Source organism: Dromiciops gliroides, chromosome 4 (assembly GCF_019393635.1).
Source record: "Dromiciops gliroides isolate mDroGli1 chromosome 4, mDroGli1.pri, whole genome shotgun sequence".
Classification (NCBI taxonomy): Eukaryota; Metazoa; Chordata; class Mammalia; order Microbiotheria; family Microbiotheriidae; genus Dromiciops; species Dromiciops gliroides.
The window spans coordinates 172,273,288-172,345,376 of record NC_057864.1 but is presented as its reverse complement, the minus strand read 5'-3'; the positions used below and the strand labels follow the sequence as shown (position 1 = coordinate 172,345,376).

At 38.9% G+C, this 72,089-nt stretch overlaps 1 protein-coding gene across 2 annotated transcripts; it reads right to left on the bottom strand.

The window, feature by feature from the left end:
- Positions 1-29,925: 29,925 nt before the first annotated feature.
- Positions 29,926-57,678, bottom strand: MMD (monocyte to macrophage differentiation associated). 2 transcript variants are annotated; one of them, XM_044003874.1, is made up of 7 exons: positions 57,466-57,678; positions 48,870-48,951; positions 45,107-45,267; positions 38,725-38,799; positions 37,488-37,589; positions 34,979-35,048; positions 29,926-31,901 (listed from the first exon to the last, which is right to left on the bottom strand). In XM_044003874.1, exons 1-7 carry the CDS (start codon positions 57,489-57,491, stop codon positions 31,701-31,703), a joined length of 717 nt encoding a protein of 238 aa, XP_043859809.1. In that variant the 5' UTR covers positions 57,492-57,678; the 3' UTR covers positions 29,926-31,700. The 2 variants fall into 2 exon arrangements, with proteins under 2 accessions (XP_043859809.1, XP_043859811.1); XM_044003876.1 differs by lacking the exon at positions 57,466-57,678 and adding an exon at positions 56,575-56,814.
- Between the last annotated feature and the right edge of the window lie 14,411 nt (positions 57,679-72,089).

Here is a 72,089-nt window from a genome sequence, read left to right as displayed (position 1 = left end):
ATAGCAAATGGTTGAGCAACATTTCTGTTACTGTCATTTTTTGGGAAAAGACCTCTCTCCGGTGCCCTGGCAATGTGTGCCCCTATGCTGATGCCCAACATCTGGCCCTTCTCACTCTGAGCTTCCTGTTCTGACCCAACTTCTGTAGGCCTCTTATTCTTCAATTCTTCTCATTGTTGTCATGTGTGTCTTTTGAACAAGTAAACCTTGATTTTTGATTGTCTCTTTGGTCTTTGCCATCCTCCCCCAGAGTGCATATGATGATCCTGGATACTGGTTGAACTAGGGGAGGGGGGATCCCTGACACTGACACACTGACACACAACAGGGAAATTGTGGTACAAATCTGGGGCAATAGAGGTTAACTTTGCCCCTAGGTGGACCAGTTGAGACCCAGGTGTGAGCTCTTTGGACAAATAGAATATAAAATCAGTTTTTAGGCCTTTGCTGGGGAGCTTCTAAGAACTCTGTGAACTTCCTCATTGACCTTTTTTTTTTAGAAAAAAAAATCTTTCTAGAAGTTTTTATATTTCTGTATTGCTTTGAATCTTTTTGAGTATTAGAATGTGGAAAAAAAAAAGGAGTGTTTGAGCCCTCAGGCTCTGACCTAGACCCTGGGCATATAAGACTTAACTGGGACTATGAATGAGGTGGGTAATGTAGTGGATAAAACAGGGCTTGCAGTCAGAATATGAGAGTTCAAATCCTTCCTTAGACACTTACTAGCTATATGTATGACCCTGGGCAAGTCAACCTCTCAGTCTCAAGTTATTCATTTGTAAAATGGGGATGATATTACCACCTGCTTCTTAGGGGTCATTGAAAGCATCAACCAGGATGATAAAATGCTTTGCAAACCTTAAAGTTCTATGTAAATGTTAGTTATTATTGTCGTTGTTTGCTTATTTGCAGATATCTGTCTTTAAGTCAACATAACCTCTCTTTTATAAAACAATTGTTATTTTGTCTTTTCCTGGCCCTCTTTGCTCAGCTCCTTAATGTTTGTGATGCCATTTTTGTTGTTGTTCAGTCATTTCAGTTGAGTCCAACTCTTCATGATCCATTTGGGGTTTTCTTGTCAGAGATACTGGAGGGTTTGTCATTTCCTTCTCCAGCGCATTTTACAGATGATGAAACTGAGGTAAATAAGGGTTAAGTGACTTGCTCAGGGTCACACAGCTAGTAAATGTCTGAGGTCAGATTTGAACTCAGGAAAAAGAGTTTTCCTGACTCCAGGCCTGGCACTATGGCTCCACCTAGCTTCCCTTGGTAATGCCATACCCATTCATAAACTGATTCTCTTTCACCCATCTTAATTCATATTCAGAAATACTCTTATTATTCTATACAGTTTCTTCCTGTACTCTTCTCTGCCAACACCCCCACTCACACCGACCTCTTCATGGTTGGTGCTATCCTGTGCTAAGAGACTGACCACTTCCTAAGAAATGGACTTGGCCCAATGTCTAAGTCATGGAATCAGGGCAACTAGGGTGGTGCAGTGGATAAAGCACCAGTCCTGGATTCAGGAGGACCTGAGTTAAAATCTGACCTCAGACACCTGACACTTACTAGCTGTGTGACCCTCATCAAATCACTTAACCCTCATTGCCCTGCCCCAAAAAAAGAAAAGATGAGAGTCATGGAATCAGAAGATTTAGAGCTGAAAGGGACCTTAGAGATTTAGTCTAATTTTTAACGCCCATTGAACAAATTAATAAAAACGTATTAAATGCTTACAGTGTGTCAAGTGCTATATCAATCTCTGGGGAATGAATGCAAGAATTAAAAATGAGACAGTCCCTGATTAAGAAGCCCAAACTCTGTTTGGGAAATAACACATAAGAGAAAGTTTAGTTGTAGGGCAGACAGGCCAGAGAGTCTTAAAATGCTGCAAAGCCCAGGAATGCTTGGGTTGCTTCAGCAGGAAGGGATTTGCCCAAAGTCATACTGTTAATAGCAGGTGTAGGACTTGGTTTTGGGTCTTCTGAGTTCAAATTCAGGGCTCACCCTTGTAACTACAAAACAAGCCTGCTAGTGTCCTAGAAGAGATAGAAACTTGGGAACCACTGGACTCTGAAGAAAAACCTAACAATCCATAAGAATGAACAACTGTCAAACCTTGGGAAAATAACTTTATCTCCTTGGGTTTCTGTTTCCTTATCTGTAAAAGGCAACTAGATTCAGGTTCTTAACCTTGGACTTCTGAACTTAAAAAAAATAACACTTATAATTCCATGTATTTTATGCAAATTAAAAAAACCCTATTCTGAGAAGTGGTCCATCCATCCATAGGCTTTCTCAGACTGCCAAAGGGGATCATGACACTGAAAAAGACAAAAGACCCCTAGGCTAGGTGATCTTTGAGGTTCCTTTTACTCTAGACCCCTTGATCCTACAATGTTTATCTGAATATTCAGAACAACTTTGGTTTCATTTTCTTGAAGCTCTGATTTAAAAACAACAAAGTTTTGGGCAAAAGGAAGGGGAAAAAATCATACAACTGCTCTAGAAGCATAAGAAAAGAATGAGGCACAAGCTGTTCTCTCAGGGAGTTGGGTTCCTTTGCCAGGTCCCTTAATTATGGTTCTATTCATTTCTTCAAGTTTAATTTTTCCTAGACTTTGACTAAAAAGCAGATGATGCCTCATAGAGAACTTGGCAGGATTGATTTTTTTTTTTAAAGAGTCGATCTTCATGGTCCCAGTCCTGGTTCTGTCAACAACTTGCTATTCGATTTGGAGAGAGTCATTTATGGTTTCTGTGTGACTGTTTCTCAAACTGGAAAATAAGGAATGATGACAATGCCTGCCCTGGACTGACCTCTCAGGAATGCAGAGAAGGCAGGTGATGTATTGAAGTTGCCCGCAGCTTTTCAGGAGAGATGTCCATGGTTACAAAATGGCTTGAGGATCTTGGGGCTGGCTGTGATCCAACACTCTCCGTAACACAAGAATGAATCTCTCTGATCTACTTTTAACTTAGTCACTGTTTTCTCTTGGGATTCTCTGGAATGATTCTCTCTGAGACTGAGATGTCAACAACTCTCCATTATCTGTGCTGTGAAGACAAAGAATGATATAGCGAGTTCCAAGGAGAGGTAATTGTTTCCCAGTTGGCTGGTTACTTTTTTTTTTTTGATCCTGACTTATTTTACTAATTATGTTTTATTCATACTGAGATGAAAAAGAACTGAGTATAACAAGAAGGTAGGAATAGTGGCTTCAAAGTGGGATGGGTTACAGAAAGTCAGCTGTTAATTAAAAGATCTCATATTTTCTACTTCTTCTTTGGTTTCTGTTCCAGAAACAGTGTCAGAGCTGGAAGAGACCTTAGATAGACTCACAGATCTGGAGCTAGAAGGGACCTCACAGGCCATTTTGTCCAGCCACTTCATCTTACACATGAAGAATTGAGGCCCAGGTTGGCTTTTTTTTTTTTTTTTTTTGGCGGGGCAATGGGGGTTAAGTGACTTGCCCAGGGTCACACAGCTAGTAAGTGTCAAGTGTCTGAGGCCAGATTTGAAGTCAGGTACTCCTGAATCCAGGGCCGGTGCTTTATCCACTGTGCCACCTAGCCGCCCCCCCCAGGTTGGCTTTTAAGTGTTGTTGTTCAGTCATATCTGATTCTTCCTGAGTCCATGGACCATAGCACACCAATGTTGTTCATGGGGTTTTCTTGGCAAAGATGCTGTGGAGTGGTTTGCCATTTCCTTCTCCAGTGGATTAAGGAAAACAGGTTAAAGCGATTTGTCTAGCGTCACACAGCTAGTAAGTGTTTGGATTTGAACTCAGGTCTTCTTGATTCTAGGTCTGGAGCTCTATCCACTGAGTAACCTAGCTGCCTCTAAGGCTTTTAGACTAGATTAATACATCTGAAGCTGGAAAGGACTTCAGAGGCCATCTGATTCAACCACTTCATTTTACAGATTTGGAAACTGAGGACTGGTAGGGGTAGTTATATGTCTTGTCCAGTCAAACCTCTAGGAAGTGGCTTTAACAGTCATGTTGAGAAAGGCTGACTTCATAGCAACTTGTTGTTATCAGCTCCACTAGCCAGACTCTCCATTTCTTATCAGCCACTCCCTAATACTGCCACACCCTGGACTTTATCATCTTCACTTTGAAATCTCAAATTTGTTGCTTCCAGACTCTGTCCACATCACACACCCCCTCCACGCCCATCCTCACTAAGTCTAGGACTCCTAATTCTTAACCTTTTAATTTACATTGAGATGTTCCAATCTCCAGACCAAGAAAGAAAACTCCTTTTTCTCTTTCTTCTCCCATTATTGCTGAAAAACAAATGAATGCTACTTAATGTCAGCTGAGCCTTGATTGCTGTGCAACGTTTTTAATTTTTTCTTTTAAACTCTCTTGGTCATTCCCTAAAATACCCTTCACCTTCCCCACTTTCCTCAAATTTCTGTGTCTTCTTCCACCCAAGCTCTCCTCAGAAGAGCTTGCTTCATTCTTGGTGAGTCTCTTCAACTTGCTTTTTCCATGCCTCAACTCATCTTCTTCACCTTCCTTATTGTCTGAGTTAAAAAATTACTCTTTTGGGGGCAGCTAGATGGCGCAGTGGATAGAGCACCGGCCCTGGATTCAGGAGTACCTGAGTTCAAATCCGGCCTGAGACACTTAACACTTACTAGCTGTGTGACCCTGGGCAAGTCACTTAACCCCAATTGCCTCACTAAAAAAAAAAAAAAAGACTCTTTTCTAAGGGAGGCTTAGGTTCTTCATCATACCCCTTTCTGACCCTTGAACAAGAGATCCATATCAACTTTCACCTTTGCCATTCTGTAGAAATCTCCCTCTTGAATGTGTGTGTGTGTTTTGTTTTGTTTTGTTTTTAGCCACCAATGTTTTTCTCAGTCCTCAGTCCTTGCCTTTATGTCCCTGTGGCATTAGATGTGATTTACCCAGATTCAAACCTATGCTCAGGTGTCTTCTTGAGACTCCCTCTCGTGGCTTCATTAACAATTTGAGGTAGGGGGTTGGTTTGACTGATCAAATTGATCGTGAGGCATCCCAAAAGAATTACAAGACTCAGTGACTCAGTTTCCCAAGTTTTATTGCAATACTGTGAGTGACCACAGGGAGACCACCAGGGAGGTGTCCTGAATAGTTGGATGAAAATGGTTATATTTATAGAAAGAAAAAGTAGGTTATCTCCTCATTATCTTAATCTTCTCCTTAAGAAAGGTTTATGGGAGGTCTTATCCTAATTTGGAGTTCTTGGGGTCCTAAGCCAACCCATGAAGTGGGTACCTTTTTCCCTGGAGGTGTGTTTTTGGGGGTTACATGTCATAAGGTAAACCTAAGGACACATTTGGTCCTTTCTGCGCATGCTCCTAAAGACATGCTTAAATTTGTCAAAGTCATAGGGGGGGTCTCCGTGTTTTTGATCTCTTTATTTAAGGTCTGGTTTCTAGGTGTCCTGCCATCTAGGAATATTAATGGCTATTAATGGTTAATAGTCCCTAGTTACTGTCTCTGTTGATGATGTTGGTTGATAAGGACAAACCCTCTTGGTTACTGTAAGAACACAAACCTTAGTTTCTCTTTTAACCCCTTTTTGCCTCCTCCATCAAACTGACAAACATTTATTAGAGATATGTGATATGTCAAGGATATGGGTATACAAAGATGAAAGAAACTGCCCCTGCCTTCGAGTGGTTTACACTCTAAAAAGGGAAATGACATGTAAGTGCAGCCACTTCTGCTATTATGACTGTTTCGAAAGCACAAATAAGTTCCAACACAATAGTTAGGGAACAATTTGAACATAACATGAATTTTGTGTTTGCCAATGCTTGATTTTGTCCCCAAGAAACAGTGAGAAAACACAGAAAATGATACCACTTTATAATGATTAACCAGCTGCAATCTTTCCAATGACCATTTCCATCAGCAAACTTTAGGTCTTTTTCAAGGTAAAGTGTCATATTTATTGTACATATTCTAATGCTGTAGGAGTGGCTATGGTTTGTCTCTTCCTCCTCTTCTACCTTCTACCAAGGGAGAGTTTTGGCACACAAGGCTGCCCTCTTGCCCTAAGTCAACTTTGCCAGCCCTAGGCAGACTTTGGACACTGCCATTATCTATTATAAGTATTTATATATTTCTTTTCTTTCTTTCTTTTTTTTTGGGGGTAGGGTGGGGCAATGAGGGTTAAGTGACTTGCCCAAGGTCACAATGTCACATAGCTAGTAAGCATCAAGTGTCTGAGGCCAGATTTGAACTCAGGTCCTCCTGAATCCAGGACTGGTGCTTTATCCACTTCACCATCTAGCTGTCCCCGTATTTATATATTTCCGAATGATTTAACATGTATAAAACGGTGCTGCCATTTTTATTAGATTTCTATCTTTTTTGTTTGACTAAAGTTTTTGAGTGTTGAACCCCTTAAACTCATTTTATCCATGAGCCCTGTGGTTTTTATTGCTTGATTTTGCTTGTCAAGATGATTTTGGGGAATTCATGTGTCCTGTTATAAGTCCTAATTATATACAAAATAAATGCAAGATAATTGGAGGGAAGGGTGGCTAGCAGCTGAGGGGTATCAGTAAAGATTATGTTGGTTCTCTTCTACCACTCTGACTGCATCTAACTGGGGTTCTCTCACTGGATCCTCACCCTCATCTCACTGAACATTAGATGTTTCTCACTATGCATTTCTTGGTCCAATGTTTTTTTGTTTTTGTTTTTTGGGGGCCAGGAAATGAGGGTTAAGTGACTTGCCCAGGGTTAGACAGCTAGTGTCAAGTGTCTGAGGCTGGATTTGAACTTAGGTCCTCCTGAATCCAGGGTCGGTGCTTTATCCACTTCACCACCTAGCTGCCCCACCAATGCTTTTCTTAATGCCATTTCCCCAAAGTATATCCTACCCCTTTACTTACTAATTCTGCCATATATGAAAGAGTCATAGGGTCATAGATCTAGAGTTGAAAGAGACCTGAGAGGTAATCTTATCCAACCACCCCATTTTACAGATGAAGGAACTGAGGATCAGAAAATTATAAAGTGATCAACTCAAGGTCACATTGGAAGTTTGAGAAGACATTTGAATCCAGGTCTTCAGAACCAGTGCTCCTTCCACTATACCATGCTGCCTCCTTAGGATCTAGGATTTCATTTGAGTGGGGGCCAGCTCATCCTGGAGTAATTTTAGAGTGATGGATTGGGAGTCAAAAAGACCTGGCTTTGAACTTGCTCCAGACACATACTGTGTGACTCTGGGCAAATCATTTACCCTCTCTGTGACTCTGTGCCTTCATCTGTAAAATGGTGGGGAATAATACCTGGACCCTTCATAGGGCTGCTATGAGGACCAAATGAGACAAAGTGCTTGGTAAGTCTTAAGGCAATATGTAAATAAAATTTATTACGTAAATGACTCCAATTCTCATCCTCAGGTCTATACCTAATTATCTTTTGTTAAAATTTGTACATCACTTTCCTTTCCAAATATATCCCTTTCCTTTCCCCTACCCAGAGTATAATCTCCTATAACTAAAAATTTAAAAATTAAGAAATGAGAAATAGGGGAAAATACAGCATAGCAAAACACCTAAATTCTTCATCCCTACACAAATATTCTGTTCCAATCAAGCTCTAATCAAACTGAACTATTCTCTGCCCTTATAAATGGTCTGTAATGATTGGAATGATGCCACCTGCTGGAGAACTACTGTAGGAAAGCTCTGCCATGAGAAGGCATCTGAGGGCAAGCCATGTGGTCAAGGTCCTTGGCGTCAGGAAGTGACATTTGCTCATGGGTACTGTCTATCAAGGCAACCAGCCAATCAACTTGAGGAGCCTCTCATTTCTGGGAGGAGGACATGAAGTAGGAAGTGGATGCTGGACATAGTCCAGTTTCTTCCTCTCTCCCTCCTAAAATAGCCTGGTGTCATGGAAGCTCTAACACATGCACCTAGTTTAACTTAACTTGTTTTCTTTTTCTTTCACTTAGTCTGATGGCATGGTCAGAATCCATCCATCTGTGGCCTAGCACAATTGCTGGAAGTCTCAGAACCATGAGATGTGGTATGGTAACCTTTCCATAACATTTTCAGGTGTCATGGACATATTACTAAATTTGGCTTTGATCCAGACACATTGTGGTAAGAAGTGTTATAGATTGCATAACTACCTCAACCCTGTATTATATAAAGGAGGGGAATGTAATATGATAATATGAGTTTGAGTATGAGTTATATTTTGAAGAACTCTCACTGTTTAATTTGATTATTGACAATGCTATGCTAAGGAATGGTAAAAATCCAGCAGTTCAACAGCTCGAGAAGTGAGTCCAGAGACAACCAGAGTCCAAACCAGAGTCCAGTCTTTCCTGATGACCATTTGAAGAAGACAAGATCTCAAAGACTAAATGAACAGTTTTGTTTTGTTGTTTTTCTTTTTTCCTTCTGTTATTATATACACCATTTGTAGCATGTATTCTCTGCAGAGGCCCTCCCTCTGCAGACCAGTGTTAAAGCGCTGGTTCATGAGGGACCACCCCTCTGGACAAACTTTCCTTTCTGCCTTTTCTATATTGTTATTAACATATTGTTTGTTAGCATAGGGTATTATATTCTGTTATTTTTGACTGTTTCATCAAGGAAACACCCCATGTTTTTTTGAAGAAACAAAGGAGGGACTGTAGTGATTGGAATGACGCCACCTGCTGGAGAGCTACTGTAGGAAAGCTCTGTCATGAGGAGAAGGCATCTGAGGGCAAGCCATGTGGTCAAGGTCCTTGGTATCAGGAAGTGACGTTTGCTTGTGGGTACTGTCTATCAAGGCTACCAGCCAATAAACTTGAGGAGCCTCCTATTTCTGGGAGGAGGACACTAAGTAGGAAGTCGATGCTGGCAGAGGGCTTTTTTCCTCTTTTGGTTCCTGACCTTGCCATGGCAGGTCGGATGATGGGGTCTCTTAGAAATAGTTAGATTTTGGGGCAGCTAGATGGTGCAGTGGTTAAAGCACCAGCCCTGGATTCAGGAGGACCTGAGTTCAAATCCAGACTCAGACACTTGACACTTACTGGCTGTGTGACCCTGGGCAAGTCACTTAACCCACATTGCCTGCCCCCCCAAAACCCAACAAAAACTAAAAACAAACAAACAAACAAAAAGAAATAGTTAGATTTTTACCTTTCTCTCTAATCCTACTGCTTTTTTTTAAGTGAGGCAATTGGGGTTAAGTGACTTGGCCAGGGTCACACAGCTAGTAAGTGTTATGTGTCTGAGGCCAGATTTAAACTCAGGTACTCCTGACTCCAGGGCCGGTGCTCTATCCACTGCGCCACCTAGCTGCCCGATCCTAATGCTTTTTAATAAATACTTAAACACTTAAATACTCTTGCTAAAGCTTATAATTTATTGGTGACCACTCATTAGATCTTAAATAGTATAGCTAGAATTTTAGCCCCTTACAGATCTTATATTCTCACTTCTCCACACCTTTGATTATATCATTTCTTCTACCTAGATTGTTGTTGTTCAGTCATGTCTGACTTTTCATTACCTCATTTGGGGTTCTCTTGGCAAAGATACTGGAGTGGTTTGCCATTTCCTTCTCCAGCTTATTTTATGGATGAGGAAACCAGGGCAAACAGGATTAAGTGATTTGTCTAGGTTTACATGGTTAGTTAAGTATCTGAGGCTGAATTTGAACTTGGGTCCTCTTGATTCCAGGACCTATGTTCTATTCACTGTGCCACCTCACTGCCCCACTCTACCTTGATTGTCCTCCAAACCACTCCCTTAATTCAAAGTCCCACTCAAATGGTGTCCCCTTGAGCACAGACTTTCCCCATGTGGTCTTGGGATGGGCTATCTGCTTTTCTTGTTTTTATTTTCTTTATTGCCATTTCCTCTTCTTCATTTATTATTTCAGGGTCATCATTGTAGAAAGTAGTGATAGGACATCTTGACAGATCTTTTTCATTTTTCATATGTTTGTTGTCCCTTCAGTTTCATCCTTAAATATTCTGAAGATTATCTGGGTCCATTGTGTTTCACACAAAGATTTCTATAAGTATATTTTATGCTTCCTGCCTCATTCTTTTGTAAATCTGGCAATGGAGGGATGCATCATGGATATAATTAAATAACATTTCATATTGTACTTACCTTTTGTCTTCTGACCTTTTGTGTGCTTTTCTTATCTTTCCCATTAAGGAGTAGGTAACTTCAGATCAAGGACCATGGTTTTTTCACCTTTGTATCCTCTATAGCACCTAATACAACATCTGCATGAGTTATATCTCACATTATGTTGTTGTTGTTAGTCCTTTGTTTTCAAAGAGGACCAATGACATCATGTAATAGATGATGATATCTTTACCTGTGCAAGAACTGGATTTAAGTGAGGCAGACTTGCACGAGGTCATCAGCCTCGATCTCTTTTCCAGAGTCATTGAAGTCCAGTGGCAAGGCAAAGGCCAAGATCCCCAACCATTGCCTGGGATATAGTGTAACCTTGGCCTCTTTGCTGTCTGACCAACCCCTAAGCATTCCACATTGCCCGCTTCACCTGCCTTCATGGCTGTTGGAACAAATTATTCACATCTGTCCATTCCACCTGGGGGAATTCTTCACATGCTTGGGATGGACATCCCCCTAAATCACTGATGGGTTTGAGACTGCTCGGTCAATAAGGAGAAGCTTTTGGAGAGGTTGTGATTTTCCCAAGCATTAATAAGTATCAGGGTCAAGACTCAGACCCAAGTTTTCTGATCCTAAGTCCTGAATTTTTCTATTATACCTTGCTGATTCTTAGCAGGCACTTGGTAAATATTTGGTGAATGTATGAATGCATGTATGAATGAATGAATGAATGAAAGAAAGGAAATGAGTGAATGAAAATCCTTGAAGGAAGGTAGACTATTTCTTCAATTCTTTAGATTCCTCATATATATACTAGGTGCCACATACTTTGTAGGTACATAGTAAATATTATTTGATTGACTAATTGCTTGCTATAGATAATCCACAGATTGTATATCTACATACTCTTCAGTCAAGCATTACTATCCTCCTTTGCTGTTCCTTGAACAAGACATTCCATCTCATGAGAATTTTCCTTCCCCTGCTTGGAATATGATCCCTCCTCATCTTTACCTCCTGGTTTCCCTGACTTCCTTCAAGTCCCATTTAAAAGTCCACATGGTACAGGAAACCTGTCCTGATTCCCCATTATTCTAGTGTCATCCGTTTGTTGATTATTTCCAATTCATCTTGCATACAGTTTGCTTAAACACAGTTGTTTGCACAGGTGTCACCTCTCCCATAGAATCAGAGTTCCTTGAGAGCCAGGACTTTCTTTTACCTTTCTTTTTATCCCTAAAGCTTAGCATGATGCCTAGAATATAAAGTAGGTTCTTGATAAATGTCTTTTGACTAACTATACTGGAGGACAACCAAAAAGGTTCCAGTGGGACATTTATGAGCAGGGTGGATTAAAGTTTAGGTTCAGACACAAGTCAAACTCACCTTTGGAACCAGTCCCCAGAAGAGCTCAGTTTCCTCATCTATAAAATGAGGTCCTTTCTGGCTCTACATTCATGAACCTAGGATCCACTGAGATGTTTGGAGTATCACAGCACAGCTGTCTCAGAATGTCGACTTTTCCCAAGATATCCAGAAGGGGTCACTAGGTCACCAAGTTTGAAACTTGCTCAAATGTCTGAGTAAATCCTTATTAAGAAGGACAAAGTGTGGACTTAAAAAAAGTATGCCCCCCCCATTATATGTAAAACCAATTTTCAACATCCATTTTAAAAAAATTTTGAGTTCCAAATTTTCTCTCATCCTCCTTAGACGGCAAGCAATCTGACATAGGTTATCTTTTTAAAAGCATATTCTGGAATTAAAGTCTCATAAACTTGCTAATCAATAATCATTTAAGTGTTTACTATGTTCCAGACATAGATGTTGGGTATATAAAACAATAGTGAAACAAACCTTTCCTTCAAGGAACTTACATTCTATTGGAGGTAGACAATAGGAGGTGTTTCTCTCTGTGTGCAAGCATGTGAGTGTGTGTCTGTGTTTGTATGTATACACAGAACAAATGTGATATAAATACATGTAGGCAAGAGAGAGGGCATTAAAAGCAGTTGGAATATGTATTGCCATATTAAAAAATGCTCTAAATCACTATTGATTAGAGAAATGCAAATTAAAACAACTCTGAGGTTCCACCTCACACCTATCAGATTGGCCAATGTGACAAAAATGGAAAATAATAAATGTTGGAGAAGCTGTGGAAAAATTGGAACACTAATGCATTGTTGGTGGAGTTGTAAACTGATCCAATCATTCTGGAGAGCAATTTGGAACTATGCCCAAAGGGCTATGGGACTGTGCATACCCTTTGGCCCAGAAATACCACTATTAGGTCTTTATCCCAAAGAGATCATATAAAAGGGAAGAGGACCCACATGTACAAAAATATTTATAGCTGCTCTTTTTGTGGTGGCAAAGAATTGGAAACAGGGGATGCCCATCAATTGGGGAATGGCTAAACAAGTTGTAGTATATGAATGTAATGTAATACTATTGTTCTGTAAGAAACGATAAACAGACAGATTTCAAAGAAACCTGGAAGGACTTACATGAACTGATGCTAAGTGAGATGAGCAGAACCAGGAGAACATTGTACACAGACAGTATCAACAACATTGTGTGATGATCATCTGTGATAGACTTAGCTCTTCTCAGCAATACAATGATTCAAAGGATTCATAATGGACAATGTTCTCCACATCCAGAAAAAAGAACTGTGGATTCTGAATGCAGATTGAAGCACAGTTTCTACATGTTTTTTTTTTTCTTTTTTGAGGTTTAACCTTGTGTTCTGATTCTTTTCACAACATGATTAATGCAGAAATATGTTTAATGTGATTGTACATATATTACCCATATCAGATTGCTTGCTGTCTTGGGGAGGGGGGAAGGAAGGGAGAGAGGGAGAAAAATTTGAAACTAGAAATCTTATAAAAACAAATGTTGAAAACTAGCTCTACATGTAACTAAAAAATAATAAAATACTTTTTATGAAAAAAAAAACAGCTGGGGGTATCAGGAAAGGCTTCTGTAAAAGGTAGTATTTGAGTTGTGTTTGGAGGAAGTTAAGGTATTCTGTGAGGCAGAGAGAAGAACTGAGTGCATTCTCGGCACCCGAGACCACCAGTGAAAAGGCACAGAATTGGGGATGAATGACAGTGTTTATAGAAGTGAGAGAAAGCTAGTTTGGCTGTACCACTAAGTGTAGAAAGGAAAACAATGTCTAATGAGGCTGGAAAAAATAGCTTTCAGGTGTGTGGTGGCGGCGGCACTAAATTGTGAAGGACATTAAAAGCCAAAGAGAGGATTTTATAAAGGGAACAGGGAGCCAAAGGAGTTTATTGAGAAGGGGAGTGACGTGGCTAGATCGCTATATAAGAAAAATCATTTTGGCTGTTGTGTTGGAAAAGGGAGACCAATTTAGATGCTATTGCAGTAGTTCAGGAAGGAGGGGATGGGGGCTTGAATGACTGCCTGCATAGAGACAAGGGATCAGCATTGAGAAAGATTGTGGAGGTAGAAATGAGATTTGGCATCTGATCGAATCAATGGGGTGAGAGAGAGTGAGGAGCTGAGGAAAATGCCGAGGTTACAAACCTGGAGGATTGGAAGAATGTTAGTGTTCTGAGCAGATATAGTGAAGTTAGGTAGAAGTATGGGTTTAGGGGAAAAGATAATGAGTTCTATTTTGGACATACTAAGTTTGAGCTGTCTTCTTAGACATCCAGTTTGACATGTCCATTAGGCACTTAGTGATGCGGGACTGGAGCTCAGGGGAGATTCTCAGGCTATTTATAGTCAGAAGCATTTCCCAAGGAATAATCGAAAGGTGTTTCCTTGCATTTTTTGTCTCAGATAAGACTCCTTCCCATTTAAAAAAAATGAAAACTCCCATTCACTGTCTTTTCCTGCACATGCATTTATGTTCATGTGTTATTTTATGGTCTCATATTGCTCTGCTATTTCCTCTGTCAATTATGATCCTCATAATTATTTTAGGATTTAGGTAGGACAGGAAAGATCACTATTTTACAGCTACAAGTTAGGAGCCCCGAGCCTAAGGATCTCTAAGGTCCCTTCCAGCTCTGATCTGATTCTACTGCTCATTTTCCAGAAGAGGAAAATAAGACCCAGAGAGAAGGGATTTGCCCAAGTTTACACATGCAAATTAGTGATAGAGTTGGGACTAGAACTGCTAGTCCTTGACCTCTAAGCCAGTACCATATGTTTAAAAAGAATAGCTGATGATGATCGATCCCTAAATAGGCAAACCGGCAGTTTTGTACTCTCTGAGCTGTCAATCTAGTATCTCCCAGATGTCCTGAAAACCTGAAAATGAGAAAGCTAAATGAAAGTGTGGTCAAGGTGAAGATGGGTTGTTATTCTGCTAATGAGTGTTCTATGCAGATAGGAATACAGGGAAATGACTCCAAGGGAGAAAGAGTTAGGGTGGGAAGGAAAGTGGGAGGGAGAAATAGAGAGAAAAAAAATGATCTGGAAATCTTTGAAAGTTGTGAAAGTTGTTCTATTGGTGGTAAGGGAGAAGTTAATAGATAATTGTGAACTCAGCTCTCCAATTGTTTTATCTTCTGAGTGGATGTTTCCATTACAAATGCCACATAGAAACAAATTCAGAGTTGGCACTAGACTGCACTAGCCCACTTCAACCCCCTGAGACAGATGGCAATTAAGAAGAAAATTTACAACATTTACCCTTTTGGCAGTGACACCAGTATATTCATTCACAAAATTCCTAATATGGATTAATTGAAGGAAATCATAGAATTACAGCTTGAGAGCTGGAAGGGACTTCAGAGACCATTGGGTCCAACCCCTTCATTTTTTATACTAATATTTTATCTTTCCCCAATTGCATGTAAAAACAATTTTCAACATTCATTAAAAAAAATTGAATTCCAAACTCTCTCTCCCCCCATTCCTGAGACAGTAAGCAATTTGATATAGCTTATGTGTGCAATCATGCAAAATATATTTCCATATTAGTCATGTTGTGAAAGAAACTATAGACAAAAAACCCCAACCCCCCCTCAATAAAATAAAAATAGTATGCTTCAATCTGCATTCAGACTTCATCAGTTCTTTCTCAATTATTTGAAGGCTTAGAACCAGGAAGAGGAGCTAGATTTGTTTTCTTTTACCCCTAAGGTCAGAACTAGGATCAGTTGATGGAAGTGGCTGTTAAAGCCTTGATATAAAGACAAACTTCCTAGCAATTAGAACTATCTAAATGCATTGGGTTTGGGTTTTTTTGGGGGGGAGGGTTGTATTTTTTAATAGCATTTTATTTTTTCCAATTACATGTAAAGATGGTTTTCAACATTCGTTTTTTATAAGATTTTGAGTTCCAAATTTTTCTCCCTCCTCCTTTCCCTCCCCCTCCCCAAAGACAGTAAGCAATCTGATATAGGTTATACATTACAATCATATTAAACATATTTGCACATTAGTCATATTGTGAAAGAAGAAACAGAACAAAAGGGAAAAACCATGAAGGAAAAAAAAACAAACAAAAAAGTCAAAATATTTTGCTTCACTATGCATTCAGACTCTGGGGATGTATAGCATTTTTCATCATGAGTCCTTTGGCATTGTCTTAGATTATTATATTCCTGAGAATAATTAAATCATTCATGGTTGATCATTGTATGATATTGCTGTTGCTGTGTACAATGTTCTTGGCTCTGCTCATTTCACTTTGCATCAGTTCATGTAAATCTTTCCAGGTTTTTCTGAAGCCATTCTGCTCATCATTTCTTTCTTTCTTCTGCTTCTTCTTCTTCTTTTTTTTTTTTGGTGAGGCAATTGGGGTTAAGTGACTTGCCCAGGGTCACACAGCTAGTAATTGTTAAGCATCTGAGGCTGGATTTGAACTCAGATCCTCCTGACTCCAGGACCGGTGCTCTATCCACATCATTTCTTATAGTACAATGCTATTGAATTACAAATATATATGCCACAACTTGTTTAGCCATTCCTCAATTGATAGGCATCTCCTAGATTTCTAATTCTTACCCACTACAAAAGGAGCTGCTGTAACTATTTTTGTACAAATAGGTCCTTTCCCCACTTCTTTGATCTCTTTGGGATACAGACCTAGTAGTTGTATTGCTGGGTCATAAGGTCTGCAGTTTTATAGACCTCTGGGCATAGTTTCAAATTGCTCTCCAGAATCCAAGCCCTTCATTTTGCTGATGAAGGACCCAAGGCAGAGGGAGGTTAAGCATCTTTTCTTTATTTACATTAGAGGTAGGATTTGAACATCTGTCTTCTGGCTCTAATGTTCTTTACACTCTTCCACACTGCCTCTGTAATGGGGAAGTTTAGCCTGGAGAAGATTTCAGGGGGATATAATAGCTGTAATCCAGGCCATTTGAAAGGCCATTTCATGAAAATGCAGGTATTTTCCTGCTTGGCCCAGAATTTCAGGAACAATGGGTGAATGTTACAGAAGCAGGTTTAAGTTTAAACTTTTTTTTAAAAATAGGATTCAGAAGTGGCGTGGGCTTCCCCTTGTGGAAGTGAGTTCTACATCACTGGAGGGCATCCAATGGATATTGGATGCCAGGAATGCGGTAGAGGGGATTTCATAATTTTTAAAAAAGAAATAGCGGGGCAGCTGGGTGGCACACTGGATAGAGCACCGGCCCTGTATTCAGGAGGAATTGATTTCAAATCTGACCTCAGACACTTAACACTTACTAGCTGTGTGATCCTGGGAAAGTCACTTAACCCCAATTGCCTTACCAAAAAAAAAAAAAAAAAAAGCTCACATTTCTGTAGTGCTTTAAGGTTCACAAAACACTTTACAAATTTCTCGTTTGGTCCTCCCAACAATCCTGGGAGCTAGGTGATATTATTATTCTCATTGCCATTTTACAGATCAGGAGATTGAAGCAAAGAGATGTAAAGTGATTCATCCAGAGTCACATAGTGTCTTGGTCTTGGGTCTTCCTGACTCAAGGTACAGTGCTCTCTATCCACTGTGCCAGCTAACTGCCTATAACTACATGGGTTGAGCCACATAGACTCCAAGGTCCCTTCCAACCCTATGGTTCTGAGATTCCACACCCTGTAGTCAAGTCTCCATTTTTCACACTAAAAAGTAGATGTTCCAAATATAAACAGATCATCCCCAAACTTTTCTTATTCCATGATTAAAAAAAAATCATGGTGTCTTTTTCATAATGTTTTGCTCAAGTTAATGATAACATGTTCAGCACTTTATATCTAGAGGATAATGGCTGGCTGGGTGGTAGGGAAAGGCATGTTCAGAAGTGTGCTAGCTAACCAGGAGAAACCAGCCTAGGATTCAAATCACTGCAGATAACCACCAGGATGGCTTTTCCATTCAGGATTATTGAAGAACTGTAGAAAGGTATTTGTGTCAATGAATCTATGCATGGGGCACCATGCTAATTGTTAGGGACTCAAATACAATCCACAATTCCTGTTTACAAGGTCATGGTACAAATTAATGAGAGAACTGAGATAGAACCCAGGTCAATGCATAGATACCATGAAGACAAACGTTTGAAAGTTATCTCTGAGGATTTAGAGTCATAGACTCTCAGGAATGGGAACAACCTCAGAGGTCATCCAATCGACCCATTACTGAATAAGAATTCCATCTTTATAACAGCCCCCAAAGATGGTCCTCCAGTTTTCACTTGATACCTCCAGTGCTGGGGAACTCATTACCTTATAAAGTGGCCCAATCTGGCAAAGAAATGAAATCAAGGGAATGCCCATAAATTGGAAAATGGCTGAACAAGTTGTGGTATATTAATGTAATGGAATGCTATTGGGCTATAAGATATGATGAGCAGGCAGATTTTAGAAAAACCTGGAAAGACTTAAGTGGACTGATGCTTAATGAAGTGAGTGGAACCAGGAGAACACTGTACACAGTAACAGTGACATTGTGCAATGATCAACTGTGATAGACTTAACTCTTCTCAGCAATACAACGATCCAAGACAGTTCCAAAGGACTCAGGATAGAAAATGCTTTCCACATCCAGAGAAAGAACTATGGAGTCTGAATGCCTATTATTTTCACTTTTTTTTCCTTCATGGTTTTCCCCTTTCGTTCTGTTTCTTCTTTCACAATGTGACTAATGTGGAAATATGTTTACCATGATTGTAATGTATAACCTATATCAGATTGCTTGCTGGCTTTAGAAGGGGGAGAAAAATTTGGAACTCAAAATCTTATAAAAATGAAAGTCGAAAACTATCTTTACATGTAATTGGAAAAAATAAAATGCAATTAAAAATACAACCACCATCCCCCACCCCCAAACCAAACCCAATGTGTTTAGATAGCTCTAATTGTTAGGAAGTTCGTCTTTACATCAAGGCTTTAACAGCCATTTCCACCAACAGATCCTAGTTCTGCCCTCAGGGGTAAAAGAAAACAAATCTAACTCCTCTTCCTGGTACTAAGCCTTCAAATAATTAAAGATGGGGGTGTGCTGGTAAATGTTTAACAATCATCTTGGAGTGGAGGAGGAAATATACAAAGAATATTCTTTGAAGTTTAACCCGTATTATTAACATTTTCTCCACCACTTTCTTTAGACTAAACAACAAAATAAGAAAGCGAGACTTTTGGATTTCAGAGGTGTAAATGCTCACAATGAAAATTTAACAATTGCCTCCCCCTTTCCCCTCCCCACCCACCCACCCACCCAAGACAACAATGTCTTCCTACAAGTCTTCCTTTCTCTAGTGTAAACACTCTAGATGGTTCTGGATAAGATAGTTGAGAGACAGCCCTAGGGTTGAACATGGTGAAAAAATTGGTAACATGTTGGCCAAAGTGTTGGGGACTGGGCAGAAATTTGGACTAGATCTCTAAAATTCTTTCTGATTTTATATTATGTACATTTTGGTAAATAAGAGCAAGAAATCCTTCCCTCCTTTCTCCTTCTTCCCTTCTTGCCACCTCTTCCCTTCTTCCCCAACTACTGGTCGGTCACACAGATATTTTCTCATTTTATTTTTCCCACGCACTAAAGGCACAGTTCTGGTCTCTGATCTGCTTTTTTTGTTTTTTTTTGTTTTTGTTGTTTTTGAATAAAAGTATTTTGTTATTTTCCAGTTACATGTAGAGATAGTTTTCAACATTTGTTTTTATAAGATTTCCAATTTCCAATTTTTCTAGACAGCAGGTAATCTGATATAGTATATGTATATATATATATATAATAACATTAAATATATCTCTGCATTAGTCATGTTAGAAGAATCAGAGCAAAAAGGAAAAACCTCAAAAAAGAAAAACAACAGCACTAAAAACAAAAGAAATGGTATGGTTCAATCAGCATCCATATTCCTTCACAGTTTTTTGTGTTTTTTTTTTTTTTTTCTGGATTTGGAGAGCCTTTTCCATCATGAATCCTTTGGAACTTTCTTGTACCGTTGTATTGGTGAGAAGAATCTAGTCTATCACAGTTGATCAACACATAATGTTGATGATACTGTGTACAATGTTCTTCTGCTTCTGCTAATCTCACCCATCTGATCTGCTTTAAGGGAGACCTGCTACATTAGAAAATAAATTTACTTAATGCACTGGATTTGCAGTTAGAGAACCTGGATCCAGATCTTGACTTTGCTATTTTACTGTTGATATGATCCTTGGCAAGCCACTCAATTTTTCTAGGCATTAGTTTGCTCACCTGTAAAATGAGGGCCGTTATATTTAGTGACAGCTAAGGATCTATGATCCTAGAAAGACTAAAAATTAAAAAATGAGTAGGTTATTGACATAGCAAAGGGATGCTTCCTCTCAAAAAAGGATTTGTCAAGGGTCGATTTTAAATAGTGAGGTCTTCTGCATTCCAAGTAGAGTTCTATTGACAGATGTTAAATCCAGACCCACCTTTTCAGGGATAAGGCAGTTGTGAACAGCCAGACCCATCTATGTAAATTTAGAAAATGAAATCAGAGGTTTGAGGTATGGGGGGGGGTGTTTTCCTAAGATCATGGGAATTGCATATTCCAGGCCAGGGCAAATGCAAACTGCTCAATAATAAAAGATAAGCAAAGAAATAACCAGCACGCTCAAGGTCATCATTGCTTCTCTGCCTCACATAACAAGGAAACAAAGGTTCATTTCAGAAGGCAGAGGAGCTTCATGCTTTGTGGCAATTTTTGAATGAGGGATTTCAGGACAGTGAGGATAACTCTCCGAACCTTTTTCTCTAAAAAAAAAAAATGATAGCTTTTGTTTTCACATTGTCAATTTCTCTCACCATCCCTACCTTAAACCCTCCAAGTAAACCAATACATATGACAAAGGATTTTCTTTTTAAAGAAAAAAGAGGAAAGGGGCGGGGTGAACAAAAACGAGCAATGCATCAAAAATATACAAAGAAAATCCCATATGTAATGCTCCATATCCATGGAATTTTTGCCACTGCAAGGGAATTAGGGAGATGAATCCTCAAATCTCTTTGGGGCCCTGTTTGTTCTCTGTAATTCTGCAATGTTCACTTTCGGTTGATTGGTCATTGTTGCTCTTTCCACTTACATTGCTGTAGTCACTGTGTAAATTGTTTTCTTGGCTCTGCTTCATTCTTCAGGAAAGTTTTTCCATGCTTCTCTGTATTCATCACATTCATTGTATCTTCCAGAACAGTAATATTCCATTATATTCATGCACCACAATTTGTTGAGCCATTCCCCAATTGATGGGCAACTACTTTCTTTCCAGTTCTTTGTTACATATTTTCAAAAATGCCATTATGAATACTTTGGTGTATATTTCTTATCAGTGACTTTTTCTTTTTATTAAATAATTAATCAACCAGTTAATTAATTAATTTGTGCCAAGTTGTACAATCTCTGGATCAAAGGGTATGGACATTCTATCACTTTATTTGTAAAATTCCAAATTGCTTTCCAAAATGTTTATACTGATTCTGAGCTCCACCAACAATGGGATAGTGTGCCTAACTTCTTGCAACCCCTCCAAAACTGACTATTCCCACTTTTTGTTATCTTTGCCAATTTGTGGGCTGTAAAGTGAAATCTCAGAATTGTTTTGGTTTCCATTTCTCTTGTCAGTGATTTTGTGCATTCTTTCATATAATTATAAAAATATATAATTCTTTTGAGATTCTTGGTCCCTCTCTGACCATTTATCTGACAGCTTTTGATCATATGTTATATATGATATGCACGTGTCATATATGTGTGACATATAATGTATAATTATATATTAGGAGTATTTAGATATTCCTTCATAGTAATTGCCTATTGTTTATATATTGGACACTAAACTATTATCTTAGAAATTTGATGGAAAGAATTTTTTCCCATTTGATCACTTTTCTTCTTTACCAAGGTGCATTAAATTTTGTTGATGCAGGAACTTTTCCATTCATTTAATGTAATTAAAGTTATTTATCTTATCTCTTGTAATTGCCTCTATCTCTTGATTGGTTTGGTAGATAAAAGTAATGGGCCTAGAATCAAGAAGACCTGAGTTCAAATGTGGCCTCAGACACTTACTAACTGTGTGATCCTGGACAAGTCACTTAACTTCTGTTTGCTTTAGTTGCTTGATCTGTACAATGGGGAGAATAATAGTATCTACCTCCCAGGGTTGTTTGAGAATCAAATGAGATATTTATAAAGCACTTGGCACATAGAAGGCACTATACAAATGCTCGCTGTTATTACTATTACTATTAACATAACAGTGAAAGGTATATGATTTGCTTCTCCTATTTTAAAAAAATATTACGATCTTTAATACTAAGGTCACATATCTATTTTGATTTTATTGTGAAATAAGTCATGAAATATTTTTCTTGTTATTGTTCAGTCATTTCAGTCACGTCTGACTCCTCTTCACCCCATTTGGGTTTTTCTTGGCAAAGATCCTGGAGTAGCTTGCCGTTTCCTTCTCCAGCTCATTTTATAGATGAGGAAACTAAGACAAATAGGGTTAAATGACTTGCCCAGGGCCACACAGCCAGAAAGTGTCAAAAGCCAGATTTGACTCCAAGCCCTGCACTTTATCTACTGTGCCACCTAGCCACTCCACTGTGAAATACTGGTTTGAGCTTAATTTCTGCCAGATTGCTTTCCAGTTTTCCAAGCAGTTTTGATCAAATAAGGAGTTTTATCTTAAGTAATTTGTATTTTCTGGTTTATTAAACACTCAGTCATTGAGTTCCATTGTTTCTCCTTTATCTTATTCTTCTGTACTTTGGACCACTGCTCTTTGCCCTTTTTTTTTTAACCAATAGCAGATTGTTTTGTTGACTACTGCTTTGTAATATAGCTTAATGTCTTAGAGGTTCCATCCCCCTTAATTTTTAACAGTTTACATTATTTCCCTTTATATTCTCTATCGTTTGCTCCTCCAAATGAACATTATTATTATTTTATTCAATTCTGTAAAGTAGTAGTGTCAAATTAAAATAGAAACCAGGGCCATTAAATCATACATAAGGATCCCTGTGGGCCACATATTGTCTTAGATTTAAAATGTGATATTATCTGTGTTTTATTGTTTTTATTTAATTTGTTAAATATTTCCCAATTACATCTTAATATATTTCAGATTGTACTCGGGAGTGTCACGGGTCGCATGTGGCTACAGGCTGCATGTTTAATGCCTTTTCTGTAAAGTATGGCTGTGATAGTTTTTGGCAGAGGATTCAAATAGTGAATTAACTTTGGTGGCACTCCCATCTTTATTCTATTGGTACAAGCCAGCTATTACTGCTAAATATTCCTCCAGCAATTTAAATTGTTCTTTATCTCCTCAAAGAATGCTTTGTAATTGAATCTATACAAGTACTTTGTGTACTTTGGTAGACTAATCCCCAAATATTTTGTGGATTTTGTAGTTTATATTATTGTCTCTTGAATTTTGTTATTATATAGGAATGCTATTAACTTTTATGGGTTTATCTTGTAGCCTACAAATTTGCTGAAGCCATAATTTCAATTAAAATCTTAGCTGGTTGCCTAGGATTTTGTAGGTAAATCATGTAAATAACAAAAATAACTAACATTTATATAATGTGCCAGATACTGGCTGAGTTTTTTACAATTACTGCATTTGAACCTATCAACCTTTGGAGGCAGATGCTATTATTTATTATTCCCACTTTATAGATGAGAAAGCTGTGGCTAAGAGAAGTTAAATGACTTGCCCAGGTCACACAGTTCCTGTCTGAGTCTGCATTTGAACTCAGATATTCTTTACTCCAGGTCCAGCATCCTATCAACTGTGCTGTTCAGTGGCTATTAGGAATAGCTTTATCTCCTATTTGGCTCTTTAACTTTCATTTCTTTTTATTATTTTGTTGCTATCATTTTTAGAACCTTACTAAATTACAGCAGGAAGAGTGGGTATCCTTGCTCTACTCCTGAATTTATTGAGAAAGTTTGGGAAATATCCCATTATATGTGATGCTTTTGTTTTTAGGTGATTTTTATGATATTTAAAAAGTCCCTCTATGCCACAGTTTGTAGGGTTTTTTTTTTTCCTGTATGAGTACTGTACTTTGTTAAAAACTTTTTTGCATCTATTAAGATAATCATTTGGTTCTGGATATGTATTTTTTTGTGTGTATACATACACACACACATATATACACACACACACAAACATACACATACACACACAATAATACATAATCATTGTTGTTATTTCAGTTGTGCCTGACTTTTTGTGATCCTATTTGGGATTTTCTTGGCAAAGATACTAGAGTGGTTTGCCATTTCCTTCTCTATCAGCCTCCTTTCATCATTTTTCAGATGAAGCAAAAAGGATTAAGTGACTTGCCCAGGATCGCACAGCAGGTAAGTTTCTAAGTCTAGATTTGAAGTCTGGTCTTCCTGACTCAAGGTCCAGTGCTCTATCCACAGAGCTACCTAGCTGCCCAATATACATAATTACTTGTGTTGATTTTCCCCCTCATGTCAAACCATTCTTACCTCCCTGATATAAATCCAACTTGGTCATAATGAATGATTTCTTGGATTAATTGCTATATTCAGGATCTTATTTTAAATTTTGGAATTAATATTCATTTATGATATTGATCTATAGTTTTCTTTGCTCTATCCTCCCTAATTTAGGCATTAGGATTATTTGTCTTAAAAAAGAACAGTTTTCAGTTTTTGAGAATCATTTGTATAGCATTGGTGTTAACTCTTTTTTTTTTTTTAGTGAGGCAATTGGGGTTAAGTGACTTGCCCAGGGTCACACAGCTAGTAAGTGTTAAGTGTCTGAGGCCAGATTTGAACTCAGGTACTCCTGACTCCAGGGCCAGTGCTCTATCCACTTCGCCACCTAGCTGTCCCGGTGTTAACTCTTCTTTAAAAGTTCAAGGGCAGGTATAGTGACATACATCAGCAGCCCCTACTACTGGGGAGGCTGAGGTTGGAGGATTACTTGATTTGGGGAGTCCTGATCTGAAGTGGACTTGAGCTAAGGTCAGATAGGTTGGGATAAAGTCAAGTGGGCATAATAATAGCACCTACTTCCCAAGGCAGTTGTCTGCAGTTTAGCTGTGGGAATTGGGGATGGGTTGGGGTTGCTAGGGCCCATGAGTGACCTCTGTACTTCCAGCCTGGGCAAATTTCAAAAAAGACCCAGTCTCCCTCTTCATTTTCCATCAGTTCTACTTGGTTTCAACTTTACAAATATCATGTCCCCAAGGCCAGGTACCTCCTGGTTTCACCTATTTCCACCTTCAGCTTCCTTTTGTGTATTATCTTCCTCCATTAGATTGTAAACTCCTTGAGGGCAAGGACTTTCTTTTTCTTATTTGTATTCCCAGCATTTAGCACAGTGCCTGGAATACTGGTGCTTAATAAATGCTTCATAGTAGTTTTATATTAAAAACAAACAAAAAAAATTTAAAAAACATTACATGCAATTCTATATTTCCGCCCTTTTATTGTTCCTTTATAGCTACTTTTATTTCCTTTTTTGAGATTGGATTATTTAAGGTCTCGATTTGGTTTTCTGTTAATTTGGGCATATTCAAAGCTTTTCAAGCTGTTGACATTTTTTTTCCATGACCCTCCTGCATCACTCTCATTTCTCTTTCCATTTTTTCCTGTACCTCTCTTACTTTTCCCTCTACCTCTCTTACTTTATCTTCAAAGTCCCTTTTGAGAGCTTCCATGGCCTGAGACCAATTCATACTTTTCTTGGAAGCTTTGGATGTAGGAGCTTTGACTTTGTTATTATCTTCTTATGAGGGTGTATTTTGATCTACCTTGCCATCAAAGAAGCTTTCGATGGTCTACTGCTTTCTCTGCCTGTTTGTCTTGGCCGTCTATTTCTTGGTTTTTAAACTCCTTCTTAATGTGGAGCATTGCTTCCAGGATGCACTGTCCCAAGCTACAGGGGGTCCCAGGTGGTATGATTAGGCTCGTTCTCAGCCTGCCTGACCTGTAAGTAACCATGGGCCTGCTTGATCTTTAACCTGGAAGCAGAAATATGATTGAAATCTAATTCTCTATGGTCGGAAACTTGGTGTGCCTGTACCCCACCCCCACTGGGCCTCTGCCACTCAAGTTCACTTCCTGGGCAACATGCTCAGCCTCTGCTCCTGCAGAGACCCCCACTATTTCCCCCTGGGCAAACCACTGGACTCTCTCACAGGTCCGTGAGCAGAGTTTCAGAAGAAGCCACTGAGGCTGAAGAGGCGCGGACTGCCTGGGGATGGATCTGCGCCACTCACTGAACTCCTCTCTCACCTCAAACAGTAGATGATTCCTGTTGCCTATTTAATCTGGTTTTGGCTGGAAAATAGTTTCACTCTGTTCTTTTGTGGGTTTTGCTGTTCCAGGAGTTGTCTTTTGACCTTTTTTTTTTTTTTGGAGGTATGTGGACAGATTTGTTGGGAGCACGGAGAATCATAGCCTTTCCTCAATCTTGGCCCTTCCCCCTTGGGCATATTTTAATAAGCATTCCTTTATGTACTCAGTTTTGTTAGCACATAACTACATAAAAGGTTCTGATCATTTGTTGGGGTGATTTCACCTTGTTCATTTACTATTTTGTTGATTTGATTTTCCTCTTTTTAAATAGACTAGAAGTGGGTTTATCAATTTTATCATCTTTTCAAAGAATCAACTTTTAGTTTCATCCTTTCTATAGGTTTTGGATTTCAATTTCTTTCTCTTCTAATTTTCAGTGTTTCATCTTTTGTGCTTCTCTAGGTTAATTTGTTGTCTTCCTATTTCTTTAAAAAATGTACATTAATTATTTCCCTTTTAGTTAATATATATTTAGGGATATAATTCCCACAAACCCACAACCCCCTCCCCCCAAAGACTACTTTAGATGCATCCCCCAAATTTTGGTATGTTATTTCATCCTCATTTTTTCACATATTTATTATTTGTATCATTTGTTCTTTGGGCCTACCTTTTTGTAGTATTTCATTGTTAAATATCCATTTAGGTCTGTGTCTTTTGTTTGTAATCTCTGGATTGATTACTATTTTTATTGTGGTTTAATTGTAAAGGGTTTATTATTTCTGCTTTTTTATATTCATTTGGAATTATCTCTGTGCTTCAATACAGTTAGTTTCTGTAGTTACATGAGGTGCTGAGAAATGTGTATATTCCTTAGTAGGCCTATTTAGAAGATACCTTGCCTGGGGGCAGCTAGGTGGTATAGTGGATAAAGCACCTGTCTTGGATTCAGGAGGACCTGAGTTCAAAATAGGGCCTCAGACACTTGTCACTTACTAGCTGTGTGACCCTGGGCAAGTCACTTAACTCTCAACCCCGCCCCAAAAACCTTGTGTTTGTTAATTTTATGTTTTTGTTTCATTTATCTTTCTGTTAGATTTTTCCAAAACAGAGAGAGGTATTAAAATATTTGAATATTATTGTGTTACTATGTCCTCTTATAATTCAGCTATTTTTTTTATGAATGTAGATGCTAAGGCATTTGGAACATGTGAGTTTAATGTTGATAATGATTTATTGTCTAGGGTTCCTTTTCAACATAATGTAATTCCCTTATTTATCTCTTTACATTACGAATTTTTGCTTTTGCTTTGTCTGATAGCATGTATTGCAGCTACAGATTTTTTTTTTTGATTTACCTGATGTATAGTCTATTTTATTCTAGCCCCTATTTTCATTCTGTGCATATCTTTTTTTTTTTTTTAAGTGAGGCAACTGGGGTTAAGCTACTTGCCCAGGGTCATACAGCTAGTAAGTGTTAAGTGTCGGAGGCTGGATTTGAACTCAGGTACTCCTGACTTCAGGGCCGATGCTCTATCCACTGTGCCACCTAGCTGCCCCCAGGGGTGTATCTTAAACAACACATTGTGGTGTTTCGTTTTCTTATACAATCTCTGATAAATCCATTTTAATTTAATTCTATTTTCATAGGCTCTACCCCTCTCCCTTAAACACTCTTCCCTCCCTTCCCTATTTGTCACCTCTTTCTTTAGGTTTGGAGTTGTACTTACTTTATTAATCTCTTCTTCTTTATTTTACCTATTTATTTAATTCTCCTCTTTTCCCTTCAATTAGGTAATTAAAGTTCTATTTCTAATCCCCCCCCCCTGCCACTTTCAATTTTCTTATGTCTTTTTTATTTTCTGGTTTTCCCTAAAAGCCCTGATTCCCCTTATCTATAGGTAGGATGCTGTCCATGGAGATGATAAGATGATCTCTGAGGTAGTGGTGTCTCAGTAAATCCCTACAGACTATGACCATTGTAATGTTCCTATCTGCTATTAAAGACTGTATCTCTCCTACCCATGGGATTTTTCTTTAGTAGGACCCTCTTTTTACTTCTGAAGTAAGATTTCTTCCTCTTTTCTTCCAATTCCAGTTCCATGCCACTTCATCCATTGTCCTATTGTCCCTCTTCTCTCTGAGAGGCTATAAAAGTTATTTTCCCATTCATTGATTACCATTGGTTTGATATGGGTACATTATACACTCCCCTGTATCTTCTCCCTCCCCTCTCTTCTTTTATGCACCTTCCCATATTTCAGTTTAGTCACCCCCCAAAACAAAACAAAACAAAAACATTGATTCACTTGTTGGCCGGGCAAATATTGTGAGGCTTGGGTGTTTCAGGACTTCCTCCACCATCATTTCTAAGTTCTACTTTCATATTTGTCTCCTTGTGTGCTTTTAGAAAGAAATGATTAACGGTTCTTCTAGTTTGTTATTGCTATTGCTATTGCTTTTTAACCCCTTAGATATTTTTCTCTTTCTAGCCTCCTCCCACCTTTTTTCTCGGAGGTAATTTTGTTGTTCAGTATTTACCTCGTGCTTTTGCTATCTGGGTATTTACAAAGGGAATAATAAATTTCTCATCTCTTTTTTATGGTGGCTATGACACCCATCTTTTAAAATTGATGATTAGGCTTAGGTTTGTAGAATATCTTGCCTTACATTGAATATTGAGCTCCTTTGCTCTTTGGAACACAATTATTCCATGACTTTGGTGGTTTCTGATGAACACAGAATAAAATCTTCTACTATTTAAGTTTCCTTTCTTTTCTTTTTATAGGTCTTTCCCCATGGTTGAGTGAAGAGTTTGTTAATGGCATTACTTAAGTTAACCACTATTTATCTTGGAGTTTGCAGCATAGGGAGAACTTCACTGCCTTCTCCCACAGGGGTAATCTATGTATTTTTTTTTTCATTTTGGCACTGTGTTTTCTGTATTTAGAAGGTCTGAATAGTTTTCTTCTATTATTTCTTGTATCGTGGTTTCCAGGCCACACAACTGTAACAGATTAACACCAATCACACCAGACTAACTCCATTTATGTTGAAATTCCTATCTTACTAAATTACACACAGTCCTAGCATACTTTTGGAAACATTTCTTATTCCATGAAGAGGTAGATAAGAAAATCATTAGGTGGCAAATGAATACCTCTTAGAATGATATAATAAATGTGATCAGAGCCAAAGAGGCTCTGCAGATAATAAGATGTGAAAAATTTCAAAATTGTGTAATAAGTCAGAGGCTTTGCTTTATGAATTTGGTCCTAAAATCAAGGTGCTAAGTGGAAAGTGCATGTTACCATTCATTATGTAACTTAAGTTCCACTGTGGAATGCAGGAAGGAAGGACTTAGGAGTCTGGAAGGCTTATAATAAAATTTGGTAGTTCTTTTTATGGTTCTTTTATGAAACAAACTAAATTTATATTGCAGATTCAAATCTAGTACACCTTTCTCTCCCTGATGTTATTGTGAACTTCCCCGGTAATCTGAATCCAGGCAAAGCATTAATCTCAAGTAATCTGGAAAGATGAAAAGGTCCTGGCAGGTCAGCAGAAGCCCCCTTAGACACCTGCATCAGTGTTGTATTCTTATGGTCCCAAAATCATTTAAAAAAATGCTTCTCAGACAAATTTAGTATCTGGAGTAAAAGTTGAACAGTTAGTCTGAGTTGCAGGACAGTTGTTGAGCATGTACACATCTGATAGCATTTCAGTTAAAGTCTCTTTCTCTGCTTAGTAAGCAAGCCTATTATAACATGGGTCTCCTGGTATATCAAATATCATCCATGAAAATCTTCCTTTGACTAAGGGGCAGCTAATCATTATCCTTAATTTCCCTTAAGTAATTTCAGGATGAAAATGCCTGTTGATGAGTATGTGTTGGAGATGTCATTTTGATTATTCGAAAGGATACCAGAAAGTTCCAAACTGTAGAGTGTTTATTGTTCCTCCCATGCTGACTATTGAAACAGAACAGGCTAGAATGTGAATTATAAATTCTGCATGAGTTCAAACTTAAAAAAAAAAAGCAAAGCCTTCATTTTGGCAGTGAACTAATTTAGAGACAAAGGAACAAGTCCAAATTACAGTTTTATTCAAGACTACAGCAGGATTTTACATAAGTTTTAGTGGTTTTGACAATGCTACTTTTGTACAGAGTAAAGGAACCCACGCAAAAAAACCCCCAGTGATATATTAAAACAAATGTACACAGGAAGATGTCAGGCATCCAGATGTGTGAGAATCATGCATACAGAAGTGGTCTGTGGTTGCTATAACTGGGGCCTGCTTTAGAACACGTAATTTTGTATTTACCACTTAATACTGTAGAGGTCTTCTGCTCATTCATTCTCACATAATTTACACAAATGTGCAGAGTTCTTAAACATATTAAAACAACAACAAAATTTATCCCCTCTGAAGCCCACACTAAGAACAAAAAATTAAAATGACCATATTAGTGAGTCTAAAGTAGGTTATCAATGTTAGATAATTCTCACTGATCAGGCCCATTAGTGGAAAACAGGCAATACCTGGAATCAAAGCTGAAGGCAAGAGGTTGTTTCATTATTAAAAATACCAACATGAAAGACCAAGTCAATGAAACGACAAGAGTGTCAATCTTAATATAAGACATTGATAGAAGGTTAAGACAAGATACAATAACATGCTAAACACACTACCACCATGGCATTGAGCTGAGACTGGAACCAAGTGTTCTAGACTCATGACTTTCGGTCCCATAATGTTCAGAAATTTTTATAGGAAGGAAAGAAAAAGTGTGTTGAAAGACAGGAGTATAAATGAGTTGATGCGTCTAACCACACAATTTAAAGTAAATTTCACATATGAAGATCGTCAATACTGATGCTAAACTACATCAACTTAACCACTAGACACCAAATAGGCAATGAGTATTCAATTTAATTCATCATAATCTTCAAGAATTATCAACCAATCATTAACCCAACCCCATGAATACTGACCTGATACAGAAGTATTCCCTTATCCATCATCATCCAAAGGATCCCTGAAGTAATGGTGGCAAAGGCAGAGGGAGAATCAAATCTCCATAAAAGCTAATGAGGTCAAAAGAATTTTTCCATTACTAATAGACTACATTAGGTCAAGTGTCTTAAGCAGCATTGAATTTATAGATACAGATCGGCAGGCAAGTTTTGAATCTGTAGTTTTACAAAATTGGCAATTACTCGACGTAAAACTGTTGGAAGAGGTATAATGTTTGTCAGTATGTGGAATGTTGACTGCTGGTTGCAGAGATTTGCAACCCAGATGAATGAATAACTGCATAGATGTCTTCTCAATGAAATTCTTTAAAAATTTTACAAAAACCTAAAGTTTCCATTTAAAAATAAGCACATTATGCCATAATGAAACATGGCAAAAAAAGTAGTCTGAGTTCTGTTCATGATTCTTCACAAAGCTAATGGATAAAGTGGTAGAAATTATTTTTAAAAAGAAAAAAAGAATTTGTTATTGCACTTAAGCACTGACTTCTTACATTTTGACTTACTAATTTAGAAAATCCATGCAGTAAAATTGGTTAAGATTAAAATACAAAATTCTCTTTTGTAAATATCCATTGGCCATTCTGTACAGAGTATTTCATGAGGATGGAATGGAATAGACAGTTAATACAGTATCTTATTTGCTGAGGGGAGGAAACCACCCAACACAGATCATAATTTCACAGTAATAGTATTTTTTTAAAAAAATCTAGCAAAGTCAGTGCAGTTTTTTTTTTTTTCTGTGCAATTGTCTACTCTCTCCTACCCTCAGTTCCACAACTGGAGTAATACTGGTTTGGAGACTAAGCACAGATTGGATCATAAATGTCGGATAAAGTCTGTAGGACTTCGGTAAAGGTATTTCCAAATGGCATAGTAATGTACTGCTGCCGCTGTGGCCACAAAAAGGTGCCAGATGGCATGGGCAAATGGAATGATGCCATCACTTTTGAAGAACACGACTCCCAAGCAATAAATTAAGCCTCCACAGGCAAGTTCTTGCAGCCCATCAGTGTTATTCTGTCAGAGGAAGAAGAAAAAATTCTGACATTAATGACTGTGATAGTAGGAGCTACCTACAATTATTTCAAAATTGCTGAATTTCTGTATGGTCAAAAACCTTTGAATTAAGAATTCTGATTTCATAACTCGGTCTCCCAGGTCTACTCTGATTTCACTTTGTAATCTTGGTTCCAGTCTGATGAAACCCAGCTCTGCTTTTGTTCAGTAAATACAAAGTAATGCTCTCACAGTCTACTTCATGTGTTCCATGCTCCAGCCAAACTGAACTCATTGTCACTCTTACGTGCCTTATGCCTTCCTAACCCCATGACATTGCTTCCGCTGCTATCTCTGTCAGGGTTATCTTCCCCACCTATACCTGCTGAATTCCTACCAAGCCTTTAAAGTCTAGTTCAAATACAACCTCTCCCCAGAAATCTTTCCTCTTCCACTGATTGGTGATGATCATCACCTTGTTGGTCTCAAAAAACAAAACCCCCAACATCCCAAACCCTTCTCAAAGAATACAAAAAGAAGTGTGCTTCTGTCATTAACTTACAACTAGACTCCGAGCCTAATAAGAGCATAGGGTGTATGTACAAAAATATTTATAGCTGCTCTTTTAGTGGTGGCAAAGAATTGGAAATTGAGGTTTGCCCATAATTGGGGAATGGCTGAACAAGTAAGTTGTGGTATATGACGGTGGTGGAATACTGTTGTGCTGTAGGATATGAAGAGCAGGATGCTCTTGAAAGGAACTGGAGGGACTGAAGCAGGGTGCATGGTAACAGTGGTATGCAGTGATCAACTGTGAATGATTTGGATTTTCTCAGTGGTACAGTAATCCAGGACCATTGTGAAGGACTTGTGATGAGGGATGCTATCCATCTCCAGGGTGAGGAACTGGGGGAATCTGAGTGTAGACCAAGGCATTTTTTCCCCTTTTCTTCTTTTTTTTGGGGGGGGGTCTGTGTTTTCTATCACAGCATGACTGGTATGGAAATATGTTTTACATGGCTGCACATATGTAGTCTATCAAAATTTCTTGCCTTCTCAATGAGGGGACAGAATTTGTAATTCAAAATTTTCAAAACTAATGTTAAACTTGTTTCTGCATGTAATTGGGAGAAAACAAAATATTAAATAAATAGTTTTTTTAAAAGAAAAAAATAAAAGCATAGGATAGTGTCTTATCTAAACTTGGTCTTTTCACATAGGAGACATTTAATAGATATTCTTGAATTGTATTTTGTTCTTCTGAAAAATTTATACCACATGGAAAAACTAGTCTCATCAGACACTGGTATCCATTTTAAATAAAGCACCATCCTCTACATTTACCAACACTCTTAAAAATAAAGCTTCCCGTCCACCCCCTGCAGTAAGGCAGCATCAACAGACCTCCTAGGAGTAAATTATCCCTTGGACTTGATTCTGATCAAACATCCTCCCCATATTGCTTACTTGACTTCACATAGCCTTCCTTTTGCTAAATGCCAAACTAGCATACAATAGGATGTCTCCCTACTTTTTTCTGCCAATGTTCTATTATAGTTCAATGTACTATTTCTAGTCCATGTTTTACAAATCTATCACCATTAGATCAGGGAGTAGAGTGGTCTACTTAGCCTTAATTTTGATTTAACAGACATAATTGAATCTACCACCTATAGATCTCTACTTCTCAGTGGATTTGAATATAATTTTAAAATGACAATCTAGACTAAAACCATATCAAATATTTCAGTTAGGGTTTTTTTTTATTAATTCAAAGGCATTGTAGGAAACTGCATTGTGCCTTAGGATCAGCTATATGAATACCAACTATTGTATGGAAATGCAGTGGAGATTTCACTATTTATTAGAGAAATGCAAATTAAAACAACTCTGAGGTACTACCCCACACCTGTCAGAAATGACAAATGCTGGACGGGTTGATAATGAATTGCTAGTAGAGTAGTGAACTGGTTCATCCATTCTGGAGAATAATTTGGAACAAAGTCCAAAGGGATATAAAACTGCATATCCTTTAATTCAGAAATAGCGCTACTAGGCCTGTATCCCAAAGAGATTAAAAAAGGAAAAAAAACCCTAAATGTACAAAAAATATTTGTAGCAGCTCTTTTAGTGGTGGCAAAGAATTGGAAATCTAGGGGAGGCTCATCAATTGGGAAATGGCTGAATAAGCTGTGGCATATGATGGTATACTAATGTGCTCTAAGAAATGATGAGGGGGTGGATTCACAAAGACATGGCAAAAACTGTATGAACTGATGCAAAGTGAAGTAAGAAGAACCAAGAGATCACTGTGAACAATAACTGCAATGTTGTAATGATCATCAACTGTGAAAGACTTGGCTACTCTGATCAAGACAGTGATCCAAGACAATTCCAAAGGACTCATGATGAAAAAATGCTATGCACTTACAGAGAGAGAACTGATTAACAGAAGAATAATTTTCTCACTTTCTTTTCTTTTTTTTGAAATATGGCTAATATGGAGATATTTTTCATGATTTATTTTCTTAATTGATTTTTCTTGCCTTTTTGACATATGGTTAATATTGAAATATGTTTACATGATTTCACATGTATAATGATATCATTGCTTGCCTTCTCAATGGGTGTGGAAGGGAGGGAGAGAATTTGGAACAAAATTTTAAAAGAATGCTAAAAATAAACAATAATTGAAAAGTTAAAAAAAATTTAAGTACACACATTCACACTCCACTCTATTTTGAGGATCCAGAAAGTCTTCAAAAGTAGGTAAACAGAAAACACCACCACCAGGAAGCCATTTCATTCTATGAAGCAATTTATATCACTAGTTCAGAAAATCAGTGTTACTTCAATTTGACACCTGCTCAATAGAGAGTGTTTCCTCTGTGCTTTTGGATAGCACCTGGGTAAACTTCGGGCATATCATAATATCTTTTTTTTTCCTTTAAAAAGGTTCTGATTAAGTGGAAATGCTATGCTATACAACAAACCTTGTGGTCAGAATAAGGATTTTGGCAAAAGGCCACAGGAATCCCTTGATAATTTTTTGAAAGTTAAGATCATGAGGTCACCAAAATAATGATTACATTTCTTACCATTGATGTTACTACCAAGGCAGGAGAAAATCCCATTGTTAGATAGAAAAAGAGCTCAACCACTTTGTACCTAGAAGAATAAAACAGAGTTATACTAAGTATGTATATTTCCATTACACCAAACAAGATAATTCCACTCTTTTTTCCTCTTCTCCTTTGAAAAGGTATGCAAAATTTTAGCTATTCAAATGAAATGCATTATCCTGGAAGGAGTCCATGAGACCCCAAACTAAAACAATTTCTTCTGAGTAACAATGGCCTTTTTTTCTCTAAGAATTTAAAAAGGTGTCATAATCAAAGTCTTACCTGGCAAGCATTTGCTTTTTTTTTTTTTAAGCAAATGGTAACCATTGTTAACTGAAATCCATTCTCCTACTTCCATTCTCTGACCTTATATTTCATGTTTATCTTTCTGTTTCAACATGGAGACTTTTGTTTAAGGATCAAGGATGTATGCTTGGAAGGACCAAGGAAAGGAATTCTAGCTATTGGTTGCAAGAGCAACTCTATGGAGGTGGGGAGAAAAGAATAGGAGCTTCTTGGTATGCAAAAGGTGCCAATGAAACAGAGGCTCATCATGAGGCTACAGAAAGTCTAGTGTCTATAAAAAAAAACTACTCATGCTTTTGTACCACCTTATGGTTTACCAGATTTCATTCTACATCTATGTGTAGGTAAGACAAGTCTTTCAATCACCATTTTACAGATGGGAAAACCTAGAAGTTAAGTGACTTTGCTCAGTCACAAAGATAGTAATTGGTGGAACTAGGACTCACACTTAGTCCTGTTGCAAAAGTCTAATGACAGAATGGCTAAGAGTTGCTCACTCATGGTATTCTTGCTATTCTATGATGTCACCTCATCCTTGTAGTAATCAGATTATAGGATGGGTTCTTAACTTGGGTTCTCTGAATTTGGTTTAAATATATATACACACACACGTATATACATATATATGCTTACATGTATATATGTATGTATGTACATATATACATATAGCAATAACTATTTCAATATGATTTATTTCTTTTGTAATACTAAGTATTTTATGTATTTAAAACATTTTGCTGAGAAGATAATAGGCTTCCCCAGATTTCCAAGGGGTTCTATGACACACAAAAGATTAATAACTTCAGGGTTATGTATTTGTCATCCTTTGATAAGGAAGGGTATATAAATGGAAATTAATGTTACAATTTCTTTTTTTGTGTTGGTTGTTGTTGGTTTTTTTTTGGGGGGGGCAATGAGGGTTAAGTGACTTGCCCAGGATCACACAGCTAATAAGTGTCAAGTGTCTGAAGCTGGATTTGAACTCAGGTACTCCTGAATCCAGGGCCAGTGCTCTATCCACTGCGCCATCTAGCTGCCCCTCTGCCTTACTTTTGAAAAGGGATGCACACTTGATAAATGTGAATTGTTTGGTTCTGGGAGATGTGATACTGACTCTAAAAGATGGTATTTTAATAGGTTCTAACTAATGAAGGTCGTAAGTATGATAATAGTATTTCAAATGAATAGGGTAGGCAACATGGTTTTACAGACAAGGGAGCAGAGTAGGAGACCGGAGTCTCAGGCCACACAAGTTTCATGACCTTAGGTTAAGTCCTTTCAACTTCGGGAGGCTGTTTGTCAGAAGCTGTAAAATGATCAGGAGGTTGGACAAGATGGTCTCTAAGGGTTTTTTTTTTTTTTTTTGGTGGGGTTGCATTTTGCTTGTGGAGCAATTTAAATTTCATTAGGAGACGAACATCCTCAAAATCTTTATCATGTCCTGTAGACTCATGTATCAGAGTCAAAGTCGCGTCTTACAAATCAACTCTCTCTCTCTAGCATGAGACAACCTTCACTCTAGTCAGACTCAACTTTTAACTGTACCAGCTCCCCCTGCTTGTCCCCTGTGATCATGTTCATATGTGGTGATGCTGTTTTCACGTCTGAAATGTTCCTCCTTCTCTATGCCATCCATCCAAATCCCATTCATTCTTTGTTTAATGAGTAATCCTTTTTTAAAGACAGATTTCATGCCTTCTGTTTTATGGCAGCCATTTCTTGATATTCTTTACTTCTTCCACTAAGCCCTTCATCTCATAACAAAAAAATTAGTTATAACTGACATACAACCATGTCTCACAGTGTGTTCAACATTTTTAAAGTCCTTTTGAGCTCCAAGCACTTAGCTTTCAATTATATTTTCTTCCATTTCTTCGTAAATTCAATACATTTCTCTATCCTACTCTACAAATATTTCCATCCCAAGGCATCATGCATCTGAATTTATTTGTATGTGTATCACAGCTCAACACATCTGCTGTTCTTAAGACAATAATTTTTCTATAAAAACAATAACCCCTGTAACTTTTACACCCAATGGATCTAAGCATTTGTTGAAAAAAAAGTTTACATCCTATTTATGTATTTCTACTATTTTGAAATTGTAAAATAGGAACGGCAAAGTCGTGTACTTAAGAAAGGTCATCTGAAAGTTAAATGCAAACGATCAATTTCTTACTTTTCATGGTAGAGAAATACATAAATGGTTCCTCCAGCTGCCATGAGCCAGATAAACCAACGCATATGAGATGCCAGGGGTCCAAGTTCACGGAGATTTAACCTAAAAATGTAGAAATGACAACAAGAACAGAAGTGATAAATGAATGGGATTAGTGTGGTTTTCTCCCCCTAACTATGAGAGCAGAAAATTAGATAGGAGATGCAACTGGAGAGGGAAAAAAGCTGAATGAAAAAAAATGCATTCAATGTGAAAGGTGCTTTGGGGTTTCTCTGGTCCTAAATATGGATTAAAATTGGGCTAGACTGAAGATAACTGATTGTAGGTATAATTGGGATGTTGCTACAGTTTCCTTGTTTCTTGGCAATTACAAGTGTGAGAAGATGAACATATTGCATTTGAAAATCAGAAAAGCCTTTGATAAAAGCCTGTATATAGATCACAGAGCTATAGCTGCTATTCATTCAGTACAAGTATCAATTACTTCATATGCTAGAATGGGAGGGACTGTTAGCACAGGCATTTGATAGAGTTTTTTTCAATGAGTCCTCGTTAAAAGAATGCTGAACTCAGGCGGATTCACAAAGCTTTTGTTCCCCAATTTGAACTGGGCCCACACAATTTTGGATTATGTTATAAAAGCAACAGGGCTTGTTTTTATAGCACCACATTAGTAGGCCTCTAAGAACCAAGTGTGTTGCTATAGCCAGACTCAAAGGCCAACTACCTCTAGTGATCTACAGCAGTTCCTGGCATAGTGAGATTTTTAAAAAGAGATTAAAAACTTCCTTTGTGGGTAGAACATTTTTTTTTATCTTAAAAGGCCTTTTTTCAAAGCAACAAAGGCATTATTAGATCTGCACAGAAAAGGAAATGATCAAATAAGTAGAATACATTTTTAAAGGTATTTAGCACAGGAAAAATCTGTTTGGAATATCATAGTTGCACAGGATTAATTTGGCAAGTGAGGAAAATGGAAGTAAGAACCAAAAGAAAGGCCTCTGTTCTTAACAGGGAATGGTAAATGAGTATACTCATTTTAGTAGATTTAAATAAGCATACTTTTAAGTGGCAGTGGTACATCTAAGAAAAATTTTTTAAAAGTAAAAAGCAGCATTTACTAAAGTTATAATAAATGACCTGGCAAGTAGTACCATGACAACAAAACCCAACCAATAAACAGACACAAAAAGAAACCAGAAAGTGCTACCTTAAAAAGAGAAAGTTAGTTTCTTACCATGGTGCATAGGAAGCTGCAATGAAGAAATAGATCACCATTCTATCGCACATATGAAAACAATGCTCCATTGTCCTGGTGAGTAAGATAAAAATATTGAGGTATATCTTTCCTCTAGAAATGATGCACAGTAAAGATTCTACTCCTATCATGTTGAATTTCCAATATTTTTCTCATGGTAGTTGAAAATATTTAAAACCAAAATATTAGACAATGCATACCATACTTCTCTTAGGAATATTTTCCTCTTAAAAACAAAAAAAAATTAATTTAAAGACTCTCAGTGGGATGAACAAATGCAAAAATATTGGAGCACCTTCCCTCACCTAATGCTCTAGCAAAATGAGTCGCTTCTTCTTTAGAAGGGCTTTTTTTGAAGACCCATTTTATTTCCTCTAAGTAAAAACATCTTACTTTGGAGGCAAAGATTCCACCCTCAGTGTCTAACCTACAATATGTTCACTAGATACTTGTTTAATTTCTAGAACCCATTCTATTCAGGCTCTCTTGGGGGTATAAAATTTCTTTGTATGTCCTACAAAAAAATTCTTCACAAGAGCCATGATAATAGGATGGGCTCTTAACTTGGGTTCTCTGAACTTGGTTTAAAAAATATATATATATATATATATATATATATATATATATATATATATATATATATACACATACACACACATATGTATGTACATATATACATATAGTGATAACTATTTCAATATGATTTGTTTCTTTTGTAATCCTAAGTATTTTATGTATTTAAAACATTAGTGTAGTTTTCAACCCCTCCATGCCTTAATATGCCGTTTCATCAGTTGATGTGGTCAAGCACTCATCTAGTATCTGGGCCTATGGTAAGACAGATCCTTGAATAGAGCTTGGCTAGGCTGGTCCTTGGATAATAGGCTCCTCTAGATTAGCAGTGCCTGCCATGATGTGTTTTCTGCTGGCATAGCTCTGGATAACCCAAGCTCCCTCCGCACTATGGGGTAGCATTTGGGTAGGACTGCAGTAGAGTACAAACATTACCTTTTAAATAACATTTATTTATTTATTGTTTATATGATATTACCTGCTTTATAACAATCAGAACAATCCCAAAAGGGAATGTGCTGCCTTGGAAGGTGGGGAATTTCTTTTCTATTTTTCTTCTTTTTTGTGTGTGAGGTAATTGGGGTTAAATGACTTGCCTAGGGTCACACAGCTAGTAAATATTAAGTGTCTGAGGCCAGATTTGAACTCAGGTCTTCCTGAATCCCGGGCTGGTGCTCTATCTACTGCACCACCTAGCTGCCTTTGTTCTTCTTCTTCTTCTTCTTCTTCTTCTTCTTCTTCTTCTTCTTCTTCTTCTTCTTCTTCTTCCTTCTTCTTCTTCTTCTTCCTTCTTCTTCTTCTTCTTCCTTCTTCTTCTTCCTTCTTCTTCTTCTTCTTCTTCCTTCTTCTTCTTCTTCTTCTTCTTCTTCTTCTTCTTCTTCCTTCTTCTTCTTCTTCCTTCTTCTTCTTCCTTCTTCTTCTTCTTCTTCTTCTTCCTTCTTCTTCTTCTTCTTCTTCTTCTTCTTCTTCTTCTTCTTCTTCTTCCTTCTTCTTCTTCTTCTTCTTCTTCTTCTTCTTCTTCTTCTTCTTCTTCCTTCTTCTTCTTCTTCTTCTTCTTCTTTTTATGGTGACTTTCTATTTTTAAAAAACTTTATTTAGAATTTTCCCCACATTGCATGTAAAAACAAATTGTAACATCAATTTTTAAAACTTTGTGTTCCAAATTCTCTTCCTTCCTGCCTATCCCCCCATAAGAACTCAAGCAATTCAATATGTTATACATGTGCAGTCATGCAAAACAGCAGACAAAAAAAACTTTAGAAAAAGGAACTAACAACAACAGAATATATTTCCAATTGTATTTAGATACTATCAGTTCTTTTTCTGTAGATGGACTGCATTAAATGATATTTAAAAACCAATTTAATGTGGAAATATGTTTAACATGATTGTAATGTATAACCTATATCAAATTGCTTACTGGCTTCGGGAGGTGAGAGGGAAGGGAGGATGAGAGAAAAATTTGGAACTCAAGAAGTATCTTTATATGTAATTGAAAAAATTAAAATAAATGAATTTTTAAAAATAAATAGAAACCAATTTAACCACAAGAGTGAAAAGCAGGCTTGTGATAAGAAATGGTTAGACACCTAATAATCTCTCCTCAAGCAGGAAAGTGATTAAACACCTAAAGTTCTTGCTTCAGCTGAGTCTGCTCATGAGACATGCCAGATACCACTACCCATTTCAGAGTAAAGTACCTGGGCCCTTCTCCAAGACTTTCAGTACTTTAGAGGCAACAGTTAAGGATTGGTGAAGCACTGGCATTTTGTCTTGCCCTTCTGCTGTACTATGCTCTATTCATCAAAACAGACTCAACGGGGGAGGGGGGTGTCAGGAAATCACAGATATAGAGCTAGATGGGACCACTAAGAGCAATGAATCTATTCATCTTGAAACCTTTGATCTCACTGAAGGAATTTAAAGATTTAAGGAAAGGATGGATTGTAAGACCCAATGATTTTAAGTCTGTACCAGGATCTTTCCTAGTCAATTACTTATATCCCAGTGTAAAGAAGAAGCAAACTTTACAAGCTTCATTAGATGAGCCTTTCCCAACCTGTACCCCTCCTCTCTTCACCCTTCTTGCTGAGATATACCACATAGTAGATGTACTGTACAGGATACTTTACAGTCAAAGTTTCCTGTGAAGTGGGGCTGTATGTTGGTATTTGAACAAACTTTCAGGAAAGGGTAAAATTCAGGAATTTTATTACATGGCTTATGGTCTCCTTTACTTTGCATTCTCTCCATTGCTCTACTCATGGCAAAGTGGCTCTGAATACTGTGAAGCAAGCATCTATAAATCTTTATTGATTCAGAAATCAGAATGTCAAAGTAAGCCTACTGAAGTAACCACAAGCATTTGCTTGTGCCAAGATAATAAATTATTATGCTCATTGACTAGCCTCTAGGGCTTTGGGGAAGTATGACCCAAAAAGCCAAGGGAGTTTTTTTACCTTACATCTTGTTGATGATTTTTGTCTTTCTACCATAGTCATTTCAGCAGCTTCCTAATTCTGTTTTTAACCTCTCCCCTTGCCCCCTGAAAACTACTAAGCAAAAGCATGCAATACAGTGACTGTATCTGCCAATGTATATAATATTTTATTTCACTGGTGCCCTCTCCCTCTGTTGGGAAGAAGGAGGTACACTGTATTTCACTTTCTATTCTCTGAGATTTCCATTTCCTTTTAGAGCTCTCTCTTTTTTTTTAATGTCATAACCAGTTGTGTGTATTGTTCCCTTGGGTTTTCGGCTTATTTTGTTCTGCATCAATTTGTACAAATCTACCCATGGTTCTCAGAATTCCTTATACCTGTCATTTCTTGCTGCACAATAATATTTAATTATATTCATAGTCTGTTATCTTTTTCCAGACATTTTTTTTACTTCTCTGCTTTCAGAAGAATATTTTGGCATATATGGAATTTTTCCTTTGTCTTTGACTTTCTTGGGATACGTACTTGTAGTAGAATTGCTGTGTCAAAGTCCAAACTTATATACAGAACAGTTGGATAATTTCACAGCTCCACTAACAATGTATTAGTATACTTGTACTCCTACTGCCACTTCAGTATTAGCTGTGCCTATTCTTAGTTACTTTTAAAAAAATTATAAAAGTATTTTATTATTTTCCAGTTACATGTAGAGATAGTTTTCAGCATTTGTCTTTATAAGATTTCTAGTTTCAAATTTTTCCCTTCCCTTCCCTCCCTCCTCCCCCTCCCCAAGACAGCAAGTAATCTGATATAGGTTATATATGTACAATAACATTAAACACATTTCTGTATTAGTCATGTTATATAAGAGAAGAATCAGAGCAAAAAGGAAAAACCTCAAAAAAGAAAAACAACAGCACCAAAAACAAAAGAAATAGTATGGTTCAATCTGCATCCATATTCCACAGTTCTTTTTTTTTTCTTCTGGATTTGGAGAGCCTTTTCCATCATGAGTCCTTTGGAACTATCTTGTACCGTTGTATTGCTGAGAAGAATCAAGTCTATCACAGTTGATCAACACATAATGTTGATGATACTGTGTACAATGTTCTCCTGATTCTGCTCATATCACTCATCATCAGTACATGCAAGCCCTTCCAGGTTTCTCTGAATTCCTCCTGCTCATCGTTTCTTACAGCACAATAGAATTCTATTACATTCATATACCACAACTTGTTTAGCCATTCCCCAATTGATGGGCAGCTCCTCAATTTCCAATTCCTTGCCACCACAAAAAGAGCAGCTATAAATATTTTTGTACATATGGGTCCTTTTCCCTTTTTTATGATCTTTTGGGGATGAAGACCCAATAGTGGTATTGCTGGGTCAAAGGGTATGCACAGCTTTATAGCCCTTTGGGCATAATTCCAAATTGTTTTCCAAAATGGTTGGATCAGTTCACAGTTGCACCAACAATGCATCAGTGTTCCAATTTTTCCACAGCTTCTCCAACATTTATTATTTTCCTTTTTTGTCATATTAGCCAGTCTGATAGGTGTCAGGTGGTACCTCAGAGTTGTTTTAATTTGCAGTTCTCTAATCAATAGTGATTTAGAGCATTTTTTTTCATATGACAATAGATAGCTTTGATTTCTTCATCAGAAAACTGCCTGTTCATATCCTTTGACCATTTCTCAATTGGGGAATGACTTGGATTCTTATAAATTTGATTTAGTTCCCTATATATTTTAGAAATGAGTCCTTGATCAGAAGTACTGGCTAGAAAAACTGTTTCCCAGATTTCTGCCTCCCTTCTAATTTTGGATGCATTGCTTCTGTTTCTTAGTTACTTTTTTTTGAGGCAATTGGGGTTAAGTGACTTGTCCAGGGTCACGGTGTTTCTTAGTTACTTTTGCCAATTTTCATGGCATGAGGTGTAACCTCAGCAGTTATTTAATTTTCATTTCTCTTACTTTTAGGGTTTAGTGTTTTCATGTGGTTATATAGAGTTTGCGATTCTTCTTTGGAAGACTCTTCATATCCTTTGACTATGTATCTACTGAGGAATGGCTTGCCAATGGAGTTTTATGTGTAGTTATTATGGGTGCTATGTTTTAATATAGAAAAATACTATAAATCAATCAACAAATGTTTATTAGGTGCTTATTAAGTTCTAGGCACTCTATAATGCAATAGGAAAAATAGTGAACTGAGGCAGATAGGAACGGTGGTCACAAGGAACTCTACCGACATGGTAGTCTTGAGGAGAAGTAGGACTGTAGAAATGAAGGAAGCCTTGGGCTTGGAACCTTAGGTCTGGGGTTTAAATCTCAGCTCTACTACACGCAGCATGTGTGACTGGGAGACAAGGCACTTACCCTCCTTTGGCTTTAGTTTTCTCAAATGAAGGGATGAACCAGCTGATCTCTGTGGTGCCTGCTACAAGATTATGAGTAGCTGACAACATAAAGGCCCTTCATCTTGGAGTCTGTGAATTATCAAACCTACTTTGTCAATCATTAAAACATTTTGAAGCCCCTTTTAAAAGGCAATTCAAGGGGCAGCTAGGTGGCGCAGTGGATAGAGCACCGGTCCTGGATTCAGGAGTACCTGAGTTCAAATCCGGCCTCAGACACTTAACACACACTTACTAGCTGTGTGACCCTGGGCAAGTCACTTAACCCCAATTGCCTCACTAAAAAAAAAAAAAAAAAGGCAATTCAAGCACCGGTTCTAGGCCCTTCCCTCAAAGGCTTCAAATTCATAATACTTCCCCTTTAGAGCTTTGGATATGGGTTCTTGATGGGTAGTAGAACTCATAACTAAAATATCTAACCTGGAGGCAATTAAACTTTGCTTTCAATTGATGCATTTTGCAATAGTTGGTTGTTTTGGGTTACTCAGACAAGTTCTACAGATCAACAGGTAATAAAAATAACTATTGACAGCATTTGAAGATTTGCAAAGCATGCCCAATAAATGATGATTGATTATTAGACCCAACAATCTTACTTCGTCAATCATTAAAACATTCTGACCTTCTTCCCCTCTCCCCTTATCACATCCTCTAGATCTTCAGAACTATTGTTTGAGTTTTACAAACTATTTCAAGCCCAGGAATATTGTGCTATTGGCAGATTAGCATGAAAAACTCTAAACTGAAGAAAATTATATAACGAAATGAAGAATGGAAGGATATAAAGAATCTACAAAGCAGGAACTAATTTCTTTTTCACCTAAATTATAAGCTGCCTTGCTACAATACACACATATGTATACACTTGCAGGCATGCCCATTTCCAGTCCAAATGGGTTCATGTACTAAAAGAACAAGCTGTTTGCCATACCTTAAGTGACTCTTTTTCCATGAAACAATGTGAAAAACCGTGGAAACGATGAAAAGGGCACATAGGCCCATTCCATAAATCCATGCTGTGATCTTTTCCCAGCAGTCATCTGAGAGTCGATGGAGGAGGGCACTACCCACGATAGCAGGAACAATGAGTAGCTATGGAAACAGCACAGATAAATACTTAAGTTTTGCTGAATTTAGAACTTTGTTACTGCATATCACCTATGGGTTCCCATTCATCTCAGAAAAATCAAATCTCAAAATGAAACACTTTTTGCTTTTGGGTAATCACAATAAAGACTGCATAGAGTTGAAGATTCTTAGACTGCCTATTGTCATCACCTACCCTAATTTATGAAATCAATTGCTGTGACCAGACTTCATCCTACTGCCAGGCTCAATTTAAAGTTCTGGCTTAAAATACTCCAAATGTGATTTTTGTAGTACTACATAAGCCTTTTTTTTTTTTTTTTGGTCAAATTCTTGGGTACCTGTAGATTGTAAGTCTTTTTACAAGGCTTTCTCTTATTAACATGAAAAAGTTCTCCCCTAAAGCTCATTTATACAATACCACTCTAAGACAGACCAGAATCTCAGAAGCTGCAGAATAAATTTACCTTTTTGGTTCATTCTCTATACTCTCTGCCTGACCCAGATTTTTACAAAATATCTATAACATAGGGTCTTTTATTTCCCAAACCCTAAAGGAAATAAGCAACCTAATATCTGAACTAGAAAAATCTAATTCTGGATATAAATTGTAAAGATTTCCATTGCTTCCCTAACATAATTCTTCTTACTGCAACATCTAAACTTGATGTACGTCACAGAACATGAGGTCATACCCCTCCTACATGTCCTAGAGGATTTCCCGTTTAATTGAACAACTTCCCTTTCAACTCTTCAGTGTGGGGGTGAATTTGCTATTTATATAGCATGAGTCTATGGCTTCCCTTGTGAAACTCACAGACGTGATAAGCCAGGAAGGAATGGAGAGCTGAAAAACAACCTTCTAACAATTGTTTCAGCCACATCTTAAACACAACCTGTATGGTAAGGTCCGTCTATACATACTGGCTTTTTGTACCAGATTAAAGTACATGCTTATTTTGTACAAGACTATATTATTTTGTACAAGACCAAGTTTGGTACATGCTTATTTCAATACACATATGTATCTAAGGATCATTTTCATTGATTGGTACCATGTAAATATGTTAAATAAGTGTGTGTGTGTGTGTGTGTGTGTGTGATCAATATGTTCTATCTGGAGAAGCTACTGTATATCTATAAGTTCTGGAAAAAGAAACACCCTACCCAAACAAGGTTATAAGCAAATATTTCATTTTTATTCTTGGTAGCTCAATTATACCCCTGACCAGACGTTCTTAGTGGTTTGTCAGAAAACAATTTTCCTCAGAATCAATTATATTTTCAGAATGATTAGATTCATTGTACATTTGTTGGGGAGGGGAGGGAGGCACAGTGGCTAAAGGGTCTGCCTAGAAGTCCCTGGTGGTTTTTGATCCATGTTCGCTATGCCTCAGGGCAAGTCCCTTAAATACTCCGTGCCTCAGGAATTTTCCAAAACTAGAAACTGCAGAGCATTTTGTGGATCTAGATGGATAGAAGAAATTTCCTCAGCCTGGGACTTCTGACCCTGATAGAATACTAGGTCCAGACACCTTTTTCTCACTCCCAACAAATTAGCAATTTGCACCTCTATAAAACAAAGGGGTTGGACTAGATGATCTCTCAAGTATCCAGTTCTAAATTGTATAATCCTTAGTGCAATAGGGACCAAGTTAAGCCATATATCATTAGAAAGGTAGTTTGAAATGATAGGCAGGGGCAGTACCTCTCCTATTACTGAAGATGTACCAGTGTCTCGAAACTGTGACACAGTCCAAAACCAAAGTACACTGGAGTGTCATAGCATCCATATTATGTGACCAACTTTAAGGACAAATCATCTTGTAAAAGGGTCTTTTGGAATTTCAGCATTTTACCTCCTTGATGGGAGACAATATATGTTTACCTGTAGCTACATATTCTATTGCATATTGTGTTAAGATCTGGTTCCTAATAATAACATACGTATTTAACTGATATTTTATATCCTCCTATAAAGGACATCCAGGTATACCCCCAATAGAACTTGTTTTAGATTGCTTAGGAAACAATAGCTTAATCTTGGTATTAACATACATAGAAAAGAAGCTTTATGAAATTTGGTTTATCCTAAGCATTGAACAAATGACTTAAAAAATAAAACCTAAACCATTAGTGAATAAGAATACTTGGTGATCAAGTAATCCAATCATAAAAGCTGGTTTGCTCAGGGCTTATTCAGCTTCACAGTTCCTGAGAGGAAGACAGGTGATTATATACTGGGGAAGGAATGTGGGATAAGGAAATGAGAAGTATACAGCCATTCAAGTGCATTTCATAGAATCAAAGAATTTGGTGTTGGAATGGAGCTCAGTAGCCATCTAGCTCAATCTATACCCCAACAAGAATCCCAACTAGAACATACAAAGACAAGTAGCATCCAGCCTGCGCTCAAAGACCTTCAATGAGAAGGAATCTACTATTGCCCAAGGGAGTCTATTCCACTTTTGGACAACTCTGATTTGGGAGGAGATTTTTCTACCCAATATCAAACTTTAAATATCTCTGGAGCTTCAGCCCATGGCTGACCCAGGGGTCTGCCCTTTCTGGCCAAACAGAACAAGTCTAATATCCTCTTCGTTTGACAACCCCTCTCCACCCTCATTCAGTCGTTCCTTCTGTAGGCCAAATATTCCCTAGTTCCTTCAATCAATCACTCCTTATATGATGTGGAAAATCCTGTGTAAAAATCCTGGTGCTTTGGTATCCACTTACCTCAACAATATGGCAGTGTGATAGCTGCATATTTTCTACACTGGCTAAAATTATTTAATACCTTTTTTCTATCTTCTAAGAGGGTATCCATTGTTGCTTTAGTTTTCAGCCTTAAAAACTAGCCCTTACTGCCTCCCTTCAAGTGCCTAGTATTTGCTTATGCTGTTTTCATCCAAAAACATTTATATAAACCCCCATGCCAGATCAGTAAGGTAAATAAATTATTTACTGAATTATCGTGGACCCAAAAGTTTTGGATTAATCTGAAGGTGGGCACTAAATTTTAAGGAATCCCTGGGGAAAAGATAGGCTCCCAATAACTTTTGTCATTTTAAGCCAAAAAAGAGTTAAAGCACATTTGAAAAAGGTGAAAAATTTCTTCTTAGAGTTAGTATTCTTCTTTTTAAAAATTTAATTTAATTTAATTTAATTTTTGCAGGGCAATGAGGGTTAAGTGACTTGCCCAGGGTCACACAGCTAGTGTCAAGTGTCTGAGACCAGATTTGAACTCAGATCCTCCTAAATCCAGGGCCAGTGCTTTATCCACTGAGCCACCTAGCTACCCCGCTCCCCCAGCATTCTTCTTAAAATGATTCTCTTTATCTATCACTAGGATGTACTATTATTCACTCTATAAAGACCTCATCAGAGAGAACAAGGCCAAAATACAATCCATTTAATTGAAAGAGGGCTGCAAGTTTCCAAGGTGACTCAACACAAACCCCCTGGTAGGGTAAATAAGCATCATTTTGCCAGTGTCTTCCTTGGCTCAAAGATTGCAAATTCCACTGATTATGTATTACAGGTAATACTAAGAAACCCACTCTAGGTCACTGGGAAGAATTTAGAGGCTGGCTGACCAGCATACTCACTGCATGTGTGTAACAGTTAGCTGCATGTTCATAACAAGTAGGTTTATAGCGGCTGTTGGCTGGGGCCCGATGGTTCATGAACCTGGTAAAAACAAACAGACATCATGTTAAGAAAGCAATGGTGAAGAGTGGGTAGGGATGCCTTGTAGACAGCAGATAAGGAAGTGGTGATTAGAAATGCCTAATTACAAAATGAAAATAGCAGAAGTTATGGTAAGAAGGCTATTAGGTGGTGTTGGACTTGGAGTCAGGAAGACCTCAGTTCAAATTCTGCATCAAATGCTGTGGTTTAACACTGCTAAGTAACCTTAACCTCGCTCAGCCTCAGTTTCCTTGCCTGTAAAAGAGGGATAATACTAGAACTTCTCTTACAGAGTTGTTGTTAGAATCAAATTAAGATGGGGGCAGCTAGGTGGCGCAGTGGATAGAACACCGGCCCTGGAGTCAGGAGTACCTGAGTTCAAATCCGGCCTCAAACACTTAACACTTACTAGCTGTGTGACCCTGGGCAAGTCACTTAACCCCAATTGCCTCAATAAAAAAAAAAAAAGAATCAAATTAAGATGATGTTTACACATCTTTTACAGTGCTTTGTAAACATTAGCTAAATAAATGTTACCTATTTTATTTAATAGATACTGTAGGGGGAAAAACAAGTTACAGAAAAGATATGTACTAAACTGACAGCAAAAGATCTGTAATGTTTTGTTTGTTTAGCTAATTGTTCCTTTGGTTCATTTAAAAAGAAAAAAAAAACAAGACCTCACTAACCAATAATCAAATGTGTTTTTCTAAACTTATACAAATGCAAACATAGGGCACTCTTCTGGTCTTTAAAACACAAAGGAAGATAATGCATATGAATGGTTTCTATTATATTGCTTAATATATTCAGGTTAGACACCCTTCCATATAAACATCCCGAGGTGTTTTCTGCACACTAACTGTTTATGTCCCAGAACCCTAAGCCTACATGATTATCAGGGTTGTCCAACTAGTTCCTCAATATTATGTTACCAAGAAACGTTCCCACACAGGCAAGTAAATAAATGATACTTTGCTAGCTCAAGCCTAACATAAGTAGGTAGACTGTCCCCTGTTCTCTGCATGAATAAATGAGGTAGGCTCCAAACCTCACCAGGAGCACCCATTATTTTTCTTTTATTCCATCATGAGAAAGCTTAGTTTTCTTTTGGCCAAGTTTAGTTGACAATTTGAGAAGTTGATCTAGGACGATCAGCACAGAACCTCTTTTCTCTTTGGAGGGCTGCTCTTAAAGGATGAACAAGACTCTTCCATATCTAAAGGGGAATACTGCAGGAAATCTGAAGGAGTTTACTGCCTCACATAGCAGGTGGTACCAGACAGACTAAGCAGGCATATTTAGGCTGCTCTAAGCTAGACTTAGCATTTGGGTCCCATGTTATTCAAAAAACAAAACACATTTTTCTGCACAGAGGAAACCAAACACACTCACTTTGGAATAAAGTAGGACATGTGGTTTTGAGAATGATGGAGGAAAATAAGGCCTTCACTAGTGAATTTCTCCATAGATTGCTCACCCACAATTGATCAGAGTGTGTGACCTAGACTGAGGTGCTAGTCATTTGGCAGAGAGCTACACAGTGAAGCAATGCAAAATTCTCTTAAACCGTTCTCTCATGCACTTGTATAGACTTCAAGCAACATTTTTGGTCTCCTGATAATCCCTCAAATAATTTTGCTAATTTCCTTCAGGACCAATGTGTTGCCACATAGGACTTATTAGGAGAAAGGAAAATAATTACACTTTAGGGAAAAGTGCTTTAAAAGAGTCCAAAGATCTAACACATCATTAAGTTCAGACATAACAACATATCTGTAAGTAGCACACCCTATGAGGAACAATTTTATAGGGTAAATGGCAATGCCTCAGGATGGTTGAGGTTAAATTAAATTGACAGCTCTCAACCTCGGGTGGAGTAAGCAGGGTTAAAACCACCCACCATGAAGACTAAGGCTAAAATAGCAGTTTATGTTATTGTTGGCTCACGATTAGAAGTACAGAGACCCTCACATAGAAACAGATACAAATTGTCCTAAAATTCTTCTAAACACAATGAGACATTATGGATTTACACATAATGCTTTATTTTAACCCCACCTTGAACAACTGATGTTAAAATAACATTAAGTGTAAGGGAAAAATACTACACCTATTCTCATTCTCTCTCTCTCTTTCTGTCCCCCCTCCCCCTCAACTCCCATTATCTAATTATCTAATGGATATCACATCTGTGGCAATAAGATTATTAACTACTCTCCTTTAGAGTAGGGGGTTCTTGATTTGGGATCCTTGAACTTTTTAAAAAAGGAGTTAATTACTAATGCATTGTTAGTGGAGCTGTGAACTGATCCAACCATTCTGGAGAGCAATTTGGAATTATGCCCAAAGGGCTATAAAATTGTGCATACCCTTTGATCCAGCAATACCACTATTCGGTCTTTCCCCCAAAGAGATCATAAAAAAGGGAAAAGTACCCATATGCACAAAAATATTTATAGTTGCTTTTTTGTGGTGGCAAGGAATTGGAAATTGAGGGGTTGCCCATCAATTGGGTAATGGCTGAACAAGTTGTGGTATATGAATGTAATGGAATACTTTCATGCTGTAAGAAACGATGAGCAGGAGGAATTCAGAGAAACCTGGAAAGGTTTGCATGAACTGATGATGAGTGATATGAGCAGAACCAGAGAACATTATACACAGTATCATCAACATTATGTGTTGATCAACTGTGATAGACTTGATTCTTCTCAGCAATACAACGGTACAAGATAGTTCCAAAGGACTCATGATCAGAAATGCTCTCCAAATCCAGAAAAAAAAAAAAAAGAACAGTGGAATATGGATACAGATTGAACCATACTATTTCTTTTGTTTCTGGTGCTGTTGTTTTTCTTCTTTGAGGTTTTTCCTTTTTGCTTTGATTCTTCTCTTATACAACATGATTAATACAGAAATATGTTTGGTATGATTGTATATATATATAACCTATATCCGATTGCTTGCTGTCTTAGGGAGGGGGGAGGGAGGGAGAAAAATTTGAAACTAGAAATCTTATAAAAACAAATGTTGAAAACTATCTCTACATGTAACTGGAAAATAATAAAATAATTTTTAAAAAGAAAAAAAAAGGAGTTGATTATTGCATTTCAATATAATTGGTTTCCTTTGCAACTCTACATATTTTATCTCATGCATTTAAACACATTATTAGGAGAAGGGGTCCATCTCCATTGGTCTCACCAGAATGCCAAAGGAGTCAATGATAACAAAAAAGGTAAAGAATCACTGGACTAGAGTGTTCCCCTTTACCTTCTTCAAAAAGTACTTTCTGGGGGGCGCTAGGTGGCGCAGTGGATAAAGTACCGGCCCTGGATTCAGAAGGACCTGAGTTCATATCCGGTCTCAGACACTTGACACTAGCTGTGTGACCCTAGGCAAGTCACTTAACCCTCATTGCCTCACAAAAACAAAACAAGACCAAAACTAAAACCAAAACCAAAAAAGTACTTTCTGGGGGTAAAGTGGCAGCTTCAGCATCACTGCTCTGGAGGAAAGGTTTTGCCAACAATTAATTGTGTTTTAATTTCTCAGCTTCCTGCCAGAAACCAACCCTCCACACACTCCATTCTGGAGAAAAAAACTGCACCTAAGACTAACTAGAATAAAAATAGAATTGAATTTGAGTACAGAAAAAAACAGTTCTCACACAAAACTAAAGATTAAAGAAGAATCTCAAGGGACATGGTAAAAAAACCAAACACACCCCATTTCTACCATGGATATTGATACACTCTACAGGTTACCTAATAGTTTAGCATCATCAGGAAAAGTATCACATTACTGGGGAGAAAAAACAAACCAAACCTGGGTAAATGGTGACCGTTTACAGAATTTAACCAAGGCAAAAATGATTAAATAGGGAAAATATTAATCCCTCGCTTCACTTCCCCTCCCATACTCCTCCCTCATTCTTTAGTGCCATTGTCTCTTTTCTGTCCCATCTGCCTAAACCAAAGTCCTCCTGCTTTTGCTCTATCTGGGCTTCTCCATCTTTATTCATCTTCTCTATTAAAACGTAACTGCTCTGGAATTCATTTTGCTTGATTATTCATACCTGTTATAAGGGCTTTGATTTTCTTTTTAAATGGTGAGGTGAGAAAATAGATTTTTGTTCATTGAAAATAATTAAAGTTAAAAAAAATAACCTTTTTGCGTCCTTTTCCTATTCTGCTCTCATCTAGCTTTGGAAAGTTGCTACAAAAACTGATTCACAATGGAATGTAAAGAGATGATATATTGTCTATTAGCCCTCCCAGGATCAACAGCTACAATTTAAACAAGGGATTTCTGAAGATTATAAAGCCTGAATCCAAAGAACCCATCTCCAATAATGGAAAAGAGGCACTACGGCAGATTGAGGGAAGGGGGCTCAAAGGTGGGAGTGGGTGGGGGGAGAGACCCAGTGCTCTCTAAATTATATTACATAGGCAGCTGCCTGGATAGATGTAATATCATCCCTACCCCACAGTTAGACATCTGATACACCATGTTTTGAAATAAACACAAAATTAGAGAGGAATCCTATCCATGGCATTCAGTGCCTCTCTCCTTACAGGGACTAAACAAAATGGATGTGGGTGGGAGAATGATCAAGATTCAAACCCAGTAGATTAGGTCTGGTTCTTGGACTCTTTCTTCCTAAAGTAGAGTATTTTCTGAAAGCAGCTTTGCAAATCACAAAGGATCTCAGAGGATTAGGAGGAAGAATGCTCTTGCTTCTGTAACATGAATACTATTCCTATCTTAACAGGAAAGTGATACTCCAATAACAATTTTGTTTCTTTAAGTTCAGCAAACTGCATATCAGTTTAACAAAAAGAAACATACTGCATCGGTGAGAATGAAAAGATTTTTGGTCCATCTGAAAAAAAAAAGTATCCTTTAACAGAGACTAAGGCCATGAACCTAGTAAATTAGCCTTCAATCCAATCACCTGTTATGAATAAAATCAATCTACCATGCATGACTACTTCCATAATTCTACATATTAGTTGTCCTTTATATTATGGGACATAATTGAGGGTTACATTTCCTCATGAATAACTTCCATCATCATCAGGGATTCTGACTATAAATTGTTCATGAGGGTAATGGCCTAATGGCTCATACAATTCGACCCTCCCCTTCCCTAAATATTTCCAACAAGTGCTACAAGATGAAAAAAATGGAGTTAATGGGGAAGGTGGAGTACTCCAAAAAGCCTTCTTCCTGTGTATTGTTTATAAACTGTTAAAACAGCCACGCAATATTATCTAGTGCTAAGAAATGGACCATACATCCTTTGGGTAAATGTAGCAGTGTACAAATCAAACTCAGAATCTGAAGGGAGAGACAGGGAAAAAATGCAGAGAAACAGGAAAAAAATGAACATTTGAGGGGATTAGGGCTATATGATCCTGGAAGAAATGCTGCAGGTATTAGAAGTACGAGGAGTTAGGAAGAGGAATAGATGGTAATTGTGTATGTGGAGGGCACATAGACATGTGGCCATTCTGGGTCCCAAATAGAGTGTTTACACCTTTATGATTTTAGCAAACTCTGCAGTAGACTGAATTTTTCTCAGTCTCATTTTGTAGAAGCCAAGCAATTCTGGAAGCTGACCCAAAGTCACAATAACAACAAAATTTCCATTGTGCACAACCTGGTAGAATGATTAGTGTTATTGTGTGCACAGCCAGAAACTACGATTTAATGTAATGCCTACTAATCTAATTTAATTTGGTCATGGAATGTTTTAGGACCTTAGATATATTGAAAAAAAAACTCATAAATGTTGAACTAGGAAGTGTAGAATAAAGAAATTCTTGAGTGAAAGAGAAAAGTAAGTCCACTTTCTATACTCCCCCCTAATTCCCAGGTATCTGTGATACATAATCTCATTTTATAAGGAAAATTTCAGTAACCTTTTTTTTTTTAAACACTGCTAGCTTCTGGTAGGAGTGAGGTAGGTACTCATTTTGAAGAAACCCTGGTCTAATGAAATGTTTTCAATGAAAATGCCCCATTCACTACATGCAGTTCTATATTTGACTCATACTTACAAGGAAATATCCTGACTACTTCTCAAGCTATGAGAAATGCCTTCCTTGTCCTCTCCCCTCCCCCAACCTCCCCCTTTAAAAGTATGCAGCATAGGCTCCTTGGCATGTTAGTATGTGAACTGGGGACACAGGACGCTGCTCTAGTTGGTTAAATGTGGCTTTTCAGTCTCTTTGTATTCTTACACACAAAAAAGGCCAATGAGAAATGGAAGCACATTTTCTACGGAATAACAGTGAATTATGGGATGTGAAGAAAGCTAGGTTATCCCTTCATATTGAATGTAAAGGCCACTGGAAGGAAACGAGACCACTGACAAACCTGGAGGCAATGATTTCAATAAAACTGCAGTTCGTTTCTCAAACAGGAAAACCAAAGGAGGTATATACATAGAGAAAAGCAAAACCAAATTGAATAAACCACAGAGGGAGAGCAGGCCCAATCGTGCACTTCATTTTCTTCCTTTTTGTCCCCACACAGGTTTATTTTCTCAAGTCTTCGGTCCTGATGCACTGTTCTGACTAGAACAGGGCAGAAAGCTTGGTTTTAATTTAGGGGTACTGATAGAAAGCTCCCAGGAGGGGCAAAATTCCCAGGCAATCAGTTGACTGAATACTCCTTATCACTAAGAAATTAACCTGTCATTCTCCTGGCAAATGTGACCAACCCCATTCCTGTTCATTTTAGGCTCCTATAGCTTGTGGGGAAGGGAGTGAGTCAGGAAGGAAGATAGAAACCTGAATGGGTAAGGAATATGTGGGGGAACTAGAATGGAAAATATCAAAGAGGATCTTTTATTCAGAGATAAATAAAGATTCTCCCTCTTTCCCCCTCTGCTACAAATAAAGCCCAGTGTTCTCTAAACTCAAGACACCAACCAAAATTGGTCCTCACTCCTGTGAAATCCTTAAAAGGACTCGCAATGGCAACTCTCTCCAATTTCTTTCTCCCCTCTCAAACGACAAAGCCTTTTGCTGCTCACTCCTGCTAAGTGTATAAAAAGGGAAGTCTGCGTGATCCAGTCAAAAGGCACATGGATGAAGCGTGGCAAGAGCCACCGGATAGGTGACCCTTCACCCACTTTAACCAAAAAGGAAAACCTCTTCCCCCAGCACCCCCAACTTCCTTTCGGAAACTATGCGCAAATTCCCCATCTATTTCCAACGTACAGAAGAAAAGAAGCCCGGAGGCAAAGCCAGGCTCTCTCAGCCTCAGTGGGATCCTAACAAGCTCTTCTACGAAGGACCAGCCAGGGCTTTCCCAGGAAGGGCTGGGCTCATCCTTCCCATTTCCTAACCCAAGAGGGACAGAGAGCAGGTCCCTCACGCTGAAATTAACATTTGGCTTCTCAGTATCTAAGAATAGCACAGCCGGAGGATGCTAAGCCACGGCATGCAGTGGCAGCTAGGACTAGGCGGAGCCGACTCTGCAGTAGCCTGCCTCAGTTTACCTACCCCTCCCCAACCTCCACCCTCCCGGCAAAGAAAGCTGCCCCACAAAGCAGCTGGGAAACGCGGAAGGCTGAGCAGCCCCGGCTTTGCCTTTCTAAAGCTTTACCTCGATTCCATGAGCTGCAGCCACAGGGGAAACGACTGCCTGGGCCCTGGACCCCCAGCGAGTCCCGGTGGTTATGGTTCCAGGGTTCAGCCTGGGACTAGGGGCGAGGAGGGACAGGTTTGGGAGAGAGGCAGAGAGAGCTGCGCTCTGTCCCTGCCCCTGCAGCCTGGGGCTCCCAGGCCATATAGGGCGAAAGAACGGGCTCCCTAGCGCCCCGTCGCGCGGCTGCACCGAGATCAGGCGAGGACAGGGAGGAAACGGGGAGGGGGGGGTGAGTGTGGAGATCCTGGAAGATCCAGGGAGAGCAAAGGGAGCCTCTGAGAACAGCTCCTGGCGGGGAGGACGGAGTAGGAAAGGGAGGAACGAGGAGGGAGGAGGAAGAGAAGGGAGGAGGAAGATGAGGAGGAGAAGGAGGAAAAGGAGGAGGGAGGGGAAGGAGGAGGAAGAGGAGGAGGAAGGATTCACATTTGCCAAGGAGAGTTCCACTGGGGACATCCTACACAGAGCTAGGATCCACTCCATGAGACCCTCTAAAGGAGGGATGAGGGTGCGGGGTAGGGATCAGCCCTCGAGGGAGATGAAGGAGAGATCATGGCTAGGAGGCTGGGATCCACGCCAAGAGATGGGAAAGGGGAGAAATCGCCCCCGAGGGAAGAGATCCTGGAACCAGAACTGAGATCCACTCCTAGAGATCTACCAGCAGGGGGTGGAGTGGGACCGCCCCCCGGTGAGAGATCCTGGAGCCGTAGGTGAGATCCACTTCTAGAGATCCACCAGCGGGGGTGCAGTAGGATCGCCCGCGGGGGGAGCGAGCCCGGTGGAATCCCCTCGGGACTGGATGTGGGAGGCGGGGCAGGGTCGGGATAAGGCCTCGAGGGAGCTGGTGCTCACCGCTGGAATCGGCTCTTGAACCGCATGGATGCTCCGGGTGCCTCGGGGGCTCTGCCTCGGCTCTCAGCGTGGCTGGCCCCGCGGGCTCAGGGCCCTCATCTCCCGGGCTCGGGCTCAGGCTGCTCCGGACACGGCCCACTCGGCCGCCCGCCCCCCGTCCCCGCTGGAGACAGCTCTGCCGGGCCGGGGCTCGACAGACAGGGCCGGAGGGAGGGCGACGGGGGCCCGGGCCGGGCAGGCCGGGCGGCGGCTGGGGGAGGCCGCTTAAACGGCCCAAAGCCTCCCGCCTCCCGGGCTCCCCCGCCCCCGGAGCCCCCGGCCCCGCCCCGGAGCCCGGCCCCCCAGAGCCCTGGACCCGCCCACCGTGCGTGCCGCTCGCGTCACTGTCCCACCCGACCAATCAGAACGCCGAGCGGTCGCGGCGGTAAGCCTGTCATTCATTCCGGTCGGACCTGGGGGGAAAGTGGCGGGGCTACGAGTGAGAAAGAAGAAAGAACCGGGCAAGAAGAGGGGCGGGGCTAAGAGGAAAGGGGCGGAGCGAGAAGAGAGGATGGAGTAAGGGTTGGGGAGGAGGGGCAGAGCTAAAGGGGAAGGGGGCGGAAGGAGGAGAGAGGATGGAGAAAGACCTGGGGCACGGGAAGGCGGGGCTAAATGAAAATAGGGCAGAGCAGGGGCTAAGCATAGAGGAGAGGCCGAGAGGAGAGGGGCGGGGCTAAGGGAAAGGGGCGTGCCGAGGATGGAAGAAGGAGTTGGAGAAAGAAAGGGGAAGAGGAAGGGGATGGGGATGCTGGTCCGAGCGGAGGAGACAAGTGAAGAGAGAAGGAAAACAAAGGATGAAGTGAGGCTAAAATGGGCCGAGGGAATGGTAAAGCAAATAGAGCGAAAGAAGTGAGACCGGTGGGAGTTGCATCATGATACAAGTGGGAAAGAGTCAGAGAACCTGAATTCAAATGTCTCCTCAGTCACTTATGTGCACTGGGCAAGTTATTGAATAGGGCAAGACAGCCACTAGGACCCTTGAGGCTAGTTTGAAATCTCTGATCCCATGCTTTTCATAGAAAGAACACGGAAAGTGGATTCTCAGAACTGGGGTTAAGAGCTCAGCTTTGCTGCTTATTAGTGGCGGACCTTGGACAAAGCACTCAACTGTCTGAGCCTCAGTTTTTTTTAATCTATAAATTTAGGAGGTTGGACTAGATTAGGAGCTGTTAACCTGGAGTTGTGAACTTTTAAAAATATATTTTGGTAACTATTTCAATGGTTTCTTTTGTGATCTATGTATTTATTTCATACATTTAAAAACATTCTGAGAAGTGATACATAGGCTTCAGCAGACTGTTAAAGGAGTCCATCAAACAAATAGATTAAAAATCCCTGCATTAGATAAATCTCTAAGGTCCTTTCCAAATTAAGGAAAAGAGAATTTGAAAGAACCTAGATAAAAAGGATCATGGAGAGAATTGAAAAATGAAGAAATCTTCAAGAACAACAACAACAAAAATGCCCTGTAATATATCAAGATATGACTGTGTCCTTTCTCTCCCTTTACCTCATCTTTCAGCCTTCTTGCTAATAATTTCCACTGAATTTTAGATTAGATACTGAAAGACCTTTGCATTCAATAAAATATACTTGATTCAGGACCCTGTCTCCATATTTCTGAGCAGGATGAGCAAGGTAGACAAAATAATTTGTTACACCTGTCCAATCTGTTCCATCTTGCCTGCCTTCCTATTTTCTCCCCCATCCAAATCCTAAGGAATCTTCTAGAGCCACTAGAGTTAAATAACTGCTTTCTATTAGGTAAAAAGAAGGTTCAGGATAAATGCTTTCACTCAGTTTTTAAGGATTCCTTCCCACTCAGGGTGTGCTGTTAAATGGCAAACAACCAGCTCCCCTTCTCCACCTCAAATTTTGTATCCCCAGCACCTAACATATAGTAGGTGCTTTTTATATGCCTATTCAATAAATGAACGAATTGCTACCAATAAAAGAGAATTTCTCCCACCAAAGAGCAAAACTTGGGCTCTTCCATTCTATTTTCTGTTAATAATACCCTTTCTCATCTTGTCTTTCCCCCCCTCCCCATTTTCATACACTGTTCATCAGCACAACTAAACTGTACTGTAATGTGAGAGAGTTTCAAGGTAAACATTATATACAGGAGGCATCATGGAATAGTAGAAACTACCCTTGAGTTGATGTGAGAGGACCTGGGCTGAAACACCAGTTTTGCCACTAAACTGTAACTTATGTGAAGTTGGTCGGGTTTCTTCTCCTCTTTGGGTCTTAATTTCCACATCTATAAAATGAAGGTTTTGGACTACACCTTTAAGGTCCTGTTAAGCTCAAAATCTATGATTCTAGGTGGTGGATAAAGTGCTGGACCTGGATTCAGGAAGATCTGAGTTCAAATTTGGCCTTTAAAACTGTATGGCCCCAGACAAGCCACTAAGCCTCTGTATGCTTCAGTTTCTTCATCTGCAAAGTGAGGACTATGAAAGCACCTACCCTCAGAATTATTATGAGGATGGAATGAAATTATATTTGTGAAATGCTTTGCAAAGCTCAAAGTACTATTTAACTATTAGCTATTACTGAAGAGGTTTGTGAACTTTAAAATGGTATATAAATGCTAGTTATTATTATTCTTCAGTTGCAGTGCCTCACATATACAGTTCTTGTTATTCAGTAAGCTTGGGTTTAAGCAGTGTAGAATCTTTCCCAGGGGCTCTGTGTGGTTCCAATCTTCCATAGCCCCAGCCTTGGTGTTAACCACACTTCTGATGAGTTCACACAGCAGGTCCCAAATTAATGTATTATGTTTCTCTCCTTTTGGTCTTTTTTGTTTGTTTGTTTATTTTTTTGTGTTTTTTGGTGAGGCAATTGGGGTTAAGTGACTTGCCCAGGGTCACACAGCTAGTAAGTGTTAAGTGTCTGAGGCCGAATTTGAACTCAGGTCCTCCTGAATCTAGGGCTGGTGCTCTATCCACTGCACCACCTAGCTGCCCTCTCCTTCTGGTCTTTGAAGAAGTGAGGTCTTTTTCTGTAAAGTGCATTTACTTTGTGGCAACCTTCCTACCACAACAGCTTAAGTCTGAGCAGCTGCTCCTAGGAAATGCTATTTTCTTTCTATATTTACTGTCTGATCTTTGACATCTCTTTCTAGAATCTGTAACTCTAGTTCCTTTTCACTTTCAATTAGCAGAAATTCTGGGCTTTGCTGATTACCCCCCCCATTTCTCCCCTTGTTTTCTAAATGAAAACACTCCCATGTGGCCTAATCAAAAGGTCCTTTTCTCCTTTCTCCTCCTCCCCCATTTCTGCTGGTCCATGATATTCCCCTTTCCAGTATTCCCATTGAGATGTTCACAATACATATCTGCTTGTTAAGGTTAACTCCCTGCCTTGCCCAAGGAAGTTCCAGGAATTTTGATTAGACTTAAAGTCTGAAGGAACCTCAGAAGTCATCTATTCCTTACAAATAAAGAAACTGAGACCTGAGGTAGTTTAAGTGGCTTGAATGTCACACAGCTAGTATGTGGGCTCAAGTCCTGGTTTTGTTACTTAGCAGCAATATGGCTTCTTGATTTTCTGTTTCCTTGTCTGTAATATGATAGAAGTAATACTTGCATGTTACCCATGCCTGGAATGTGCTCCCTTCTCACTTCCATCGCCACCATTTAGAATCTCAAGCCACTCTAGGCTCAGCTCACATACCATCTTCCTACAAGAGGTCTTTCCTAACACTCTCCATCTTTCCCTGCCTTGCACCTCCACCTCCCAATTGTGAGTTTGTTAGTACCACCTCCTCTTCTACACTTAAATTACTTTGTCTTGTCTGTCTGTCTGTCTTTCTATCTATCTATCATATATTTATCTTCACTTATATATGTACATATAGTCTCTTCCTTCCTTGAAGGCAGGGACTATTTTTCTGCTTGTCTTTCTATCCCCATTGCATTTCAGTACCTAGTTCAAAAGGTATTGTGAAGAAAATGCCTTATAAATTGACATATGTTAAGGGCTGTTAAGGGGTTCCTTGAACTTGTCTTTTTTAGTTTCTATATTTCCCAGAAACACTGGAGTCAGAGCATGCAGGAGGCCCTGAATGTGTCAAGGATAAAGCTCCCACTGAGGTCATATAATTTGTTGTTATACCCCAAGCTGGACTCCCTGTGTGTCTTTGGGAGGCAAGAGAGGTGCTAGCCAGTCTGTGCTGGGATACTGCTTGTGCAGCTGGGGTCTTCTTCAAAGAAAAAGACCCTTGTTGTGATTGCCTATTGATACATGCACTATATAAATGGGAGTTACTCTTATTATTGCAATTGTTATTTTAGGTACTAAAGACTGAATATTTATATACTGTGATGGGTACATTTGTGCCTTAATTCCCTTCTAGAGATGACCCCATAATTCATAATCATAGGAAAAAGGATGATTAATGTTTGGAGGGAATTTCCCCTCTATCAAGTCACATCTACTTCTGAAGAACAGTCTAAGAAATGTATTTAGGCTGATAGATTTAGAACTAGACGGGATGCCAGAGATCATCTAGTCCAAGCCGTTTTATTTTACAGATAATGAAACTGAGGGTCAGGGTGGTTAAGTGACTTGCCGAAGTTATATGGATAGTAAGTATCCAAGCCAAGACTTGAAGCTAAATCTTCTGACTTCATTCTGACACATTACGCCTTAATTCTTTCTTTTTTCCTTTCTTTTCCTTCCTTCCTTCCTTTTCTTTTTTGAGGCAAATGGAAGAATGGGAATGGAAAGAGTGGAATTGGTAAGGTCCTTAATAACAATTCAAGTGAACAAACCTGTAGACGAAAGGCAACTAATAGCAGGGAGACTTTGGAAGAGAATGCAATAAACCCAAGAGATCCATGCTGAATAAAAAGAAACCTTATTTGTAAGGCATCTCATCTGTAACAAGTTGTGGTGCTGTTATTTCTAACTCACAAGTGTTTCTTGCTTCTGTTCCTGCCTTTCTTTTTGCACAGCTGCTTCCACTTCAGATTTTATTACTATTCTTTTGAACTATTGAAATAATCTTCTAAATGTTCTTCTCACCTCAGGCCTCTCCCTACTCCAATTTACCAGGCACAGAACTAATTTTCTGTAAAGCACAGCTCTGACTATGTCATTCATAGGCTCAAAGCCTTTCAATCGCTTTCCATGATCTATAACATGAAGTTTGGCATTCAAAGCCCTCCATAATAAGACTCCAACCTCAATGTGTTTCACATTTCAGCAAGACTAAACAATTCCCCATTTTTCAACCATCTTACACTTATATTTCTCTGGTTTTGGACAAGGTGGAAGGCAGTATGGTGTGTTGGAAAAGGCCACAGATTTGTGATTAGATGACCCAGACTGATATTACCTTGGTCATTTACACATTTCCTGACCCTGTGCATCACTTTCCTCCATAAAATAAGGGTGAAAGTCTGAGGTTTTGCCTCATGCTCAGCAAATTGGCAAGGAGGACACAAGATGCAAATAGGCAGTATTGGAGGGGCCAAGGGAAGACAGGCACACAAATACAGTGCTGTCAGAACGACAAATAATAATTATGGCTGGCATTTAGATAGTACTCTAAGTTTTACAAAGTGCTTTACAGATATCTCACTAGATCCTCACAACAACCTTGGGAGGTAGGTGCTATTATTATCCCCATTTTACAATGATCAAGCTGAGCCTAATGGAGGCTAAGTGGCTTGCCCAGAGTCAGAAAGATAATAATGTTTGAGATAGCATTTGAACTCAAGTCTTCCTGACTTCATGTCCAGTTCTCTATCCACTGTATCATTTGGCTAAATTGGACCAACCATTCTGGAAGGCAGTTTGGAATTATGATAAAACCCTTTGAATTATATGGATTCCACAAGGATGTTGAAAAAAAAAAGGCTCTAGATACACCAAAATATTCAAGCAACACTTTTTGTAGAAGCAAAGAACTAGAAACAAAGCAGGTGCCCATTAATTAGGGGATGACCAAACAGATTTGTATTTCATGAATGTAATGTAATAGTACCATAGTGTAAGAAAAATGAAAAATATGAAAAATTCAGAGAATTTCAGAAGATTTACATGAACTGATAGGGAGTGATATAAGCAAAACCAGGAAGATAATGTATAAAATATATCATGCTATAGGGAAAGAACAAAAAATGGAAACTGAAAGGTCTATAATTACATTGACCAGGCTTGACCTGGAAAAGAGATGAGAAAATGCACCTCCCTCTCCTCTTTGCAAAGCCTGGGAGTTATGGCTATGGAATATTGCATATACTGTCAGACAGAGTTTATGGTCAGACCAGTTTTGGTTGACTGCTTGTTTTTCTCTTTTTTACTTTATTCTTTGCTATAAGGACCAATTTGCTGGGTGGAGAAGGAGGAGGGAGGGGGTATATTTAGAAATGAAAGTAATATAAAAACAGGAGACACTCATAAAATAAGAAAAAACATTTTTTTAAAGGATGAGGGGGGAACAGGGGATAGGTTGGACCTTATGATCTCTAAGGGATGCTTCTAATTCTAAATCTCTGATACTCTGACTTTCCACATCTCTATCAAAATTATACTCACTGATCAAGGCCCAATTCAAATGCTACCTCCTCTCTAAAGTTTTCTCACCACTGAATATGACCTGCTTTCCCCCACAAGCCTATGTTTGTCTGTCTTCCTTTATACTATAATTATTTGTGTATCTATCTTGAATCTTGCCTACTGGACTTCAAGTTCCTTGAGTAAAGGGACTGTGCCTTTTTTATCTTTTTATCCACTGTATGCCCTAGAAAAAGGCCTTGTACGTGGGTGGATACACAACAGTTCTTTGTCAAATTAAACTTGATAAATTTCTACTATGAGAAGACTCCTACACTAAGTGTTGTGGGAGGTCACAGAAGAAAAGGAAGATGATTCCTTCTCTAAGGGACCATATGATGTAACTGAGGGAGACAGTGTGTCCAAATACAATATTCTCTCTTTTTGTGTATTTTTGTGCCATTGCTCTTTCCCAGCTGCTAGGACCTTTTTCACAAAAATCATCTTATATCTAATTTGCATCTATTTTGTATATGTATAATGCATGTGTGTATATTATATATCTATATGTACTTGCTGTTTCCACTTTTGTCTTTATATCTTTATATATTTTGTCTTTATATCCCTTGGAGATGAAATATAGTAGGCACTTAATAAATGCTTACTTACTTGCTTGATTCTTGTCCTACCTGTCTGATCACTTCTCTGTCTTCTTTACTGGCTCATTATCTATATCATGCTCCCTAACTATGGGTGTTCCCCAAGACTGAGGCCCAGGACCTTTTCCCTTCTCCCTCTATACTCTCTCACTTGGTAACTTCATAAACTCTCAGGGGAATCTCTCTGCAGATAACTTCCAACCTTCGTCTTTCCTGAGCCCCATTCCCACATCAGTAAATGCCTCCTTGCCTATTTCAACCTGGATATCCTCATGCATCTCAAACTCAAAATAGGACTCCAAATCGACCACCCTTATTAACATCTGTGTCTGTTGAGGGCACCACCATCCTTCCCATCTCCCAAATATGTAACCTCAGCACTATTCTTAATTCCTCACTCTCAATCCACATATCCCATTTAATTGAAAAAGAAATTTTTTCTCCAAATTATCTGTGAACCTGTCAGACTAAGTTGGATAAATTCCTGCTATGATAAGAATCCTATGCTAAGTGTTGTGGGAGGTCATAGAAGACAAAGAAGATGATTCCTTTTCTAAGGGACTGTATGATGTAACTGAGGGAGACAGCGTGTCCAAATACAATATTCTTTCCTCTGTATATTTTTGTGATACTGCTCTCTCCCAGCTGCTAGTATCACCTCCCAGCTATCACCTTAGTTGATGTTATTTTTTTTTTTTTTTGCGGGGCAATAAGGGTTAAGTGATTTGCCCAGGGTCACGCAGTCAGTGTCTGTTGATGTTCTTTTTTTTTTTTTTTGCGGGGCGATGGGGGTTAAGTGACTTGCCCAGGGTCACACAGCTAGTAAGTGTCAAGTGTCTGAGGCCGGATTTGAACTCAGGTACTCCTGAATCCAGGGCCAGTGCTTTATCCACTGCGCCACCTAGCCGCCCTGTTGATGTTCTTATCACCTCTTACCTGAAATATTGTTAGTAGCCTTTTAAATGGTCCTTCTGCCTCAAGTCTTTCCCTTTTCTAGTCTATTCTCCACATAGCTTCCAAAGTTATTTTCCAAAAGTTCCGGTCTGACCATGTCATTCACCTGCTCAGTAAACTATAGTGATTCTCTAATGCCCCTAGGTCAAATATAAACTCCTTTGTTTGGCATTTAAAGTCCTTCACAACCTGACCCAAACATATCTTTCTGGCATTATGATTCATTACTCACCTCCCAGTACTCTATGGTCTGACCTACTTGTTATTCCTCACACATGGCACACCATCTCCTGTCTTCATGACTTTTCACTGACTGTCTTCCATGCCTACAGTGAACTTTTTAACCCCCTCTTCCTCTAAGAATCCTTGATCTCCTTTAAAGACTTGGTTCAAGTACCACCTTCTACACAAAGCTTCTGCTGAGCCCACCAACTCCTTAGTCCTCTTCCTCTCAAAATTGTCTTCTGTGTTTTCTTTATATATGTTTTTGTCTTCTCCAACAAAATGTAAACTCCTCAAGTGCAAGGCTTGTTTCATTTTCATCTTTATATCTATGGTGCCTAGTACAATGCCTAGCACATAAAAGGCAGGTAATAAAAAACTTGTTTATTAATTGATACAAAATGGCATAAAAATGGATTACATAACAATCTACCAGCAAGGGCCAAATAATATTTTGCAAATAATAGGCACACGTTAGGGTAAAGAATAATGGAGAAGGCAGAAGGAATAATCATAGAACTTTAAAGAGCATTTCTGGCATGAAAGGCAATCACCACAAAAATGGGAAGCAGACAGAGACCCTAGGAAAACTTTTTTTGAGGAGGGATCACTATCGACACATGAGACCACTGTTGAAGAGATTGAAGGAATAGGAACATGGGGGTCAATTTGGGAAAGAGCACACCTACACTATGGCCTGGGTGGAGGAGGGAGAGGAAATAGTACAAGAGAGTGTCAGAAACCTCTAGATTTCAGCCCCCTGGGACAAAGTCCTGTTTGCCCCCTCTATGGTTGTGGCTCTGATAAGAGACTGGTATCAGCAATAAGTGAGCTTTAATACAGTTTTGGAAGAGATGATGGAAATAAATCGGGTGAATACTCCAAGGGGTGAGGAATGGCAGAAAATAGTTTTCAGAGCAGAGAAAATGTTGTGAAAAGACCCTTAGGCTTGGAGAATTTAATGTAAGCTGTTTACACAGAAAAAAATAATATCTCCCATATCACTGTTACAAAGATCAGTGAAGCTTTAAAAAAAAAATCAAACAGAAGCCCTAAAAGAGATATGAGAAACCCTTTTAGATTCCTATGCCAGGTATCCGCTGGAATCTGGGGAGTAACCTAGACTAATTACAGCATGATGTTAGTGCACTGGGAGGTTCGCTTTGTGGGGTGCAGAGAGAAGAGATTGAGTTTGAAAACTGCAGGATCCCACAATCATTTTATTTTCCCTCTCTTCCAATTCCTGGTATTAAAAATCTATAGGGGCAGCTAGGTGGCGCAGTGGATAAAGCACTGGCCCTGGATTCAGGAGTACCTGAGTTCAAATCCGGCCTCAGACACTTGACAGTTACTAGCTGTGTGACCCTGGGCAAGTCACTTAACCCCCATTGCCCTTAAAAACAAAACCAAAAAAACCTAAAAAATCTATAAAGGCCTATAGGTGTCTTTTTCCTCTGTATCTTCCCTTTGACCTCTCCTCCAGGTAACCTGGTGATGGGAAGACCCACCATTACTGGGGAGCTCTCTTCTCCTTTGCTTTTCCTTTTCTCCATCTCCCCTGTGTCATAGGACCCAGAATCCAACACAGAAGTTTGATTGCACACCCCAGTTGTAGAGTCACCAACTCTAATCTTTCCAGTGAAATGGAGAACCACCATGACTTATCATGGGTCTTGCCAGCCACCCAGTGTGATGTTCCCTCCAGCCACCCTGTTACTGAACTTTCTTTTATATTTTGTCTCTCAATTAGAGTATCGCTGAGAACAGGGATGATCTCACTTTTTCTGTTTTTATCCCCAGCACTTAGCACAGTGTTTGCCACATAGGAGATACCTAACAAATACTTTTTCTTCCATTCATTAGGACTGGGAGGCACCTCAAAATCACCTCTTCTAACCCTCTCATTTTACAAATGGAGAAACTGAGACTCAGATAGAGGAAGTAGCTTGCCCAAAGGTATATAGGGTAATAAGAGAAAGTGCTGGGAATCAAACTCAGGTCTTCAGACTCTAAAACCAGGGCTTCTTCCTCTGAACTAAATATAGGCAGTTTTGATAGTGGTTAATTTTTTACACACACACATATTATATTTGGCAGTCCAGAGATTTTTTTAGCTTCTCTAAAAAATGTCCGGTATACATGTTTACACTGGTATTTGAATTTTGCCTGTGCCTGAAACACATTTTTTCCCTTGTATCAGATATGGGCAGCAGAAGAGATTCTGACTAAACACTTGCTCTACTCATCCATATTTAATTAGGGATATTGTCCATAGTTTTGTCAATAACTGATTATCATAGACTCCCAGAGGTAGAAAGGGCCTTAGAGATCTGATTGCCTCAATCTACAGGGAAGGAAAGAGGCCCAGAAAGAGGAAAGCACTTGCTTGAGATCATATGGCTAATTAGGAGCAGAACTCAGACAGAAACCCCTTAGGAAGAATAGACTCATTTTTCGAAGCCCTTACAGAGCACAAGCATTAAGATTTTCTGTGGTTCTTACCTAAAAGGACATTAGGTGATGGGATAAAGAGGAATCATTATGGAAATGACCTTGACAAGCAGCTAGAGGAACCAATCAAGAATCCAGAGGGTGGAATGAGGACCCAGCCTTAAGTTTTATAGTTTGTTTGTTTTTTACAATTAATGTCTCTAAAATGGTCACATTTATTCCTTGTGTGAATCATGGGGGTCAAAGAATTAAGGAGTGTCAGAACTGGAAAGGACCTTAGAGATCTTTTAGTCAAATCCCCTTGTTTTACGGGTGAGGAGACTGAATCTGAGAGAGGAATGACTCACAAAATTACAGATAGGAAAGAGAAAATTAGGATTTGAACTGAGGTCTCTAGCGCCATGGTCAGAGTCCTTTCCATTGCACTCTACTGGCACTTGGAGTCGTTCTATGACATATGTCACTTAGACAAAGCATCTCATGGACAGAGAATTTTGGTCAGCCAGCAGCTTATACAATTTTAGTGCAATCTCTGCTCCTCTTATTGGTGCTTCAAGGAAAGGAGGTAATAAGCATTTATATGGTGCCTTTTACATGCCAGACACTATGTTAAGTATCTTTTAAAAATATTATCTCATTTGATCCTCTTGACAACCCTGCAACCCCATTCTATAGTTGAAGAATTTGAGGTAAACAGAAGTTAAGTGATTTGTTCTGAGTCACACAATAGCTTACAAAACTATGAGGTACTTTTTTTTTGTTGTTTTTGTTTGTTTGTTTTTTGTTTTTTTGCAGGGCAGTGAGAGTTAAGTGACTTGCCCAGGGTCACATAGCTAGTAAGTATCAAGTGTCTGAGGTTGGATTTGAACTCCGGTCCTCCTGAATCCAGGGCTGGTACTTTATCTACTGCACCACCTAGCTGCCCTACTATGAGGTACTATTGATGATAATGATCTTTTCTCCCCAGAGTTTCCTATGAAGCAATGGAAAGAGTCCTGAATTTAGAATCAGAAACCCTGCGTTCAAATTCCAGCTCTGCTCCATAATTATCTGTGAAACCTTGAGGAAGCAATCTCACTTCTCCGGGTCTCATATTTTCCCCTGGGAAAAATGGGTGGGAAAGCAATGTGGATGAGATGGCATTGTAGGTCTCTTCAAATTCTAAATTCATGAACAGAGGGAAGCTGTGTATTGGCTTGAACACCTATAACAAAGAAATACTGTAGGCAGCATATCTTACCCAATAAGTTTTTATAACAAGACTCAGTGACCTTTTAGAAAGTCTTTAAATGAAGAGAGGGAATATGCTTCTGTTGATGATTGCTGCTGTGAGGGCTACCTTTAATGCCCAATTCAGTACCATTTTTATAAATAGAAGTCAAATTATGAAAGGGAAATTGAAATAGGGCAGATGCTCTTCCTTAAAATCAGCTCAGTTCTGTTTCAATATGGGCATAATTAAAGTGACCTAGGGACCTGTCCTAATTGGAAACTACCCAGGCTTATGATGATGTTAGAGCTAACAGATGACCACAGGGTCCATGATCTAGAACTAGAAAGATAGGCCATTAATTTGGACTAATTGAGGGGAAGAATAGTAAGATAGCTAAAAGTCTGAATTTCACAATATTTGGAAAGAAGTGGAGTTTTTTTACTCCAGAGGCCTGGATTCAAATTCTGATTCTGCCTTTAACTAGCTGTGTGACCTTGGGTGAAGCACTTCATTTCCCTGGGCCTCAGTTTCCTCCTCTGTACAATGAGAGGGTTGGGCTAGTTGCTTTCCAAGGTCCCATAAGTTCTTTTATTTTATGACAGTCTGAGTCATAATTGCCAAATTTAGGGATAATACCACCAAATAAATTCTAATAAAGTGTTTTTAAGTTGGAATTTTATAGGCTTGTGGGAATGAATAAATAAACTTTGTTTATAATTAGAGCTTGCATGTGCATACCAACAATGTACTAAAATCCTTAGGAAAGTCAATTTTGCCTAGTGGTGGTCTATAATCCCTGCTACTGGGGGGAGGCAGAGGCTGGTGGATTACTTGAGTTCAGGAATTCCAAGCTGCAGAAGGCTAAGTAAATTAGGTGTTTGTACTAGGTCTGGTCCTAATATGGCAGGCTTCAGGGAGTGGGATGATCATCAAGTTGCCTATGGAAAGGGGAATAAATGTAAGTAGGAAAAACAGAGGGAGTCAAAGTTCCTGTGCTGATCAGCATTGGGCTCAGACCACAAGTGGCTATTGCACTTCCCACCTTTGTGAGATACGTAGGTCCTGTCAAAAAAGAAAGAAAGGGAAGAAGGGAGGGAAGGAGAAACAAAGGAATGAAAGAAGGAAGAAAGGAAAGGAGGGAGGAAGGAGAGGTAGAAAGGAAGGGAGGGAGAGGAAGAGAGAAAGAAAGGAAAGAAGGAATGAGAAGGGACAAAGAGAAGGAAAGGAAAAAGGAGGGGAGGGAAAGGCAAGGAAGGAAGGAAAAGAGAAAAAAGAAAGCGAAAGAAGGGAGGGAAGGAGGAAAGGATAAAGAGAAAAAGCAAGTAAGAAAGAAAGGGAGGGAGGGAGGAAGGAAGGAAGGAAGGAAGGAAGGAAGGAAGGAAGGAAGGAAGGAAGGAAAGAAAGAAAGAAGAAAAAATAAATTGAGGGAAGGAAGAAGAAAGAAAGGAAAAAAAGAAGGAAAGAAAGAAAATTAATTTTTTTCAGCAGTTTAACTGGCTGAAGCCTACAGAGGATAAGGTCACAGAGAAAGTAGATGACAGAGCTGAGGTTTGAACCCATGTCCTCTACTCTAACTCTTGTACTCTTTCCACATTGCACCATGTTACCTCAACATCTATCTAAATGTTAAAGCTCTTGGGGATATGAAGATTTCTCAATTTCTCTGACTCAAGGGAGGAAAGGGGGTCAAGCCAGGACTTTGCAGGATGTGAAATGAGGAAGGAACAAAAGGAGATTGGGAACAGCTGGGACCAAGGCTGACTGCCTATGGAGAAGCAGCTCAGGGATATGTTTTAGCTGATGAGTTAGCAGAGCCACAGAAAAACAGATCCAACCTGCTGATACAGGGGCTCCTGCTATAAAAAACGATTCATTAGCAAGAACAAAGGAATGCGGGTGTTTGGGGGCAATGACTTGACTCTGCAACTAGAGACTCTGGGTGGGGGGGGCGGGGAGGGGTTTGTTTTCTACCAACAAGGCCACATCCAAGAGTTCATCCCACAGACTGTGTACAACCTCAATATAATATGTGTGTGCATCATGTTTTATTTGACTGTGCACCCTGGGAAATTATTTATTTATTTTAAAATGGAGAATGCTTATTGAATATTCAATCATAAAAAAGATTATTTTTATTCATCACACTGACTAACCAAATTAAAACTGAACTAAACATTTAAAAAACTAATAGCTAGTTAATTGGGTTAGAATGCAATATGCAATTTTCTTATTAGGCAGTGATCACCTTGAATACCCATTTCCCAGACCCTGCAAACCAGTCAGTAAAGCAGTGCCACCCCAAAAGCTGTGTGGGAAATGTGTATGTGTGTGCATGGTGGATGGAAGGTAATGCTGTTGCTGCTATCACCCAAGCTGGAGAAGAATGCAGACTTCCTATGCATTTTCCCATCTATATCATGCGATTTGTTACTTATTGCATCTATGAAATTTATGCTTTAAAATTGAAAGAGATATGTAATTAACTTGCAAAACCATATTTGAAAAATATTTTAGGGTGTGCTCAGATTCAGGCCCTTAAACCTTAATAATAGCATATGTGTGTGTACACACATACT

Coding starts and splice junctions, on each gene's coding strand:
- MMD (XM_044003874.1), bottom strand. CDS start 57,491: ATGCGGTTCAAGAGCCGATTCCAGCG. Junction 48,952..57,465: donor TTCAAGAGCCGATTCCAGCG/GTGAGCACCAGC, acceptor TGTTTTTACCAG/GTTCATGAACCATCGGGCCC. Junction 37,590..38,724: donor GCAGCTTCCTATGCACCATG/GTAAGAAACTAA, acceptor CTACATTTTTAG/GTTAAATCTCCGTGAACTTG.